This window comes from Erigeron canadensis, chromosome 1, assembly GCF_010389155.1.
Source record: "Erigeron canadensis isolate Cc75 chromosome 1, C_canadensis_v1, whole genome shotgun sequence".
In the NCBI taxonomy this organism is placed as follows: Eukaryota; Viridiplantae; Streptophyta; class Magnoliopsida; order Asterales; family Asteraceae; genus Erigeron; species Erigeron canadensis.
This window is the reverse complement of record NC_057761.1, coordinates 18,682,469-18,754,557: the sequence shown is the minus strand read 5'-3', so window position 1 is coordinate 18,754,557 and position 72,089 is coordinate 18,682,469. Positions and strand designations below refer to the sequence as shown.

General features: G+C 35.5%; 4 protein-coding genes across 4 annotated transcripts; 1 reads left to right on the top strand and 3 right to left on the bottom strand.

Moving 5' to 3' along the window:
* Positions 1–10,662: 10,662 nt before the first annotated feature.
* Positions 10,663–11,047, bottom strand: LOC122585905. The gene is made up of 2 exons (XM_043758026.1): positions 10,888–11,047; positions 10,663–10,826 (listed from the first exon to the last, which is right to left on the bottom strand). Exons 1-2 carry the CDS (start codon positions 11,045–11,047, stop codon positions 10,663–10,665), a joined length of 324 nt encoding a protein of 107 aa, XP_043613961.1.
* Positions 11,048–17,453: 6,406 nt separating this feature from the next.
* Positions 17,454–18,813, bottom strand: LOC122585880. The gene is made up of 4 exons (XM_043757996.1): positions 18,692–18,813; positions 18,547–18,628; positions 17,615–18,197; positions 17,454–17,485 (listed from the first exon to the last, which is right to left on the bottom strand). Exons 1-4 carry the CDS (start codon positions 18,811–18,813, stop codon positions 17,454–17,456), a joined length of 819 nt encoding a protein of 272 aa, XP_043613931.1.
* A 7,141-nt stretch (positions 18,814–25,954) lies between these two features.
* On the top strand, positions 25,955–50,696 carry LOC122585871 (DEAD-box ATP-dependent RNA helicase FANCM). Its single transcript, XM_043757987.1, has 23 exons — positions 25,955–25,996; positions 26,100–26,442; positions 27,832–27,975; positions 28,626–28,708; positions 28,823–28,937; positions 29,695–29,786; positions 30,526–30,580; positions 30,672–30,793; positions 31,663–31,776; positions 34,399–34,592; positions 35,366–35,496; positions 35,706–35,766; positions 35,868–35,938; positions 42,333–42,382; positions 42,810–42,975; positions 43,362–43,489; positions 43,569–43,895; positions 44,483–44,549; positions 44,851–45,432; positions 45,902–46,357; positions 47,505–47,556; positions 47,974–48,117; positions 50,057–50,696. The coding sequence occupies exons 1-23, from the start codon at positions 25,955–25,957 to the stop codon at positions 50,529–50,531; spliced, it is 4,014 nt and encodes a 1,337-aa protein (XP_043613922.1). The 3' UTR covers positions 50,532–50,696.
* A 7,994-nt stretch (positions 50,697–58,690) lies between these two features.
* On the bottom strand, positions 58,691–62,000 carry LOC122585881 (probable metal-nicotianamine transporter YSL7). The gene is made up of 6 exons (XM_043757995.1): positions 61,658–62,000; positions 61,234–61,397; positions 60,994–61,091; positions 60,382–60,516; positions 60,054–60,243; positions 58,691–59,791 (listed from the first exon to the last, which is right to left on the bottom strand). Exons 1-6 carry the CDS (start codon positions 61,953–61,955, stop codon positions 58,691–58,693), a joined length of 1,986 nt encoding a protein of 661 aa, XP_043613930.1. The 5' UTR covers positions 61,956–62,000.
* Positions 62,001–72,089: the final 10,089 nt, after the last annotated feature.

The window sequence follows — 72,089 nt, the reverse complement described above, 5'->3', positions numbered from 1 at the left end:
TTCCGGATGGTTTGATGTTGTACCTTACTATAAAAATTTTGTTGTAGGGCCAAAGTAAATTTTTTGAAAGTTTTATGGTGAAATTTGAAAATTCTATGTTAAGCTCAAATTAAAATTTTTAAAGTGGAGTGGAATATTTAAAAATCTCAAAACCATACTATTCATTTCCATTAATATACAAGTATAATATAATATAATGTTGTCTTTTACCAACATGAATTTATCACTATTTTAGGTATCTTAGCCTCCGAAACTTTTACCTAGGAGTTTTGATTATTATTTCTATCTCTTTTCCTTAACGGCAAATATAAAGTTTTATCAAAAAAAAACTAACAATCAATTAGCCCTTAAAGACCTAGTAGATAAATGATACAGAAAACAAAACATGTTTAATTAATAAATGGTTAGAAAAAACTTGACCCTATGTGACGTTTAGTGGGCAAGAAAAAGCCCTACCACCAACAATTTAGTGTCACCAAGGTAGCCGGCTCAAAGTTATTACTATAAACTGCAACACAAATAAGGAACATGTGACACCCCGTAATTTTAAAGTATTATAGTAAATAGTAGTACTATTATTTTTATTATTATAAAATGGTTATGTTAGTATTTAAAATATGATTTGTATATATACGGTAGACACCAAATTGTAAAAAGTCGGATACTTTAAATATCGAGACTTATGTTTTAAAGGAACGGGTATTTAAATGATCGTTATTAGAGGGACTACGGAGTAAATTCCCCTTAAATAGCTATACAGGTGTTAGTTGAGAGCTGTTACAACACATAACCCATCTCAAGTTATTTAGGCTCTAATTTGAAAAGAAATGTAGTAAGAAATGCATAGATTATAATGAAGAAAGAAGATCAGCTAGTATTGGCTATAATTCTTCATAATTCAAGGTAATAAAAGTGATAAATTCATCTTTTAATTCGGGTTTTTGTTCATAATTATTAAGCAAAAAATATTAACTTTTAATAAGATATAGAATGAAACAAGAGAATTGAGCTAAAACATTTTAAGTCTTTGTTTCTATGATGTTAACAAACATCAGTTTTAATTATTGTACAGACTTTTATAAAAGATAATTTTATGACCTAACTATGATTATATGAAAAATCATGGTTAGTGAAGCAATATAAATTTTTCATAAATTAAGAGGTTTAATGAGCTTATATGATGATATTAATGTAATTTAGTTATTGGGTTATGGTAGAAAACTCACTAGCCAAGATTATGAGTTAACTAGTAAATTGTATATGAAGTTTGACTTTAAAAGTCAAACTAGTCAAGCTAACATTAGAGGTGAAAGTTGTTTAAGAAAAGTTGTGATGGTAATTGTAACGATGATTATATGTTAGTTGTATAGATGCTAAAGTTGGAAGCCTCATTGTGATTGAATTGCTAATAAGCGGCTAGGGTGAGTAATATGGGGATTAGACGGGTTTCATGACCATATGACATTATGACTCCGAGGTGTCATATAGTCATATGATAGTTATGTTACATGTGTTGTGACTAACCGTAAGAGTTGTTTGCATTGTACGAATATTCTAGCTTTATTGCTACACTTCAACTTTTATATGCTAAGTTGTTAGTTGTTGAATATGCATGGATCCGTTGCAAGATAAGAGTTGTAAATCCCTATGTTTGCCATTGACAATGTGTTGTTGATATTCTTGTTTAATTACTTATATTGCCACTAAGCTATTTGCTTATCTCTTTAGTTGTTTAATTTGGTAGGTGCAAGCGGATCGGGTGTTAAGAACGAACACTAGGAAGGGAATGCTAGTGAGGAAGCATATCGTGGATTTACTTGTGCTTATAGGTATACAAAAGTCTTTTTTTGGATTGCCGAGTTAATGCCTAACTTGAACTAAATCGCCATTTATTTTGAGTTAGTATGTAATGGAACGGGTCGTCTCTATTTTGATTACCCTTATTGGTCGATGACAAGTTGGAATCTTGTTTGTAAATTATGGTCTTTAGAAGACCTACAAGATTTTCATGTAAGTTTAAGGCCAGTTGACAAGGTAATGTAGTTTATGTATGTATAGTCTTGCTTTACCCATTTTGCACGTCATTGAGTGAAATGACCCAATTAGGCCTTTTTATGAGTAACAAGGGAAGTTTTGAGTTGAATGCATTCTTATTATGGTACAAAAGAGATCTCCATTTTAGTGGGTCTATGTGTAGTCATTTGGTATAAATTTTGATTACAAAGTCATATTGCGTCTAGGTTGGTACTAGAGGTGGCAAAATGTACAAATCAGATTGGGTTGGGTGGCGGGTAAAAACGGATCCGGGTCAATATGGGTCGTTTTGAAAATAGTATCATTTGGATCTGGGTCAAATCGGACCCGGGTCAAAACGGGCCGTCTTAAATTCATCAAATAAATGTATATATATAGATATTTAATATGGAAATAATATTCGTACCACCAATTTTAATGTATACATTGTATAGCCAACTGTACAAGTCTGTAATGCAGAGTTGTGGTACATCAATAAAAAACCTGATATGAATATCACTTCCCTTTATATATATATAATATTATGTATAGTAAAAAGTTAAATCAAGAACTAATAAAATGTCGAGAACTATGAGAACCAATCTTGACCATCAAATGAATTAATCAATGGCTATAATTAATTATGATATTTAATTTATTAAAGAGAAAATTAATATATACTAATTTATAATAAAAAGGGTAGTTTAGGGATATATTAATTATAACCATCACCATTAACTCCAACCGTTATTTGTAATCCACCATTTTCGTGGGACATACTCGTACATTTGAACTAAATAATCTTCTGTTTGTTTCCCTTTTCTTTTAAACCATTAATTATTAATTATAGTTTATTGTTTCTTAAAGATCCCATAATTTTCTGTACTTCAGTCAGCATGAAGTATCGATCTAGATATAAAATTTACTACACAATTCATAAATATGCTTTTGTACTTCAAGGTAGTATATATATATATATATTTTTCCGTTACATTAGAAACATATATGCTTTTATAATTTATATTCTTCAAAAAGCCTTACGAACTAAACTAATATTACATTTTTTAAATTGATAAACTAACATAAGTAAAGTCATAACAATCTCACAAACACAACCACATAGGTTAAACGATTTACAAACAAATGTGTACACCGGACGAAACATGTGTCCATATTTTTATTACCACATATAAAAAGTACAAACACACGTGCACATAAACTGAAACATGTGTACTAACTATTTTAACCACGAAAATCACCCATTTGTATAAACGCTTTTCAACGTGTAATACTATGTTTAGGCCAAAAGAGCCTCGTACGTAAACTCATAACACCCTTAAACCTCACAAACACAAGTAAAGCGATTTACGAACAAAAGTGTATAGTACACCGAACCACACGTGTGTCCATATCCCATTACCATATATAAACAGTTAAACACTAAATCAAACACAGGTGTGGTCACAAACAAAAACATATGTACTAGTTGTGTTAATCGTAAAGATTACTTCAAGTTCATTGAAAACCATGTGTACAAAAATTAAACATGTCACTTTTATATATAAACTGTAAATGAATAACACACCAACATATGGTCTCGATTAAGCATATAAACCTTCTTTAGTAAACAAATCATCCATAATAAAATGTTCAATTTCGAACTCTATTTATAAGTAATGAACCTTCCAGAGTCTAGAACTAATTCAAATAAATGTTATTTATTGATGCATGATTATAGGAGCAATAGTTTTGAATGGTTACAAGACATATTTATGAATTTTTATTATTGTATCATTTTTAATTTAAATTGCGTATATCTAAAATACAAAATTACCTTTATGTGTAAATGGTTCTCACGGTTCTCGACATTTTTTTAGTTCTCGTAATATCTTAACTCTCTCTCTTTCTCTCTCTCTCTCTATATATATATATATAATGGGAAAAGAGAATATAAGACTGTCCGACACCTAAGCTTAGGTGTGGAACCCCTCACATACTAATATTTTATTATTTCTTGTTTAATGAATAAATGCATGGGCCCCCATGATTTTTATGGATTAAAAAAACAATATGTGAGTGTTCCACACCTAAGCTTAGATACCCGACAGCCTTATATTCCCATCCCCCATATATAATTGTATCAAATGAATATGTATATACATAGTGATTATATTTTTAAGTACTATTTAGGGAAAAATGTTATAATTAATAATAATAACAATAATAATGATAATAATAATATGATATATATATATATATATCATATTTTTAAAAAAATTAAAATAAATAAAATATGTGGTTCATGTAGTATATGACTCAGTTGGATAAGAAATTAGTTACAGAGTAGACTGTGGATAGAGGGTCCTACAAGTATGTGAATTGAAAAATGAAACTTAAATCTGGAAGTGTAAAACCACTTGATCATGTAATACAAATCACATAAAAATTAGTACAATAACTATGAGATTTTTAAGTTTCATCTCTTCTTTCCTTTTTATATGGTTAAAAGTTAAAACAACTAACACGGTAACACCCATAACCATGTTTATGTCCCGCTCATTCAACCCGTTCACCGAAAGAGACGCTTTTTCTCTGATCCATTAGGACCCGCATGAAATTCACATACAACCCAATTAGATCCAAATTTTTAAAATTCCGCCCAGATGCATCCAAATATTTCATACGGGTCCATTTTTGCCGGCTCTAGTTGGTACCATTAGCCCGTTTGAGCTCAAATTATGGCCGAAAGGCTCAATCATGTCACATATAGTATTTTAAATAATCCTTCAATTTTGGTCCTTATGTCTTCATAAATCTGATGTGTGTGTCTTCCCTTCTTTTATCCTGTAATTTGAACCTCGGCGTAGGCCTGGGAAAGAGCTTGTTGAAGAAACTGGAGCTACTACCACTGGTAAGTGGCTTTTGCATGTTTGATGCTTTTCTTAAATTGTTATTTTCCCTTTGTATTTATAACTGAACCTCTTCATGTTTAGGTATTCCTCTTCACAATGAGTTAATTAGAAGTTTTGGTGCTTTAAAGTTGAGTTTTAGTCGAATCGAGAGTCGTTCACTTTGGGGAAAAATGTTAAAAATGACTTTTGAGTCAACTTTGGAGGCATGTATTTTTTGCATTGGTTCAGTTATGGTAATAGTAGCTTATTGGGTTGGAAAGTAGACTTTGAGAGCTTTGAAGCGGTATATGACATGTTTAGGTTTGTCTAAAAAAAGTGGTGTAAAAGGGGTCGTAAAACAGCATGCCACGACTGTTTTCAGTCATCCAACAAATATTTTTGTAACTATCTTTATAACTCACACCATGTCTATATCCTTACCCTTTTACATATGTTAATGCTAGCATCACTCGCCGCTACATTGTGCGGGTACCCCCCTCTCGTGTATTCATAAGAATATATATGTTTATGTTATTAAACAATGTTTTTATATATAAAAAAAAGTTGGACGTTTCAGAACAACTCCAATTCCGAAGTCCTTGAAACACCATTTTGGTTCTTCTGCTCAAGCATAAACTAAGAAAAAAAATGGCACCAATAGCCTTCCAAAAACCATCCTTTTGATCAATCCACAAAATAAATTTTACGAAATAGACAATATAATTTTGGGTTGAGTTTGTTGTCTAAGTATAAAAGATGTAATGTAATAAATGATTAAGACAGAATACCAAATAATAGGTTTGTTTATAATTTAAGAATGAAATCATCATATATGAAATATTATTCCATAAAAAAAAATCATATTAATTTTTTAGGTCACTCATGTTTTTTTATCCATTCCATCTTTCATATTTCTGAATATCCATAGGTTTAAATAAGTATTATAGTCATTTATTTTTTCATTCTATTTCATCGGGTACGAGAATTGCTATATCCCGCATCATAATTCAAAATTTTGATGTTCGTCACCGGAACATTTATCGAAAGACATGGTGTTGGGATAAATGGAATTTTGTATTATTTAATGGATTTGTGAAATGAATGTATATATATAAAGTTTAAAGATTGTTGTAGTTATAATGGTAGTGTTGTATAAAGTTTTAAGTTGAAAAAGACAAAGAATTTAAAAAGTTGTGAAATGTCACACCCCGAAAATGGCGGTGTGATCTTAATCAGGATCACAACACAAATTGCAAGCAAACGACCTCTAAATGAGACGTTTTAAAATATCATTGATATAAAAATCATCGTGTCGATTACAAAAGTGATTTTGAGTTCACTATGAGTCTAAAAAGACATGATAACATTATCTAACTAATTCTTCAAATATGCAATTGTGACTCCAAAAATGATGCTTCATGTGTATACTTCATGTTTTCTTAAATCCCGAGAAATACATGTAAAAGAGACGTCAACATAAAGTTGGTGAGCTCATAGGTTTTACCATAAACATTACCGTGGAGTCTAAAAGTTTAGCGATAGCGGTATCATCAATAACTAAAATTTTATGGACCACAAGATTTCGATAAAGATGATAATGTAACGCATACAATTATCAATGTTGATCACTATAATGTTATGCTTATGCCTTAAATCGATACCTTAACGTTAATAAGTTTACCCCTCTTGCGATGCCTTTGGCTATAACATCACGCTCGTGTTCAGATATTATATGTCCATTCTCCGGTTAGTTAACCCAGACAGGGGTGTCAACCCAAATAGTACTATTTATAATATTCAAATAGTACTATTTATAATATTCGCGCTGCTGTTTCTCGATTCAAGTTCGTAGGGGATTTCCAATGTTTGCCAAATATGTAGTAACATAAGGATACACAAAACCACTTATGTCCGTAAAAGAGTAAATATTTTCCATGTGGTGTGGACCTCTCCGAAGCACCATGATAAAATGTAGTGTGGGCCTCTCCGAAGCACCACGATGGTTTCCAACGTTTATGTCCATAGAATCTATTTCTAAAAATAGCGCCACCACGGTAATAAACGTCTTCTAAAAGCAAAGTTTGTAATCTCACCCATAAATAGTTTCAAATATTCAAAAAGTCGGATGGCGAGACTTACATCTAAATATAATATAAGTACTTTATGACATCATATATATCCGTAAAATAAAGTATATCTCAATATAAAATAGTTTAAACATGTATTGTGAGGAGCTAGAAGTTTAACTTATATTTTCCTATCAAGTTTTAAATTTATTTATTACAAGGTTAACTTCTCTACTACACTCACTCACAGGCAGTGGACCCGTTCGTTTAGAGTATAGCAAATAGGTAAGACCATGATTGTTCTTAGTGACTATGTTCTAAGAATGCAGCTAGGTGTAATTCTAAGATTGTTGAGGGTTTGTCACGACTTAATTAACTAAAACTAGAAAAAAGCTTCCAACCGCTTGGTCTAGCAAGGAAGTACTAAACGATTTGAAAAGTAAAGCAAAGATAATAATAATGGAAATGATACATCTACTTGGAAATAGTTCACATGCCACCTAGATCATCTACCAAATTACTTATAATTGTCGAACGACTAATCACGACCAAGTTTCCTATCAAGTCCCCCGGTCAAAATGGTCAAGATAATCAAGTCACCTAACCCTTTAATTAAGATTCCTGTCAAGTCCTCTAATTAAGATTATAAACTAAGTCTGTTTTTATGATCTAACCTTTATAGTTTAACTGGGATTCCTGTCAAGTCACCCAAGCAGTTTGGTTTCCGATCAAGTCCCCGACCTACTTTAACTATAATATCATATTCATTCAAGTCATTAAACCTAAACAATTATGGATCGACGGTCAAACATAAAATAGTTCAACTATTATAAATAAATTATATCACTACATAGACATGATCACATTATCCAAGCAGATGCATATTGATTTAGCTACTCATGGCAAAACAAATAAAACTAACAATCATTAAAAATAGATACATCCATAATAGTAATTGTCAAATAAAATAGTCTTGCAAATAAGTATGCTAATAACAATAATAAAGGAAAGGAAAGATCAAACTAATAATAGGGAAATCGAAGTCACGCAGTCCGTATCCTTCTTGGCCGCTCCTTCGAATCAACACCACGAACCCTAATTAATTTGACCTATTAATGATGATTTGAATGATGATTGTTGTTGAGAATTGATGCTTGATCTCCGGATGATATGGAGGTCTTACGAGGGTTTAGATCTGATGAAAATACCGTAGAATGGCCCCAAAAGTCGCCTGGAAGAAGTAAGTTTCAGCTATAAGGGTTTAGAGGGGTATTTATAAGTTTAAGGCAAAACCCTAGCTGGCGGACCTACTTCCAGCGGCGCTGGTAGAAGTCTCAGCGGCGCTGGCTGGCTTCCTGCTCCGCTGGTTGGTGTCCCAGCTCCGCTGGTTGACTTTCAGTTCCGCTGGTTGGCTTTAGGATGACTTCCAGCGGCGCTAGAGTATGATGTGAGCAGTGCTGGTCATGGAGATCAACATGAAAGTTGTAGATCTTTCTCTCGCCTTTCCATAGATAACTTACTCGTCAGAAACGGAGTTCGCATGAAGAAGATATGCCCAAAATACTAACACGTGGTCGTATGCTTCATGTTGGCCTCGAATTCTTCATCTTCCGCTTGCTAGTCTTCGTCCAAAAGTCATGTGGCTTTTTGTTAAGTTGAGTGGAGACGTTTGCCTTCACTTGCACACCTTGTGAATCTATCATAACATGTCATCCCATTAAGTACCAAAATTTCACATTTCTTAACTCATTTAGACATCAAAACATGACCTAAAGATATAGGAAATAATCACAAAATGGATGCTCATCATATACCCTCACACTTAAGTCTTTGCTTGCCCTCAAGCAAATAATCCAAGAAAAAGATCAATGATCAGCGGACTACTTAAGTGTTCAAGTTATTCTACTTCATTAAACATTTGAAGAAAAGTCATGCAAAATGTTTTGAGAAAGCTTAAGACAAAATCAGGAAGCTATAGCTAGAGGAGAGATAATTGTTTAATCAAAACTAAAAGCTAACTTTATTCGTGTTAATACCTCTAAAACAGTTATATACCCCCACATGTCTTACAACTCAATCTTACTTCTTTCTGTCGACTAGTTAAGCACTTAATTAAAGTTTGTGTAGCAATCAGAACTACTAGCTACTAGTAAGGTATTCACATTTCAAGGTTTGTGTACTTATGAGTCACTACTTAGAGATATCCTCACACTACAGTCATGCTCACTGGCTAAATACTAAAGAAGTTATACGATTTATCATCTTTAATAGTTGATACAACGGTGATAGGTCGGTGATTCCTCACTCGCAGAGTGACATAACTCAACTAAAAGTTCACATCAAGACAGCGGTGACAGGTCGGTGGTTCCCCATGCGCAGAGCGACATAACTTGATGCTTATAGATTTTACTCGCTATTAGTTCTTTGAACTTTATTTAATCTACTTATTGCCTTTTCTTTAAGATTTTACTACATTATTCATGCAATGGACATTATCAGAGATCCCAGATGCCTCATACTCCTACTCCACATGTAACTAGTTCACATTAAGTAGTGTAAGAATTAAGGTGAAGCATACATCTAAACTAGTTCCTACACAAGCATGTATAATTAAGTCCAATTAGTACATCTATAGTAATAACTAGAAAGCTCTAATTGCTAGGTATATTCAAGTCCGATTAAGTGTGCTATGGCAACCATAATCACATACAGTTTTAGTCTAAGCTCTAATCCAGTTGGAAGCATGAACAGCCACAAATCTATAGTTAAGCTAACAATTCTAAATAACCGTTCATCCTACCAAGCAAATATCGCTTAATTATCGTCATCTTTTGTCTACTTGCAAAGCTTATACTCTCAAAATAATTTTCAGACACTTAAAAACTTTAAATTTGCATGAAATAAGTAGTAGAAAACTTGTGTAAAATCAATCAATTAGACCAAGGGTTTTTCCTATTCCATCCCCCCACACTTAAAGTGTACAACGCCCTCGTTCTACTAGACATACAGAACAAAGGGAAATAGGAAAAACACGTAAAATATAAAAGAAAAAAGATTAACGAAACTTCTGGGGCCTAATGTTGCGTCTCCATCTTCTTATCTTTTTGGTAATTTCTGATTTTTTAATTTTTTTTTAGATTTTTAGGTTTTCTGATTTTTTTGTGTTTTTGGCGATCTGGTGCGCAGAACGGAGCTGTAAGTTACACTGGTGGAGTGGGTAGCGGCGCTGGCTGAGGACCAGCGGCGCTAGTGAAGTGCCTAGCGGCGCTGCTTGCCATTCCTGAACTAAGAGCGGCGCTGGGGTGGTGTGTAGCGGCGCTGGTGATGTTGCCAGCGGCGCTAGGCTGCCCTGATGCAGGCCCAACGGCGCTGGAGTGGTTCTAGCGGCACTCGTGACTCTTGTACATGTTCCGAAGTCTGATATCTTCAGCGATTTGATGCTCGAACTCCCCCACACTTATCTTTTGGCCAAGTGCATGGTTTCCTTCAGACTACAAAGCAAAATACTCCTGCACACTTTAATCAAAATATCAAAATGGAAATAACAAGCTAAAACCTAAAAATGAAATGAAAAACAAATACATAATCAAACTAGTAAAAAGAAAAACAAAAGCTAAACAAAACAAAACTTGGGTTGCCTCTAAAAAAGCGCTTAATTTATTTAGGAGTCTTAAGCTAGACTCTTTCACTACTTATTCATCAACGACATAAGGGCCAAGTTCTATGCCCTCGTCCTTATAGCTATCCTCCTCATAGTAGTGTTTCACTCTCTGCCCGTTGACTATAAAACTACCCCCACTATTACCACGTAACTCTACATGTCCCGACGGGTAACCTTTTATGACTTCAAATGGTCCTGCCCATTTTGACATGAGTTTTGGCACTTTGAGCTTAAAGCGGGAATTAAACAAAAGTACCCTTATCACCTTCCTTGAATTCTTTCATCCTAATCCTCCTATCATGCCATGCCTTTGTTCTCTCCTTGTGGATACTAGAGTTCTCATATGCTTGTCGTCTAAGTTCTTCTAGTTCATCTAGTTCCAAATACCTTTCCTTCTCAGCTTCGTCTAAATCCATGTTACAATTCTTAATTGCCCAATAAGACCTATTCACTATTTCTAATGGTAAATGACACGTTTTTCCATACACTAACTTATAGGGTGTGGTTCATATGGGTGTCTTATAGGCTGTCCTAAATGTCCAAAGTGCATCATCTAACCTATTTGCCCAATTCTTAGGGTTATCCTTAACTGTTTTCTCTAAAATTCTCTTAAGTGCCCTATTGGTGTTTTCTACTTGACCACTAGTTTGAGGGTGATAAGCTGTTGAAAACCTATGGCTGACTCCATATCTCTTAAGTACCTTTTCTAATTGAGCATTTGCAAAATGACTACCCCTATCGCTAATCAAAGCCTTAGGCATTCAAAACCTACTGAACAAGTTCTTAAGGAAATCTACAACTACCTTAGCATCATTAGTAGGTAAAGCCATAGCTTCTGTCCATTTTGAAACATAATCTACTGCTACTAGAATATACTTAAACTTATGAGAATGTGGAAATGGTCCCATGAAATCTATTCCCCAAATATCAAATACTTCGCAAACTTGAATGTTCTTCTGTGGCATCTCATCTCTCTTGGTGATCGACCCTTGGCGCTGGCATGCATCACTTAACTTAACTAAAGTTTTGGCCTCTTGAAAAATTCCAGGCTAGTAAAATCCTGCCTCAAATACCTTCCTAGCTGTAGTCGTCGGGCCATAATGTCCTCCTGGGGGTCCTGAATGACAGTCATCTAATATCTTCCTACTCTCACTTTCTGACACACATCTCCTGATCATATCGTCTGCACACATCCTAAACAAGTATGGTTCCTCCCAGTAATAATATTTAAGGTCTGAAAAGAACTTTTTCCTACGGTAATAGTCTAAATGCAACGGTAAAACTCCTGCAGCTTGGTAATTAGCTATGTCAGCGAACCAAGGTATATCTTCCTTATCATCTACTTCTATCCTCATCAAATTCTCTTCGGGGAAGGATTCATCTATCTCTTCATAATCAGGTTCCTCCTCATCTAGGTTATCTAATCTACTAAGGTGATCTGCAACTACATTTTCTGCTCCCTTCTTGTAACACCCCGACTACGACGGAAAACTCGGGATGCTAAATAAAGTACACGCGCACATGGATGTTACATAGGAATAACTAAATGAGTGCATAGATTAAGCATAAATAGTCGATTACATAGTTCAAATAAGCAAAACATAGTTCACAAACATAAGTTCCCAAAGCATTCGAATAAAATATGAGATAAGTTCCCACACAGGGGTAATGGTTAGGCACATTGCCAACTAGTACGTAAGAAAGCATGCAAAACTCCAAATCCTAAGCCTGGAGTCTACTACGAGTCCCATACTACCAATCCTAGCCACGATTAGCTTGATTACCTGAAAGGAATACTCAAAAGCGTCAACACAAAGGTTGGTGAGTTCGTAGGTTTTGTAACAAGTATCAAGTATGGTGCCAGGTCGAAATATCATCAGGATCCACACGGCAATATGGCTATCAACTTACTTATGATAGCAAGAATCAAGTATCTCTATGCAACCAGCACTTACGGTATACCAGGCCTAAGGTGCAAGTATCAAGTATCAAGTATCTCAACTGGTGCCTCCAACTCCACCATAAGTATCAAGTATCAAGTATCAAGCATCTCAAACTCCAACATAAGTATCAAGTATCAAGTATCACAGTGCACATCATACAGTATAATCAAATAGCCATAAATGATGATAGACACAAAGGCACGAGTATCCTTCCACCCCAAAACATAAGTAAAAAGGGGCTACGAAAACTCACAGTGATCTGGTACAAACACAGTTTATAAGCACAGAGAACAAGCACAGAACTGATACGAATATGGAAATAGATGAACCAAGATCGTTTTAAGTGACAAGAAAGTGACAAGATCGTTTTAGAGATTAGGTCAAGATCGTTTTAGTCTTTACTGGAACAAGATCGTCCTAGGGTTTTACTAGCACAAGATCGTCCTAGGGTTTTACTAGAACAAGATCGTCCAAGGGTTTTACTAGAACAAGATCGTCCTAAGTCACTTAGCCAAGATCATCCTAGATCACTGGTCAGGATCGTCCTAGATCACTGGCCAGGATCGTTTCAAGGTTTATGAACAAGAACAAGTATATGAGGTCATTTCTAGTTCAAGAACGATTGTTTGAGCGAAGCCAATCTAGAAGATTAGCTACCCAAGAAGTGCATCAAAACAACATCACAACCACAACACGAGATCAACGAGCAAGCACAAGCGTACAAGGTGCTGCCCTAGGACGGTCTTGGTGATCAAGATCGTCCTAGAGCTCGAGAACAAGATCATTTTAGGCTCTGAAACGGGCTGAACAAGAACGGGTGCACGAATGAAGGACTAGATCGATTTCAGGACTTGTTTGGACATAGCACTAGTACATATACACACAATAACATCATCTATTAACACTTCTATTGATTTCAAGATCAAAACATATCATGAACAAGTTGTGACTTCAAGAATAAGTTGTACCTTTATTTTCAAAAAAAAAAAATGGGTTTTGTAGATTAAAGCATGTTATGACCCAAATTTGTTCATACAAATGTTACTAAACACATTTAGACACAAACCTATTAACATTTAACACGATTTTCATTCAAAACTGGACCAAATCATCACGAACATGAACTTGAAAAAGTACATTTTTAATTTAATCAAAAACCCATCAAATGTTGTTGTTACCTGAGAAATGATTCAAGAAGTGTGTTTTGATTATCACAAGGATGCTAAAAGTACAAACGATTTTGATTAAAAGTATCAAAATCAAAAGATGTTCTTGTGTGTGTTTTATGGTGTCTGGAGTGTGTGTTTTAGTGAGAGAGAGGAGAGATGGAGAAGATGAAGAGAATGGGGTTTCTTTCTCTAACTCTCTATTTATAGTTTTTCCAATATTAAATGAACTTAATAAGTGCAAGGACCATTTGCGAACATTTTGACTAGAACTTTTATGAACACGAACGTTTACGAACCGAATCTTAATATTTTATCGAACTTAATCATAAACTCGTCATATAACCAAGATTTAAGATTCAAATTGACCTTCATATAAGCACATAATTTGGTCTAAAGCACGTCAAGAACTTAAATAAATTGAACTGTCTAGCCGTTCTAATGGCGAAAGTATGATTCGAGGAACTTATTTAGAACATTTCTAAGACGGTTGTTACACTTCTTATCCTTAATCTCCAAATCAAATTCTTGAAGCAGTAACACCCACCTAATTAACCTAGGCTTAGCATCTTTCTTATTAATGAGGTATCTAAGGCTGAATGGTCTGTAAATATGGTCACTTTCTGCAATACTATGTAATTCTAAACTTATCTAGGGCAAAGACTTCCGCTAGCAATTCCTTCTCTGTAGTTGTGTAGTTCCTTTGGGCCTCATTAAGGGTTTTGCTAGCATAATATATATGCCTAAAATGCTTATCTATCCTCTGTCCTAACACAGCTCCTACAGCGAAATCACTTGCATCGCACATAGTCTCCAAGGGTGATGCATAATCAGGTGATACTACTATAGGGGAATCTACAAGGTGTTTCTTAAGTTTCTCAAATGCCTTGATACAATCCCTATCAAAATCAAACCTAACGTCTTTCTCTAAAAGTCTGGTCATTGGCCTAGTTATCTTCGAGAAATCCTTAATAAATCTCCTATAAAACCCTGCATGACCAGGAAAACTCCTAACTCCTTTAACATTGACCGGAACCGGTAACCTAGACATCACATCTATCTTAGCCTTATCTACTTCTATTCCTGATTTAGATACCTTATGTCCTATTAATATTCCTTCTTTAACCATGAAATGACATTTCTCCCAGTTCAAGACTAAATTAGTTTCTTCACACCTAGCTAACATCTTATCTAAATGACCTAAACACGAATTAAACGAATTCCCGTAAACCGAGAAATCATCCATAAACACTTCTACCGACTTTTCTAACATATCCTGAAAAATAGCAGTCATACACCTCTAAAAAGTAGCTGGGGCGTTACAAAGTCCAAATGGCATCTTCCTATAGGCATAAGTTCCATAGGGGCAAGTAAATGTTGTCTTCCCTTGGTCTTCCGTATGAATGGGAATCTGAAGATACCCTGAAAATCCATCGAGAAAACAAAAGTACTCGTTCCCTGCTAAGCGTTCTAACATCTAGTAGCCTCATTAAGCTTCCTATAATCTATGCAAACTCTCTATCTCGTCACAGTTCTAGTTGCTATCATCTCATTGTCCTCGTTAGCCACTACTGTCATTCATCCTTTCTTCGGTATGCAATGAATAGGGCTTACCCACTCGCTATCCGAGATGGGAAAGATAATTCCTGCATCTAATAACTTAATCACCTTCTTCTTCACTACTTCCTTTATATGGGTTTAGACGTCTCTGTCTCTGAACTACCGGTTTCAAGTTAGTCTCTAAGTTTATCCTATGGTGGCAATACGAAGAATCTATACCTCTAATGTCAGCTATCCTCCAGGCAAACGCCTTCTTATGAGACCTAAGTACCTTCATCAAAGTTGCCTTCTCCTTCTGACTTAGCTTCGATGAAATGATAACCGGGAGTTCTGACTTTCTTTGGAAGTAAGCATACTCTAATCCTGGCGGTAACGACTTCATTTCAAGATCCGTTGGCGGTTCTTCTAAAGAGGTAACTAGGTTATTGGGTGTTTGTACTAAGGCTCCATCAAATTTATCTACTTCAACTTCTCCTAAATCCCATGGATGTTCTGGTGATCCTATACCTAAGACTTCCTCTATCTCCTGATTTGCTCTATTATCTACTTCTACTATTTCCACTTCTTCTGTACAAACTCCTATATCATCTTTTCCTGGGTCTGGATCTCCTTCCATGGTTAAACTAAGTGATGTGTAAAATCTAGTCTTAAATTTATAAACAAGAAAATACTAATAGTTAGACTTCTACACACAGGCAGTGTACCTTATCATGTATAGTAAAGCTATCAGTAAGTCCAGGATCGAACACAGGGACTGATTAAGAGCAAGCGAGTTTAATGCAGTTTAAAAAAGGGTTTGGTTTTTAAAGACACCACGTCATCTTGATTTTATATTAAAAGTTAGTTGATTGAAAAAGTTAGTAATTCCGTAGAATTAATTGAAAAGAGAGTTTTTAATATCAAAATTAATTAAAAGATCATCTACTTTGACTCCATGACACTATAAATTCAGGTTGCACTTAATTGAAGAACCAATTCAAATATGTTGATTAATAACCGAGAACTAAACAAAGACTCAACCCGTACCCGTCAAGTTCGTTACTTTATTTAATTCCTTTAATTAACTAGTTCCATTACTAAGACCGGTACCCCAAGACGCTTTTCATAACTTTCCTAGTCAACTAATTGTTTTGGTTATTTAGATAACAATTGTGTCTATTGATTGTACCCAACCATTAACTCGTTAACTCTTATTAACTATTAATTACTTTCTACCGTACCCGTCATAGAAACAATTGCTTCTAACCAATCAATCAAAATAACTTCTACACAACCTAGTTACCACTGAAGTTATGCAAAAACTATCCGCAATTGAGAGTTAAATAACAAAGAATTAATAAGCTAAGATTACGACACAATGTTAAATCAAATCAACTTGAATTCAAAAAATTTATGCAACCATTATTCAATTGTATCACTTCATCTTAGTAGATGATTAAAAATTTAGTTATTCATGACTAAATTAACAAAAACTAAAACTAATATAAAACGTTTCATTGTTTAAGCAATGTAGTATAAGTAAAAGAAAGAAGAATTCGAACGAGATCCTGGTGTGATGATCGAGAATGTTGCTGCTCGATGATGCGTTTCCACCTCACGATATCCTCACAAACGTGAGGTCTTGCTGCCGAATTAATTCCTAAAAACTAATTAATTATCTCCAAGCACCTTACGTCCAAATTCCCCTCCAGCCGACTTCTTGCGTGGCGGCTAATAACTCCCCGAAAACCCCAACTCACGTACACCCCTCCTACTTAAGTCTTTACAATTAATTATGACATAGTATATATATATTTGTATTTTGATGCAAACCGACTCCACCTTTCCAAATTCCAATTCTCTTTTCTCGACCCTTCTTTTTCTTTCTTTTACTTCATGGGCTCACGTACACAAGGATGGGCCAAAGCCCAATCTTTTTCTTTCTTCTTTGGGTAGCAGCTCAAACAGTGGGCTAGGCCCACTTCCCTTCTCTTTTGCGGCTGGACATACCAACGAGATACCACCACCACTTTGTATTTTCAAATTGCAATTTCTACTTTAATAGTAGTGATGACCATATATTTGTACTGTGTTGTCCACGTGAGAACATAAAATCTGTATATGTAAACCAATTGGACTTGTTTCCTTGCTTCTTTATCTTAAATCTTTATTTTTCACGAAACAATCTTCATTTCATCTTTTAGACCTATAATGCAATAAAATCACATATTAATTATAATAGTCTTTAAAATGGCCACAATTCAAATATAAAAGAGACGATACCGCATAAAACAAATATATATAAAATAGGCGATATCACTAAGCTTCCTCCTACCATTTCCTATGGTAATCCTACATTCAGCTACTTCTATTACTGCTTTGGCTGTGTTCAGGAAAGGTCTTCCTAAAATTATTGGTACCTTCTTATCTTCCGGTATGTTCATAACTACGAATTCTGCCTGAAAATGTAGATCTCCTACGGTTACTATCACTACATGGGTCTTTCCTAAAGGACGTTGAAAGGTCTGGTCTGCTAACATAATAGTCATCATGGTGGTATCTAGTGCTGCGTTACTTAACTTAGTGTAGACGCTCCAAGGCATCAGGTTAATACTAGCTCCTAAGTCGGCTAAACAATCACAACTAATCTTATTTCCAATCTTACACGATATGAAGAAACTACCAGGATCCTCTAGCTTCGGGGTGATGAACTCGTCTCCTTTCTCCAGAATTCCATTGACTTCCTCGATACCATGCACATCTTTCGGGACTCTGTTTTCCTTGATCATGTCCTTGATATACCTAGCATACCCCGGTGTTAGCCTAACCAACTCAGTAAACGGTATCGTCACCTTCGTCCCGTACATCGTGTCCTTGAAAATCTCTCCTCTCTGCTCTACTCGACTTCTTCTCAGCTTCTGCAAATACGGAATTGTTTGGCTGTACAGTTTAGATCACGGTTTGAAAGTCTGCCTTTGGAGGTGCCAGTGGCGCTGGTAGTGATCCAGCGACACTGGAACTATTTCTGGAGGTTCCAGAGATGCTGGAGGGTTGCCCAGCAGCGCAGGGTACGAAATCTGGATGGTGAGTGGCGCTGGGAGGTTCACCAGCGGCGCTGGGAGTTCTCCAGCAGCGCTGGTTCTTCCGTCCAGAATCTGAATCTTTGCTATTTCGCCTCACCACTTCGGTTTCCTCTTCCGCTTCTGCTGGATCTTCTTCTTCATCTATTTCCTCAGCTTCCAGAGGATTTCGAGGTTATTTTGTTGCCTTCCCCGATCGGGTTGTGATTCCTTTCACTTCTTCGTCCAGCTTATCTCTATCTTCCTTTAATTGTTCGACAATCATCTCCCTAAAGTTGTTGAACATTTTTACTAGCATACTTTCAATGTCCTTGTTGGTTTTCTCAACCTACTTGACCATCTCTTCCTTCAGAACATACTCCTTTGGTTTTGGTAGCTCTTCATCCTTCAGGCTCCTCTCTTGCTCTCTCCTATCCAAATCATTCAACACTCCAACAACGTCCCTTGCTTTCATATACTAAAAAATGCCACCTCCCATGATATCCAACTCTTTTCTAGTTTCACTTGTTGCTCCAAAGTAAAAGTACTCCAAAATATCCTCCTCGGTTTTATTGTGACCATGACATTCCTTGACCATCTTCTCCATCCTTCGCCATGCTAGTCTGATGCCTTCGTTTTCCGCTTGCTTGAAGGTATGTATCCTTTCCAAGAGTTTTATCCTAAGGTTCCTTGGAAAGAATCTGTTGCAAAAGATTTGTCTCAATTCTTCCCAAGTGGTGATACTTTCCGAATCTAGGTTCTTATACCAATCTTTAGCGGCTCCCGTCATGGAGAATGGAAACGTCATCAACTTCGCCGCCTCTTCAGTTCCTTTTCCATAGTTAAACAACCCAGAAACTTCTTTAAAACTAGAGATATGCACGTAGGGGTCCTTTAGTTTCTCTCCATCGAATGCAAGTTCATCCACACGCTCAAGGTGATGCTTCTTGATATTAATATGGATCTTTGTCTTGGGTACAAGGATTGAAGGTCTCGGTGTTGTGGCCACCTTTCTAGACGCCTCCATCATAGGTCGGTCGAATCCTAACTTATCAGCCATCTAATTCACGAATCTACCGAACTCTATTTGAATCTACCCTAAAGTAGTACTAACTAATAAGGGACAAAAAGAAAGACTATCTAAAACTAATCTAAGAAAATAAAATCTTTTTTTTTTTTTAAGTTTTTCAAATTTTTATGGTTTTTCAAATTTTTAGAAAAAGTAAAAATAACCTATATTAAATTAACAAGAAAATAAACTAATCCTAAAAGAAACTAAAACTAACTCTTCTGTGTAAACACGAAAGAGTCGAATTACCCTAACCTAACTATATTCCTAAGTGAATTGTCCCGGGCAGCAAAGTAAGTATCTAAACAACCTATGAGTTACAAGTGATCTAATCTTTGCTAAATAAACTCTTTGATCGAAATACTTAAAGTTGTGAAGTATGACTGTTTAGATCGAGAGTATTTGAGCAAAGGCACCAAATTGCAAAAGTATGTAATTTGGACGAGGAAGTGACTTGGTATTTATAGGCAAAGAGAATAAATATAATATTCTTTTTGCCGTACAAATATGGTCACATGCATTTAAGGAAATTACTTTAATTCCATAAAAGCATTGATTAAAGTACAAGAATAAAGTCACATGATAGTGACTTGTCTTCTAATTAACCAACCACCTTTACATGCGTGTAAGGCTTTTAACAAAAGACAAATGGATTGTCCGGTTAAAGGCATGTAAAGGCATAAAGTCAATTCCTCGTAATCAGTGTTCAGACTTGTAAGGTCTAGAACACTGACAAGGACTCCAGTCAGGAGATCTGGTATGTCAGACTTCAGTCTTCGACTTCAGTGAGAATGTTCTTCAGTGGAAAGATCTTGACTAGAGTGAAGTCAAGTGAACAAATCTGGTGGAATCCAGATTTCTATACAAGTAAGTTGTTCATTGGTCTTCACATAATTTCTGGACAAATCTTCAAAGGGCTCCAGTAGTCACGTCTGGAGCGAGTCCAGTAAATCTGGACCTAACAGATTGAACTTTGTTAAGTGAAACTTGAATTTAAGCCAACTCAAAGAAATTGAGTTTGAGTGATTAGGAATGCTAGTGAATCGATAGTTTAAGTTAGTTAGCCAAGATTGTGAATGAAGTCTTATATGCATATTGTATTGATTTGTTAGGTTGAAAGCTTTGCACTTGTTGTGGCATTCTTGATTGTTGTTAGTCACGGAGGAGGTGAGTACTCTTGCATACCTTTATGTATACGTTGGGTCAATCGACCACATCATGTTGAAGCCTTTTGTTCATGTGTGGTGTTGACCACATCATGTTGAAGTTTATTTATCCATGTGTGGTGATTGATTCGGCATAGGCCCATATGGGGCATAGTGTTTATGAGGCCTAAGAACCTCCGGGGCCTAAGAATCCCGATAGTTAATCATGTTGATGATTGTTTAGCGTATGTGGATCCATGTATGTTTTGTTAGCGCAAAAGTGAGTATGCAAGTGATGATATGACGGTATCATTGGCTACATGCGATAGTCTTTTGTGTTTTTGCCCTCCTTCGTATATATATTTGTATGCAAGTTTATTCACTAAGCATTCGCTTACTTGTTAGTTGTTTACCATTTTTATAGGTAGTTCCGGAAGAAGGAACTAGTTGTTGATTTAAAGCTTGAAGTATTAGAAGTAAAGATTTTGCAAGACTTGGAGGTATTTAGGTCATTCATGGATGAATGACAATCTTGTGGTTTAGAGGCTTAGACATCCCTCTCCTTATGGCTCTTGGTACATGTTATTTTGGTTAAACACAACTCTTTTGGTATAAAACTTGTGATAATGTCAAGCTTTTGGTTATTTGGATTATGTATGGTTATGTAAATGTTTAGTAGGTCAATGACTCGGATAAATGACCCGTTGGGTCGTATATTGATTTTTGGTAACAACGATGGTTGTAAGTAGTGAATTTGATGTCATTCGGTTTTTTGAAAAGTGATATGATGTTTTGATATATGAAAGTTTTGAGTTAGTAATGTTTTCAAGTTGGAGTCAATGATGGAAATGCAATTTTGTGCAGATCTGCAGGATAGGTGCGGCGCACCCAGTTTAAGGTGCGGCACACCCATGTCTGATGTGGGCAAAGGTGCGGCGCACCTGGGCAAGGGTGCGACGCACCCTCATCTGGTGTCTCTCTGTTTAGTTGAGTGCGGCGCACCCAGTTTAAAGTGCGGCACACCTTCTGTAAAAAAAAAAAATTATGTTTTCGGTTTATCGAGTCCAGTCCTTTCAGTTTGTCACGACTTAATTAACTAAAACTAGAAAAAGCTTCCAACCACTTGGTCTAGCGAGGAAGTACTAAACGATTTGAAAAGTAAAGCAAAGATAATAATAATGGAAATGATACATCTACTGGGAAACAGTTCACATGCCACCTAGATCATCTACCAAATTACTTATAATTGTCGAACGACTAATCACGATCAAGTTTTCTATCAAGTCCCCCGATCTAAATGGTCAAGATTCCTATCAAGTCACCTAACCCTTTAATTAAGATTCCTGTCAAGTCCCCTAATTAAGATTATAAACTAAGTCTGTTTTTATGACCTGACCTTTATAGTTTAACTGGGATTCCTGTCAAGTCACCCAAGTAATTTTGTTTCCGATCAAGTCCCCAACCTACTTTAACTATAATATCATATTCATTCAAGTAATTAAACCTAAACAATTATGGATTGACGGTCAAGCATAAAATAGTTCAACAACTATAAATAAATAATATCACTACATAAACATGATCACATTATCCAAGTAAATGCATATTGATTTAGCTACTCATGACAAAACAAATAAAATTAAAAATTATTAAAATAGATAGATCTATAATAGTAATTGTCAAATAAAATAGTCTTGCAAATAAGTATGCTAATAACAATAAAAAAAGTAAAGGAAAAATTAAACTAATAATAGGGAAATCAAAGTCACGCAATTCGTATCCTTCTTTGCCGCTCCTTTGAATCAACACCACGAACCCTAATTAATTTGACCTATTAATGATGATTGTTGTTGAGAATTGATGCTTGATCTTCCGGATGATATGGAGGTGTTACGAGGGTTTAGATTTGATGAAAATACCCTAGAATGGCCCCCAAATTCGCCTGGAAGAAGTAAGTTTCGGCTATGAGGGTTTAGAGGGGTATTTATAGGTTTAAGGCAAAACCCTAGCTGGCCGACCTATTTCCAGCGGCGCTGGTAGAAGTCCCAGCGGCGCTGGCTGGCTTCCTGCTCCGCTGGTTTGTGTCCCAGCTCCGCTGGTTGACTCCCAGCTCCGTTGGTGATGTTCCAGCTCCGCTTACTATGGATAGCTTACTCGTCAGAAACGGAGTTCGTATGAAGAAGATATGCCCAAATTACTAACACGTGGTCGTATGATTCATGTTGGCCTCGAATTCTTCATCTTCCGCTTGCTAGTCTTCGTCCAAAAGTCTTGTGGCTTCTTGTTAAGTTTAGTAGAGATGTTTGCCTTCACTTGAATGCCTTGTGAACCTATCATAACATGTTATCCCATTAAGTACCAAAAGTTCACATTTCTTAACTCATTTAGACATCAAAACATGATCTAAAGATATAGGAAATAATCACAAAATGGACGCTCATCATATTCTCACCCTAAAATATAAAGCAGTTTAAAGGGGCTATGAGTCTCACCTTAGCTTTTCAAGAGAAATGTAAATGTGTAGATGACTACATGAAGATTTGAAGATTATAACGACCTTGTGTAGAAAAACTTGATGATATAAGATCAAATAACCCAAACTAGCAAGAACACCATAGCAAATAGAATGAAGATAGCCATATCTTGGACTTGAAGCCAAAGAAAATGATGAAAGAAAACAACCCTTTAACAAGAAGATTGAAGATTCCTAACAACTTTGCTTGAACAATTCTTGAATTTTTAGATCAAACCAATACTTTATACTTGAAACCCCATATATATTGAAGAAAACCTTTGAAAAACTTAATTGAAAGAACCTTGTATTATTGTACATAAACCTTGTTTAAAGAGTGTCAAATGAAGGCTAAATGGTGATGATTCATGGTGGCAAAAGGGCTGCCATCACAGCTGGATTTAGGGTGTTTATGATGGTTAAAAGGTGGTTTAGGGACTGTTTTGAAGGCTGTTAGGACAACAGGTGCAATGTTAAGGGAAGAGAATGAGGTATTTCATGGTTGTACAAGAATGGCTATGCAAGACTTGGTTGGCAAGGAAGAAGCATGTCATGAAATCTAGTGACAAACATCAATGGTCTTGCATTTGCATGTGTGTGTTGAGTTGGAGGGGGACAAAGAGGCAAGAATGAAATCATAAACATGGTGAAATAGGAGGTGAACAATGGTGGTCAAAGGTGGTAGTACAATGATGGTCTTAAAGGATGATTTCATGGGAAGATTGGAAGACTTTTATGTCATGTATGTGTGGGTGTAGATCGACATCTTCAAGGGTACAAAGAAGTTCAAGTGTGTGACTTTTGTCTAGTAATTTAGGGAGGTACAAGGTGGTACAATGGTGGTGAGGTAAGGGTGGTGATATAAGAATGGTGTAGTAAAGTCTTGCATGAAAAGTTGAAAACTAGTTTCTTTCCTTCCTATTTCTTCATAACTTACGTAATGTATATTTATGTGTTTAAACTTATTTTGTCAAAATTTCCAAATATATGTGTATGTATCAATTTACTTTTTCTATGCAAAAGTGGTTATCAAATAAGTTTTTATTCCTAAGAAAAGTTTACAAGAAATTAACGAAGTTTAAGATTTAAAATAAATATTTTAGTAACTAACTAGTTATTAGATCGAAGATTTTAAATTTGTTAAGGTAGTTTAGTAATATATTAATTAACACATAATCTAATAAAGACTTCAAATACTCTTACTCACTCAATCATGCCTTGATTGGCTTAAATCACTTGTAATTAAGAGAATGTTAGCTTAAATCATCTCAATTAGAAATCATAATTTTGCCGGGTGTTACATGAGAGGAGCGTATAGAATTTTTACAAAAAATTTCAAAGATTTTAAAATGTTATTGAATATCAACCAAAAATCTTTAAAAGTAATAAAAAGATTAAAAAAACTAAAAAGAAGTACATGAACTGTAACATATTTTTAAAACAAAATTATGACCACCTTCTTTTGATTGCTTGCAATATACCGATGTGCATTTCGGTTTAACAAATTTATGAACAAATTAAAGCTTTAATACTCCATGTCCCACTACAAGTGTTATGTTTTAAGTTTTTAAAGTCTAACTTTTACAACTTTGACCTTAAATAATTTTATTTGTGTTAGATATAATTTTCAATGATTGTGTTTTATAAGTGTTTCAATGATATAATTTTCTTCAAGTTTTACATAAAAAAAAAATATATATATAAGATCAAACTTTGAAGATTAAGACTTTAAGTATTCAAAATAAGACACTTGTAATAGGATGAAGGGAGTACTAGACATTCAGTTTACTCATGATTGAGTACGTTGGCATGCGATCTTCATCATAGATGGCCTAACTATAAAATAATTTATGTTTTAGGGGAAAAGTTAGGTAAAACATGTAGTACCTATCTTAGGTAAAACAGAGGGTGATTATGTAAAATTCAGGGGGGGTATGTATGTTTATTAAATTCAAAGGTTTAATATGTAACTTTTTTTAATGTGGCAGTACCTAAGCTTAGGTAAAGTCTGCAGTACGGATCATTTTCCCTATACTTTATTATCTAAATATCATATTATTATATATAACAAAACACATTGGTCGGTGGCTACTCACATATTACTATAGCAGCTACAGTAGTTGTTTTGTCTTATTCAAAATGGCAATTTCGTAATTACTATCAAATATAAGCCAAATATACAACCACCGAAAAAACAACATTACTGACAAATACTGATACACATAAACACAACTAAATCTGAAATAACCAACACGAAGGATTGCAGGAAACAATCCCTGGAAGAACTACCGCTACTAGCTTGCTTCAGCATCATCCGCACCACCGGTGACGGATCGAGACAAACACCAGAACTACTGGTATAATCTATAATAATTTTTTTAAATGGAAAAACTTAAAGTAATATTTACACACAAAATTAAGAGAAGGTAACTCAAAATATATAATAAGGATTTTAAGCATCACCTCAACCTCTTATATATGTTGTACCAGTCCTAATACCCGTGTTGATGTATGGTAGTTATATAGATTGTATAATATGTCACATATATGATTCGTGAATATTGCATAGCAAATGTTTATGTTCGTGAACTTATAAACTTTTAATTTGCAACAATTATTTAATTTAAACTTATAAACTATTTTCAATTTCTTTTTTCTAGTCTTAATCTTTAATCTTATCTGAAAACACAAATACATATAAACAAAACATAACTTTTCATACTAATATAAAACAGAATATAAATCTTAAAATTTTGGAAAAATCATCTCCAGAATAATAATATATATGCCCAAATTTTGCCGCCTATCGTATTTTCGTCATTCTCACTTACACAATCGACTCATCCATCCATCCATCAAATTCTTACAACACACGCTTGCTTCATAAAATATGGCGTCAACTGCTGCTATTCCGATGATCGACGAGTTCGACGTAAGCCACTCTCTCTCACACACACACACAAAACCCCATTTTATTTCAATCAACAATTCTTGATTTTTATTTACATTTTTTGATTTTAATTTATTAAATTTAGGATTTTGATTGGGAAGCAGCCGTTAAAGAAATCGATGAAGCTTGTAATAAAGCCACTGCTTCTAATATTACTAGTGCTAGTAGTAATCATAGTGTAGCAGTCCCTTTACATAATTCCAATTCAAATGTGTTTGGTTCTTACCCTAACAGTAAAATTACCAACAAACCCTTTTCGTCTTCTCGTCAATCGACACTCGATAGATTCATTGGATCGAAACCCGTCAATCAGAATCCAAGAAATGATGCCCGAGATGCTGTTTTGTGCGAGGATAATGACTTTAATGATGATGATGCTGATAGAGTTAAGATTAACCCCGAGACTGCGAAAACCTGGTTATATCCAGGTACTTCTATATCTCTGTTATAACATTATTATATCTATATGCCGATTGGAGATTATGGTGTGTTTTTTTTTGTTTTTGTTTTTTTATCTTTCTGCAAAGTGTTTACCGGCAAAGATGATGTTGGAGATTTGATAATCCACAACAAAATTTTGACTTTTTATAGCTGTTCTTGTTTGACTTGGTACTCCTAAGTATTTCTCACTGTTTTGCAAGAATAAAGGTTAACCCTTTTGACCCAGAAACGAACATGCATTGTTGTAACAAACTCTGAAGACAACCGTTATGTTGCCGTTAATAGTTAGTAAACAAAAGAAAAGGAGTTTCCTTACATTCCAGTCTTACAGTATTCTTTAGGTTTTATGGCAGAGTTAGTAGAGGAAAGAAAAGGATGGGAACGGAGTTTACACTTCCTAATCATTCTAAAGGTGGGAAGTGTATTAAAAAGTTGTGATTTAAATACCTCAAATCTCCCCACAAATCTTTTTTAAGACTTCGCTCTCCCTCTTTTAAGCTCTTTTTAAACTCAACTTGAGACACAATGTTAATATGATTGATCAGAGAGACCGAGACTCTTCAATGGTCCCCCTCAATCAATTGCTCCTTTTAAGTATGAAATTGGTTCAGTGGCAATAGTTTTGGCATTATTTTAAGCCACTCTATGATCATCAAAGGTATTAGCTTTACCTTAAATGTGTATCATTTGCCTAAATAACAGTCATCACTGTGCTGAAAATTGCCTCAACAGTAGTTTTATATGTTTTCAAATGAAGGCAAATATGTCCATGTGATACTCATAGACAACCAGTTTTCATACGCATCAGTTCCTTAAATAATTAGAGTGGCACTGACAATGGTGGTGAAAGTGAGGTACCGCTTCAGCATGCTGCCAATGTATGACATAGGTGCTCATTGAAAACTAAAATATGTAACCGAAGCTGCAAGATAGTATTTTTTTGGTTAACGTTGGTACACCCGCTTTGCGAGCTGACTAATACCAGGGCGACCACCTTCATTGCGGGGTAGCCCAGGGTCTCAGGGTCATTGCAGGCTTACTTTCGTGGCCACGAGGGGGTATAGTTTTTTTTGTTGCTAGGATTTGAACAGGAGACCTCTAGGTATTTTCACCTTTAGAAACCAAACTTTCACCACTTGGCCAACACCTGTGGTTAAGACATGTAGTTTTATTTTTTCACATTCATTATGTTGAAGTTTCTAACATCGACTCGAGCCAAGAATGAGAAGTTGCACCATATCTATGTCTTGAGTATGTTGTAGTAGATTCTGTTCATTGAAGTCTATTACATGTTTTCGATTAGACTTTTATTTTTATCATAATTTTTACAAAACAAATTGTATTCCCATGCTTATTATCTTGATTTCCCTTGGCAGAAAATGTCCCAGTTCGTGATTATCAATTATCTATTACGCAAACAGCTCTATTTTCAAATACATTGGTGTCACTACCTACTGGACTTGGAAAAACTCTTATTGCCGCTGTTGTGATGTATAATTACTATAATTGGTTTCCTGAAGGTGATTCGTTTGCTTAGTAATTCTATCTTTAGTATTAATTATTACTGAGATTTTTCTATATATTAAGCTCTCTTCCAATATGTTATACGCATTTCTATTATTTGTAACTATAAAATTGTCTAAGCAAGGCCTGGATGTAGTTGAAAAGCTCTTGCCTCTGAAGGCAGAGGTCAACGGTTCAATCCTTACTCCTTGCAGGTCGGGGGTCCTTTTCTGGAAGCAGCCTCTCTACCTTAGGTAGGGGTAAGACTGTCTACATCTCACCTCCCCGAGTTCCCGGTACACAGTTGAAGACGATATTGGCTCCCATAACCCGTGGAAGACGGCATTGGGTGTTTCTTGTGTAACTATTAGATTGACTGTAATTTTTTGCAAATCCATTTCTTGTGAAGCTTTTAGCAAGTTGTTGGCCAACTAATTAATACTTAAATAATTCGAAGTAGTTTTTTTAAGCCTCATTAAAATCTTGTATGCTAATACTTTTGTAAAACAGTACATGAAAATAGCATTCTGGTACACAATCCTATAGTTATAGTTAATAATCACTCAAGTGCTCATCTGAATTTCAAACTTTTGCAAGTTGACTTTCTACAGTCAAACATGTTTGATCAGATTAGAAATCTAGTCCTAATGTAATGTTTTGATTGCAGGTAAGATTGTGTTTGCTGCTCCTTCTCGTCCTCTTGTAATGCAACAAATAGAAGCATGCCACAAAATTGTGGGAATTCCACAAGTGAGCTCTCATCTGTACTTCTTTTATCTTTCTCAGTATTTGTGTAGTATAGTTTGTGACATACATGCTACTCTGTTTTCAATATATTAGTAGTTTGTATAAAATCGATTGCAGGATGACACAACTGATATGACCGGTCAAATAAGTCCCTCAAATAGAGTATCCCTTTGGCAAACGAAACGAGTTTTCTTTGTTACCCCACAAGTTCTTGAAAAGGATATACAATCTGGTAAGTCTTCAAAATCTCATTTATTTAGTTTGATATTTTCAAATAGGGTAGATAGCATATATTATCATTTATTTCATTAAAAGTAATTTGTTTGTATTAGAACATACATACATGTTTTTCATGTTTTAAACTTGCTTTGGATATCGTTAATAAAAGAATTGGAATTTAAACTTATAAAAAACCTTTTATTGTCAGAGATGTATAATCTTGGATCTTAAAGTGAGAAAATCAAGTCGAGTACCTCAATTGGGAAAGTGGTATAAGTTTGATACTTTTTTATGCCATTTTTCCTAACAAGTATGTTGGATGCATATAGCATTACTATTACTTCCCCTAAGCAGAAGTATCCAAGAAGAAAGTATTGCCCATATAAGTTACCAATCGCTATAGTCAGGCATCAGTTCTTGTTTATCTAATAAGTTAAGGCGCACTGCTTTTATTACCTGGAAATGGATTGAGTTGGGTTAATTTTGTATGTTTGACTTGAATTTGGTGTTAGTTTCTGGTATCATGGTGATGTTCTCAAAATGGTGAAAATTAGTTATATGTTCTTACGTGGAGACATTTATAAGCATAGCTATTAAAAGGTGGCAAATTTGACTCATTTATTTTGAATGGTTTAATTCAAACGTTTCAAACGTTCCTAAAAGGTTCAGCAAAAACTTAAGCTTAAATGGAACACACCAAATCACGTGAAAGTTGTGCAGAGTTTATTTTGATGCGTATATCTTTATGTTACCCAACCCATCTAATGCAGGTTCATGTGTGGGGAAACAACTAGTGTGTTTAGTGATCGATGAGGCTCACCGTGCTTCTGGCAATTATTCCTACTGTGTGGCTGTTCGCGAGGTAATTTTAAGTGTCATTTAGTTCAAGTGTGGACAAAATATATAAACTTATAACTTTGATACCAATGCATTAACCAACTACACAAGGGAAAACTTTTTGTACTGTTGTCAGATGTCTAGTCCTGCAGCCACAGTCTATATGTGGTGAAAACATTATAAATGATTGTTTGATACTTCTATAATAAGTCAAAATCTGAAAATGCCCTAGCAGATGCTCTATTTGAAACAATGTGCTCCAAAATCTTTTTCATCTTTGAGATGTGGTACACTGGCAAAGTTGGAGAGCCTTTGGAAGCTAGAAAGTCTTTATGTACGTGTCTACCCTATGGTATTGTCTAGCAGTTGTGATTAGTCCACAAATTGTATTGTGTAGCATATCGAGTAGGAAAGAGTTTTTTGGTTTAGTTGGGACGGTAGAATCATTGATCGTAAAAAGCATATGCTGGCCCGTCTTGACCCCTTGAGGCCTGTCTTGTGGTTATAGTTTCTTGGTTGCGTATGGAGTCCTGCACGCAGTCTGTACAGATGTCCTTGATATTTTTACAATTTTACTTCCCTATTATTTAGGTCTACCTGAGTACCACCCTCTTTTATCCAAAAAGCATTTAATTGTAATTTGTAAACAGGGGTATATTTGCTATTTGACCAATGTGGACGATACTGATTGAAATGTTATGATTTGATGTACATCATTTATATATCACTGACTTTATGATTTAATTATTTGAATATAAGCATAGCTAATGGCTGCTTCAGTACAATTCAGAATATTAGCTCTAACTGCAACACCGGGATGTAAGTCATCTATTAATCAATATAGTCTTCACAATGATTTTTTTTTGCTTTTTATATTTTTGTTCATGATGTCATGTGTGATTTTTATCAGCTAATCATCAGACCATTCAGCAAGTTATTGACAACTTGCAAATATCTTGTCTTGAGCATCGAAGCGAGAGTGACCCTGACGTGACTCCATATGTACATGATAGGAAGATTGAACTAATAAAGGTATATGCGGACCTCTCAAACCCTTAAGTACTTTATACGGAAATTTCAACATGGCTACACTTTTATGTATAAACGAGTCAATTACATCATGCTCTATCTATAACAGGTTAAATGAGTTGATTACATTATGTTTTTATCTCTGAAATATCAAATAAGTCTTACAAGAATTACATAAAATGAGTCAAATAGGTGCCGAGCAAGTCAAATAGAGGCTGAACAGGTCTAACTTGTCCGATGTCAGCCAAAGTGTATTCTTAATGCATATAATTTTCCAAAAGGCTTTATGGAAAAAGTTACAATTTTATTGTAGAAAACATGGTTTCTTGTATTAATATTGTGCATGATATTATCTATGTTGTTAATACTCAAATATCGGTTATGACCGTCGATGACTGATACTTGAGATATCGGCCATACCAGTGGTATAACGATGATTATAGAAATAACAAATTTTGTAAGTTTTTATAATTATTTAAAAGAATGTTCCAAGTTAAATAAATATAATTGCCAAAATAAACAAAATCAAGATTTTGGAAAGATGGAAGACAGCTGATATATTGGTAAAATATCAGTAAAATACCGGTAAATATCGCCGATATTATCAGAACCGATATTTTGATTGGCATTTTAAGGAGGGACCGGTAACCATTATACCACTGATATACCGTTATTAACAAGATAGGATATTATTTATGTAAGTTTGGACACTGTTTGAGCCTAGCTTAACCTGACACATTTTTTCTTGTACAAATAATTATCTGGGTTGACCTGATCATGGTCTAATCTGTAACCATTCTGTCTATATTGTAACTTCTACCTATTTGAGGAATTCCCCTAATGCATCTAGATTGTTGCTACGATGCTGGTAGGTTGAGATGGGGAAAGATGCCATTGAAGTAAACAGTTTGCTACTCCGTGTAATGCGTCCATATGTTGACAAGCTTAAATCTTATAGAGTATTCCCAAACAGAGACTATCAAACAGTAAGGTTCTATTCACTTATTTAGTAATATTCTAAGTTCTTGTTGGGAAGAGAATGTTTTGTGTTTCCCTTCTTTCTTTCCTTATGTTTTTTTACTGAGCTTTTTCGTGTGTTCTTGTATGTTTTATGTATCTCATTTTTATGCTGTTCTTTTATAGCAAGGTCATGATTGGACATGTTAACAAGTGGTTTTCTAAGTATCAAATAATTGAGTGTCTGACAAATATGATCGTGGACTTTCGAGAATTTTTATAACCTCAAGGGTTTAGTAAGTGTAGCTGTATTTTAGTATTTATTAGTTGGTGTTACTACTAGTCGACTGTCTTTTTTATTTATCCTGCTATTTTGTATCTTTAGATACCCTATGTTACTGGTTTTGCACGTATACTTGGTAATTAAGTTATACAATTATGGTTAGACTGGGACTGGGTAACTACTATTATACGTAGGTCATTGGAATATAGGGAAGATTATACACAGTTTTAAGTAGCAAGACATTGGGAGAATGCATTCTTATTTTAGGCACTTTTTTGTGTATTGCGCTTCATATATTTGGCATATTAATTATCTTGAGCCCCGGCTCTTATCAATTGGTATCATTACTTTGCGCCTAAATACACACCAAGTTCTCAAGAGACCACCATCTTCTATAGTTCCCTGGCAACTAATAAGTGGCTGTTCAGGAGTGTTTATTTTTGCTTCCTCATCACAGGTCTCATCTTCAATATTCTTTTCTGCCACCGTTGGTGATGCGGGTGCATCAAGGCTCACTAACCCAGTCAATCTGATTTGCCCTAAACAAACCCTTTTTGTGTATAATTCTCCCCTCAGGCCAGATAATGGAATACCAGATTTCTTAGGGTTCAAAACTCTTAGGGGAATGAACACATGGCAGCCCACTAGTCCCAGCCCTGAGTTAAGCCCGTGAGCCCATAAAGAACACATCAGTCATTCAGCATTTTCAACATGGAGAGCTGTTTTTTTTATTTATTAGTCACCTAGTTTACTGTAGCTTTTAATGCTTCAATTACTAATCTGTTTTTCAAAAGTTTATTGTCTTTTCCAAAGCAAGAATTAAATGTTTGCTTTGGTTAGTTATTCCACCCTATAAATAGGCTCCTAAGTTGTATTAGAAGATCATCTTCAGTTTTGAAATAAACATCAGCTTTTGTGGCTATTCTAGAGTATTCATACTCAATAAAGGAGTCGATAGTTGACTGTTTTTAGTGTGGTGCTGCTGCTTTATCACTATTAACACCTTTCGCCAATCTAATTAATCTTGGTGGTGTTTAAGTACTTTATCCTTATTGTTAGGCTTGGTGGTGGCAACTTTATCCAAGTCATAGCCACTGTTCTCTGTTCTAAAGTCCTTTTATCTTTTCAACCTATTCCCCACGTATCAGTTGGTCTTACAATAAACTTACTTTCTTTCCTCGGTTCCTTGCTGATTTCTAGTTTTGCATCATCAGAGTCTTTCTTTGTCTTTTCTCCAATAATCAGATTTGTTATCTTCTATGGTACCAGTATGTTGGTATTTAGCAGACTCTGCTGCTTTCAGTCCTGTCCTCATTACTGCTAGACCAGAATTACACCTGTCTTCCAATTCTTAAAACCAAGCATCCACGTCAACTTTTAATTGGTCATGATCAGCCTCAAGATCTGCAATTTTCCTGTGTGTCATCTTCCCAAAAAAGTAAGCTTTTTTTTAAGGAACAGTAACTCGATGAAGAGCAGTGCATGTGGAAAATATTATGTTTTAATCTCAGAGTCGAACCGCCCTGATACCAACTGATATGAACCAGACCGTACGATAAAGTTAATGAAATAAACTAGATAAATGGTTTATATAAATGAGATAAATCCAAATGATAATACTTAATATTCTTAGTCATAGTAAAATTATGACCTTTTATATAAGTACTAATCATATAGTTTGATTAACAAGCTAACTAGCTAAATACCCGGCCATAATAAATGGAGAGTATATTAATATACACTGACCCTCAAATAAGAAGGTAATCAGAAGCATCATCTGCCTGTCCAAATATTAAAAACTGTTGCTTGCAATTTCAAGTTACCTGTTTCAAAATACCGATACAAACACTAACACAACCCCCCCCCCCCCCCCCCCCCCCCCTCTACTTGAAATTGTCTGCCATGAACTTTAAATAGACGTATCCAAACATATTTAGGTCCTCCTTTTTGAGTTTTAGTTGTCCGATGTGCTTGCGAAGATAACTTTTCCTAGGCATTTAACCTTAAAGTTTGAATGTTTACTGAACATTATTAAACTAAATATTACCATTGAGCAAAGCAAGTGAATTTATAGAAAAAGGAAACTATTCAGACAGTTGCTATGAAATTTATAAACTATCCAATTCATAGTTGATTTTAAACTGACAATCTGATCATACTTGGAAGATAAGATAGTTACTAGACTTTGATGTATGGAAACTGAACCCCATTATATAATCAACATCAGGTTATACTTTATTTTGATTTAAATACGCTCACAAAGTTTTTCCCATAGTTGTGCAAATGACTGCTAGTTCTTTTGAAACCTATTCATATTTTGGTCAAACAAATTATAGGATCATTGTTAACATACATATTAATTTGGCAGATTAGCCCAATTGATTATATTAACGCAAGGGATGAATTCCGCAAAGCACCACCAAAAGACCTTCCCCAACACAGGTGTAGGGAAGTCGAAGGGTTTTATAGTACCCTGATCACCCTATCTCATATAAGGAAGTTGCTTTCAGCTCATGGTATACATCCGACCTTTGTGATGCTTGAAAAACAATTGGAGCAAGGGTAAATCTTATTTCTTGAATTTATTTTTACCAATCTCTTGATTATTAGAGCATGCAACTATGCAATTATGTGTTATCTCATGTATTATTGTCTGTTAGTGCATATGTATTTACTATAAGTAGTGGTAAGATGTATGTAACACTGCTTTTTTTTCTTTGGTTTTTTGATACATTCTAGTAAAAATAATTATTTCAGATGATGTGATGGTCACTTTTTTCTTTATTGATTGCCGTTCAATGTTTGTGGTTGGTTAATGTTGATAGTTATACCTTACGTTTATTAAGTCACTCTTCTGTGGCGTTTGGTTGAAATTTAGTCGCTAAAGAGTTAATGATTTTGTCATGTCATCTTAAGGAAGGTATTAGCATGAATTGCATGACATAGGCTCAAATTTTATTTGGTTCTATGCTTCAATGTTATTATACTATTAAACTTGAATTTGATATGCTACAGTCCATTTGATTTGGATTAGTCCTTTAGTTTTAAACCTTCTTCACGTGTGGTAACATTATATTATGACTTAGTCCTAGCTAATACTAATATTGTGTATTGTGTAATCTAAAATGCTATTACATTACATGAATCTTTATAAATTCCTGTCATGTGGCCAAAATTCATTAAACCTTCAATCTTAAAGGCTTAAACTATAACAAATATTTTCAGAACACATGTGTGTTTGTATGATAATTTAGCTATCGTTTTTAAGTTATTGTTTTGGTAAGATTAGAGAACTTGGCATGGTTTAAGTATCTAACACTGATATCATTGATCAGGTCTTTTGCTCACTTTATGAGTAGAAATGAAGATTTTCATAAAGCCAAGGTTGTGATGCAACAATATCTCTCTCATGGTGCTCATAGTCCAAAGTTCTCAAAGATGTTAGAAGTACTAGTTGAGCACTTCAGTATGTGATGCAGACTTTATCTTCTCTTTGAGTTTTTGTGACACTTAAAACTCAGAGCATAGCGTTATTTACTATTGCTTGTCTGGTGATAGATTCTGAGTTTATAATGAAAATCGTTGACATAGAAAGGATGGATGTCAAGGAAATCACTTAAAATGATTGGCTTAATTTCTTGTTTGCAGATTCTAATATCTGTCATACATATGCAGGAAACAATGATCCCCAGAAGTCGAGAGTTATTATTTTCACACACTATAGAGAGAGTGTAAGGTTGAGATATGCCTATATACATTTACATGTTTATTTTAATGTGAGCAATGAACATCCTTATTAGCATGACAATAATACCAGCATTCTATTTTACTTTTCAGGGACATAATGTCATCATTAGCCACCATTGGGGAATATGCTAAAGCTGCGGAGTTTGTTGGTCAAACCTCAGGTTAGGGGTATTTACAATTTAGTCTTTTCTACATTACATGGTACTTAAAACCCAGTGTCATCTCTTTATTGACCATTTAGAGATAAAAGGCTTTAGCAGTATGTTTCTGCTTGTTGCATTATCGTAGCCGAGCCAATGGCTTATCTCTAATCTAGTGATTAGAGCTCGAGTCTGACGCGTGTCTCTCGAGTTTAACTCCTTTATTGCATAATTATTTTTTTTTTTTATAAATATATTGTTTGGTCAAATGATTTCAGTTAATGTTCAACTTTTTAAACTAAATTTTATAAATGAGGGAACCTATGTAGACTTTGTTTATTTTAAGGATTTTACATAATCAAAAATCAATCATAAAATGTAATATCCTTGGTTTTATCCGTTAGTCATTTGTTAAATGTCGTTGAATTCAAATGTGGTTTGACACTATTAAAAATTTCATGTGGACTCTTGAGTTGGATCCAAAAACCCATTGACGACGCGGAACTCTCTTGTGTCCCCCTGGACATTCGGCATGATCCAAAGAAAAAAAATGTTATTGTGTTTGGACGAACAGTTATGACATACAGATGGGTTTTTGGAGCGAACTCAGCTGTCCACTTGAAATATTAAAGGATGTGTCAAGCCATGCTGACATCTAGCAAAAGATTATCGGATGAAATTAACGATATTTCTTTTTTTAATTGATTTTTGATACTGTACTTTTTAAATAACAGATGTCTAATTAAGTTACTTGACCAATTTAGGTAAAAAAGGTTATGTTTTTATGGAATTTTCCCTGGATAAAGATACCAATTTTTTTAGTTATAAAGTTATGTAATAATATCTAGTAGTAACTATATATTATGCCCATATATATGTACATATATAATAAGTGGCTAGTTTAAGTTCATTTAGGCTAACTAGCTTAATCGAGTTTAGTGTCTGAAGTTTGGCTCTAGCTTGTTTATACAACGAGCTCCAATTTTGGCTTGAATGCCTTCAGGTTTGTTTCAAATCGAGCTTCTAACGAGTTGAGTAGCCTGTAGCCCATGAGTTGCTTGGTTCATTTATATTATTAATATTGAAGGTCTAATCACCTTTCAATGAAGGTCAAAATTTAAATGCCTTTTTTTTTTCTTCCCTTCAGTCATAGTTAAGGCATTTTGTGATTGTATGACTATGTTGTAGGGCTGTTTATCGGGTTTCTACTGGAACGGACAGAATTTGAACGAAAATAAGTAACAAATAATGAAACTGAAAAGTGGATTGATCTGAGGGGGTGCCTGGTTGGGGGTAAGGAATGGCAAAAGGAATGAATACTAGTGCTTGGTAGGGGTAAGCAAAGGTAATCAATACTTAGGAGTGGGTAATGGAGCATTACCCAATAAATTGAGGGGTAAGGTAATGACTACTCACAAATTTCTTCTTCACCTTTTCTTTCTTCTTTTTCTGCCGGACTTGCTGGAATCCACCATTGGCCACAACCACCCGACATCACCTCCGGCAGCCACCGTCATCCGACATCACTCCGGCAGCCACCCATCCGACAACCTCCATCACCTCCAACAACCTCCACCACTCAAAAATGTATGTATATATGTGTGTGTGTATGGTGGCCGGAGACATCACCATCGGACTTCACCTCCACCAACCGCCATCCGGTGGGTGGTGGACTGGTGGTGGTTATTAAAGATATGTATTATTAGAGAAGAAGAGGGAGATGAGATATGGTGATGGTGGTCGGAGACAACTTTGGTGGGTGGTGGTGGTGGTTGAAAATATGTATATTATTAGAGAGAGAGAGAGAGAGAGAGGAAGGAGATGATCTGCAATAAAGTTAAAGATGGGTGCTTTATGTTTTTATTTTTTTTATATATTATTATAATACTCCACTCTATAATGATAGTATTCCCTTTCTCTTTCCCTTACCCTTTCCCCCTTGTGAACCAAGCACCCCCTGAATTGAAAGTGGTTCACTCATTTGTTAATATTATAGTGCTCCCTTTCCCTTACTCCACTCTATAATGATAATATTATAGTGCTCCTCATTTGTCTGAATGTGGTTCACTTAGGCCTTGATAACCATTACTAGTGAAGCCACTGGTCTTGGCGACACCGCAGTTCCGGCTTCTACTCGACCCAACCCCAACTACACAACTTGGATCGCCAATGATGCTCACATTCGTATGCTTCTTATCTCAACAGTTTCTGAAGAGTCCTTCTATCATGTTAAAGGAGATACGTCCAGAGATCTTTGGAACAATCTAGAACGAACACATACACCCCAAACTCAGTCCCGTGAATACACTCTGAAAACAAAATTACTCAAGCTAAAGATGAAAGGTGATGAAACACCCACAGAGTATCTTGCCCGTGCCGAAGAATATGCTACAGATCTTTTGAATATTGGTAAACCGCTTTCTGATGAAGATCTTGTCATGCTTGTCATCTCTGGTCTTCGGGAGGAATACAACGGATTTAAGTCCAATGTTATTGGGCGCCAAACACCAGTCTCATTTTATGAACTAGAAGGTCTTCTTTCTGATCATGATTACATGATCCACAAAGAACAGGCTCCTGTCTCCGGTCCCTCTCAAGCATTCACTGCCACCACCGATAGCACTCTCCACAATACGGCTACTCAATCCGCCTCCAATACCACAGCCCCTCCATCGCAGCTCCTTGCGATTTAACAATTGGCATCTCAGTTTGGGTACAGTCTCACTCCATCATCACCTTCACAAGCTTTCTACAGTTACCGCAACAACCGTGGTCGGGGCACAACTCAGAACCGTGGTCGTGGCCGCCAAAACAACAATTATAGTTTCAATTCCCGTGCTCGTGGTCAGTTTAATTGGGCCTCTAACACCAACACAATCTATGGCACTTGCAATAGATGTGGGATTGGCCACATCCCATCTGATTGCCCTTATCGAGAACCTTTCACTAGTCGTTCTCGGCCCTCTGCTAATTATGTTGATCGTCGCTATGCTGATCATCACTCCAGTCCACCCACAACCTGGCTTCCAGACTCAGGTGCCAATCACCATGTTACACCAGATGTGGCAAGCTTAGGTATTTCAGAGGCATATCATGGTGACGACGCTCTTCATGTTGGCAATGGTACAGGTTTACCCATCCTTCACATTGGTTCTAGACATATTTACTTACCTCACAAAAAATTAATTCTATCTCAAATTCTTCATGTTCCAAAAATAAAACACAATCTATCGTCAGTTCAAAAATTCTGCCTTGATAATTATGTTTTCTTTGAGTTTCACCCGTATTTCTTTTGTGTGAAGGACATATATACACGCACTACCCTCCTAACGGGTCCACGTAAAGATGGGCTCTACTCTCTTGTTCTTCCGCAACGTCAGTCCATTCCCAAGTCTGCTTTTCAGCCACTCGTGCTTCCGCAACCGTATGGCACCAGCGTTTAGGGCATCCTCATAATCGCGTTTTGAAGTCTATGTTATCCAAATATTCACTTTCTGTTTCTGATAAACAATTTAGTTCAGTTTGTGCTTTTTGTCAAATGGGAAAATCATCTAAACTTTCCTTGAACCATGGTTTATTTTGTAGCAATAATATTTTGGATTTAATATTTTGTGATGTTTGGGGTCCGGCACCCACTTTATCTTTTGATGGACACCGTTATTTTATGCTTTGTGTTGATCACTTTTCTAAGTACATGTGGATTTTTCATCTAAAGCAAAAATTAGATGTTTGTTCAATTTTCAAACAATTCGTTACAATGGTTGAACGTCAATTCAATACCAAATTAAAAAGGTGTTCAAACCGATTGGGGCGGTGAATTCCACAATCTCTCTTCTTTCTTTGCCTCTCTTGGTATTATTCATCGACGTTCGTGTCCTCACACTAGCGAACAAAACGGTACCGTCGAAAGACGTCATCATCATGTCGTTGAAACGGGTCTCTCCCTTCTTGCTCAATCCTCTGTTCCACAACGGTTTTGGCACTTTGCCTTTGACACTACCGTATACTTGATTAACCGGATGCCTTCTCGTTCCAATAGTAATTATTCTCCATTTGAACTCGTTCACAAAAGACCTCCTTTGGTTGTCAATGTTTTCCCTACCTTCGTCCGTACACTCCACACAAAATGGATTTCCGATCCACGCCATGTATCTTTCTCGGGTACAGTCCCGTTGAGCATGGTTATTGTTGTCTAGATCGTGCCACCGACTGTACATATGTTGCTCGTCATGTACGGTTCAGTGAAACGCTTTTTCCTTTCCAAACACAGATCCCGAAAATTAATAATCCAACCACACCAGAACCATATACTTCTTTTATTCCATCCCCTCCTCATTTTACACAATTCGAAGAGCCCTCTCCCACTTCTGCTTCTTTTATTCCAGCTGCCACAACTGCACCCATCCAACCACCCAATCCTTCTCTTCCTACTGCTACAACAACTCCTATACCAAACCCTCCTCTAATTTCTTCTGCACCTCGTCCTCGTCCTTCCAATCTTCGACCTAATCCTAAACAAGTCACTCGTTTTGATCCTTCCGCCTTTAACACCACCATATCTTCTACTTTAACAACTCATAATATTACACCTCCAGCTCCACTAACCACCAAACCTGCCACTTTCACTGTTGCTAACAAACACCCGGAATGGCGTTGTGCTATGGCTGACGAGTATTCTGCGCTAATCAAAAACGGGACATGGTCTCTTGTTCCACCCGATCTGGTACTAATGTTGTGGATTGTAAGTGGGTTTATAGGATAAAACGGGACAAAACAGGTGCTCCTTCACGCTACAAAGCACGTCTTGTAGCCAAAGGTTATACTCAAGAATACGGCATTGATTATCATGAGACATTTAGTCCCGTGGTTAAAGCCACCGCCATTCGGGTTGTGCTTTCTCTTGGAGTTACACACAAATGGCCACTTCGCCAACTGGACGTTCAAAATGCATTCCTTCATGGAGATCTTTAGGAAACTATCTATCTCCGACAACCACAAGGTTTTATTGACACTACAAAACCTGGTTATGTGTGTAAACTTCACAAGTCTCTTTATGGCCTCAAGCAAGCCCCTCGGGCCTGGTTTGCTCGTTTGTCAACCATCTTATAGCAATTGGGGTTTTCAGGTTCAAAAACTGACCCGTCTCTTTTTATATACAAAGCTGGTAGTACTTTGATTTATTTTTTAGTATACGTGGATGACATTATAGTTGCAGGAAACAATGAGGCAGCCATTGACACCGTTGTTACCAACCTAATCCGTGAACTAGCTCTCAAAGATCTTGGTGATCTCGATTATTTTTTGGGATTGGAAGTGGTTAGATTAGGTGATGACATTGTCTTATCACAGAAAAAATACATACTTGAGCTCCTACAACGAGCCGGCCTCTCTAATGCCAAACCAGTTCCCACCCCTATGAGTACTTCGACGGTGTTATCCCTCCAAGACAGCCCGATATTCTCTAATCCAGTGAAATATAGACAGATTGTCGGGGCCTTACAATATGTCACATTATCTCGTCCCGATATCAGTTTCGCTGTGAACCGGGTTTGCCGGTTCATGCATTCTCCAACTGATCAACATTGGGCTGCAGTCAAACGGATTCTGCGGTATCTTCTTGGAACTTCAAATTATGGTTTATGTATGAAGCATACTTCTGGTTCTACTTTGCATGCGTTTACTGACACTTGCTGGAAAGAACTTACGGCCTTTTCTGATGCCGATTGGGCTGGCTGTCCCATTGACCGTCGCTCTACAGGTGGTTTTGCTATTTATCGTGGGTCCAATCTAATCTCTTGGACAGCTCGCAAACAACGCACTGTCTCCCGCTCCTCTACAGAATCAGAATACAAAGCCTTTGCTGACACAGTCACTGAACTCACATGGGTTGAATCTCTTTTGCATGAGCTTGGTATGGTGTCGCGATCTGTCCCTATTCTATGGTGTGATAATTTAGGAGCAACCTATCTCTTTGCCAATCCAGTGTTCCATGCTCGTACAAAGCATGTAGAGGTTGATTTCCATGTTGTTCGTGAGAAGGTTGCCCAGGGGAGAATACGAGTCCAATTCATTTCCACACATGATCAGATCGCAGATGTCTTCACCAAACCCTTATCTACAGATCGGTTCCTGTTCTTATGGAACAAGCTGCAGGTCGCTTCCCGGCCTCAGCTTGCGGGGGAATATTAGAACATTAGGTTTAATATTATATTAGTCTATATTAGAGGGATCTTAATGTAAATTAGTCTATTATATATACCTTCCTTGTATCCCTAATTTATTCAGACAAATTCAATACAACAATACAATTTACGTGATTTAATATTGATAAAGCAGTTGTGGTTTGCAGAAATAATTCTATATTGTAGATGGTGTATACTCTGATTTATTAATTTTGTTTGTATTCCTGCATCAGGTAAAACATTAAAGGGTCAGTCACAAAAAGTTCAACAGGCTGTCTTAGAGGTAATGATTTATTGATTTCCATAAAAAATGGCAGTTGGTTAAAATGTATCAAAAATACTTAAGGTGGAAATGTGTTCAGTTTGGCAGACCCCAGACACTTTTTTATCCTGATTTTTTAAAATAATCATTTATATTGTGTCACATACAAATACAATTACAAAAAGTATAAGAAAATAAGAGACTTAGATTTCATGAATAAAATGATATGAGAGGTGTTTATGCATTAAAGTTATATAATTATGATTACTTTCTACTAGTTTAGCTGTTCCCTTTATAAGTTAATATTACTATTTTTATCAGTTTTACCCTTTAGAGCTAGAACAGAACCCGGATGACCCATCCAAAAGTATATGAGTCAAAATTGTACCTCTTATCATCTATAAAGTATAAGTATCTTCTTGTTCTTTTGACAATGTTGCTTAATTAGAAATTCCGGGCTGGATTATTCAATATTATTGTTGCAACATCAATTGGAGAAGAAGGCCTAGATATCATGGAAGTTGATCTCGTGATAAGTTTTGATGCTAATATTTCACCTTTGCGAATGATTCAACGCATGGGGAGAACCGGTAGGAAGAGCAAAGGGCGAGTTGATATCCTTAGTATTGTCTACATGCTTCATTACCATGATATATATGATCTTCGATCAACTTTTTCTCCAACATAAGTGTACGTTGTTTGTGGTTATTAACCATTACTATATGCTGCAGATTTCACCGGTTGACCAAAATGGCTCCATTTGTGCCATATCTTTAATGCAAGCAATAGCATAAAATGATACAGGTCAATTGTTTAACAGTTCTTTCAAGTTTTAACTGCAGCTCAAATACTGTACTATAAAACAAGACAGAAGTTTTGTTGGGTCTGGCCTGTACTAAATACATAATTGTTCTCAAGTGAACCCAGCTTTACTTGTTATCTAGTCCGCCTGCATGACCTATTTAGCTCAAATAAATTAGAGTTTTCTTAACAAGCATACTGGTCTTAGCTTGTGAAGGCTCAGAGCTTAAGGGTTATATTAGAAAGCAAGCGATCAGCAAGAAACTGAGAAAGTTTATGCTAAATGGAGGAATGAATAGCTTTCAGTTTCACTCTAGTCCAAGGATGGTAGGATCTACCTTTTTTTACGAATTATTGCTCAAACAAGAATGGTATTCATATCTTCTATCTGTGGCTTAATTCACAGGTTCCACATGTTTTTAAACCTGAAAAAGTTCTTCATAAATTCTTCATTGAAGAATATGTTCCTCGTGGAAAGAAAGCAAAAGATGACGACGCAATTCAAACTCCCAAGTACAAACTTAAACTTACAGCTTTGGAGACGGATCTGCTTGCAAAATACTTCGACCCGTCCTCAGAAAATTGTTGGAGACCCTCTCTTATCGCTTTCCCTCACTTCCAGGAATTTCCATCAAAAGTGCATGAAGTTTCACATTCCATGAGAACCACCATGCTAATCGATACAATGCAATATTTGCATGGATTATCGTTTTCTAGAACGTTTGGTGCCCAGGTTTCTACTCCATTCAAAGTCAGATTGTTTTTATTTAGTTGTCGTTTTTCAGAACCCCCAGGATGCTGTTTTCGATTATCATGAGCTAATAGAGGTGGCAATCTCATTAGATTATCGACAATTTGGCTATATTTTATCTCCAACGAGTCAAAAGCGTATAACTTTAAAATCTTAAATAACAATAAAATTGATTGAAAGTCATCAAAGTGTGTTAAGTATCTTACAACCCCTTAAATCACTTTGGTATGAAAACATCACTTTATTACAAAATTCATAGGAATTGACAAGAAAATAATGGGAAGCTGAGATACTATCTGGGCCCCACTCTAGCTATAGCAAAGCCAAACCTACGAAATATGAGTAGCAGTACATGCCCCTATGTCTTGAGTCACGGAGAACTTGCGGATCCTAGTACTACCATTCTTGTTATTAATATTTTCGTTTTATAATCATTGCACATTAATTACCTCTGGAAAAACTCAAAAGTGAGGTCTCAACTCGGCTAGACCTATTTGGACCTGCTACTTGGAGTCTTGGACCCACCCATTTTCTTATCATTACTTGTCTCCCTCTCTCTTTTGCTTCAGGATGAAAAGACCTTGGAAGAACACTGCAGAGTTGAAACTGTTGAGTATCATACTAGCCCTACAAGAGGTAATTGACATGTATAATTTATTAATTTTTCAATAAAAAGTGTTTGGGTCAACCTAGTTCAGTTGGTATAATTTTCATAGTCATATTTGATACACTAGCTGAGTATTACTCCGAGTAATGACTATAGTCTTTGAATAAAAAGTGTTTGGGTCAAACCTAACCAAACATGCACTTTGACCCCTTAACAAACATGCTTATTTTGCCACCTCTTGCTTTATGAATTATGATATTGTATTGCTGTTTTTCCTTGAAATACATTCTGTGTAAATAGTGCTTACTTATCGGATTTACAATATTGCAGAAGGGGTTCGAACACAAAAAGGACCTGAAACCGATATATATTCTCTTATAGACACCTCCAAAACCGAGGAGACACACAATAAGTCTGTTGGTGGATCCCAAAAGCCTTCCATTCATACCTACCTATTTTGTTCTGACTTTACCTCTGTTGATTCACTTGGAAGGGTTGTGATTTTGTCTGTACCTTCTTTTCCTCTAAATCAAGTTTCTTCGACTAACAGTTCAAGTCCACGGAACACCTTGCTTGTCAACTCTTTAAAGTCCAATTCTGATCATTTAAATGCTTCAAATGGAGAGTATCCAAACAAAACACTAGATGATGATTTTGAGACATCTTGTTTACGGGTATCCATTGACTTGCCAGAGGACAAAATAGGTGGAGATGATAGTGTTTTTCAGACAGAGATCTTTAATTTAGAGGCATTAAATACAGAACTTAACATCCATGGGTCTCCTAGTGTAGAGGTAGAAAACACTCATTCGGGTAATGACTTGAGCACTGATGCTATAGCAGGTGACCTTAGTCCTCGACTAACTAATCTTTTGATGAGTGGTGTTGTTCCAGAGTCCCCGATAGACAACGGTGAGTGTTTCTCTCCACATTTTCACTGTAAATATTACTTTTACTGTATTGTAAGTCGTAAATTTATAAAATGGTCAAAGCGAGGTGGGCCATTCGGCACATCAATGCTACATTTGTATACAAAAATTAGCTTGTTTTAGTTTTACACTTGGGCCTAAAAAATATAATCCAGATTTGACCTATATTGTCACAAATGCTTTCTAACCGTTAATAACAGGTTGACACAAATTGTATTATGCAGCTGACATTTGTATCTATAATTATATGTTTTGATTATATAAAATTAATTCTGAAAATGGCTGAAAAGTATTGATGAATATCTTCATAATGGTTATTGTAACTGATTAAAATTTAACCGTTTAACATGACACCCAACATTCCGCCCGACTATATATAACCTTAATCAGAATCAGTCGAATGTTTATTTTTGAGGATTATACACCAATTTAACATATTTAAGGCTTTGCAGGCACATTAATGGAAGTGAAAGGTTGTTTATGTCCAGATGTTGATATGATCCCGAATTCCTCCATATCTTTGGTTCCAACTAAGAGTGATGCAGGAGTTAAGGAGAGTACTCCAGATAGAGTGAATGTCGCAACATCGTGTAAGCAGGCAGAAATACGAACTCCACGAATTGATTTGCCAAATGGTTCTTCTGCAAAGTGCGTTTTAGCTTCTAATGTTCCGGGTGAATTCCAGGCTCCTCTGACAAAGTTGTCTAATGGTAGTTGTAGTCAAGACTGGCTTTTAAGTTCTGGAGAAAAATCATTTAGTCAACCTAAGCCCAGGCTTAAAAGGTTACGGAAGTATGGTGATATCAAAAGTGATAATTTTTTAGATAAGAAAAAAACTGCAGACATTTCATCATCTTCTGGTGCATCATGTGCTAAATTGGATCATCCTTACAACATGTTTGGTAGAGGTAAGACAATCTGTGGTTTCTAAGCTCTTATTTATGCTTCCTTTGTAGGGTCATGGGGTATCATATTGTGCTTCTAAAGACTGTGCCTAGAAGTCATAATAATCTGTTTTGTCAGAATGGTAGGTGAAACTAGACGCCGAAAATCGGTGGGTTGGGGAGCTGGAAAAAATGAGAAAGAATTGTCCGAAAGTTTCTGTTCTATTTTATTTTTTTGAATTTAATTATAAATACCTGCCATGGCGGCTATGATTACAAAACCTATGATTTGAATAAGATCTGATAGAGGTTTTGTGCGTTAAAAACACACTTTATGCCGGCTTTCACTCCATTTCTATCTGAGTTATTTTTTTATTTTTATGTTTCTAGGTTAATCCATTAGAGGGAAAACATAACCCAAATCTACATACATCGTACATTGTATATATTTATAAAAGTGGATTGATAGTGACACTGTTCATAAGGGAATCTGTTTCTAGCTCTACAGTGCACCGTATTATTGTACATGTTTTTTATCTAAAGATTTTGTTTCCTCCCTAGAGCTTTAAATGATTCATTTTGGTTCCTCGGTTTAACTAATATCTTTTCCTGTCATGTTTTTATCTATATGTGGGTGGATGCACCTTATTATGATTAATCTGTTTAGTTCTTCTTTTTTTTCGGCCTCTTAAACTTTAAATGGTTTCTATTTTTGGTTCATTAGGGGTCATCTCCTTCCTTGTTTATTTATTATTATTTTTTTATCTCTTCATGTTTTTATCTATATTATATACGATGCCTTAATAGGGTACTTCACACAATTAATAATTCAAATTTTGTTTCATTTACTCTAACCTCAAATGGTTTTTACTTTTTGCTTAATTTTGATTAGATATATTTTTAGACATTCTCTTTTCTTTTTAACGGTGTTAAATACGATGTTTTGCTTCTGTCGTTAAGTGCGGGGAAAACCTACCTTGTTAATGGGTCAAATTTCACCTCCAGGTAAATGTGTTTAAAGTTGTCATGGTAGAAATGGGTGAGAAGTTTCTTTTAAATAGTGATTAATAAATAATGTAGAATTGGTATTCCCTTATCACTATATCTTGTCAACCGATTTACCAAGTCCAATTCTTTTAAATGTGATTACCAAGACTATTTCTTTGTCCAGGTGATCCAAAGCTGTCAAAGACTGCCAGAGTTTTTATCGATGATGAAGCTGAGTAAGTCCATGTTTAAGTTTTTGCATCACTTTGGTACTAGAGGGGCCCTTTGTTTATATATTAATGGATCTGTTTTGGTGGGTTTTTTTTTCTTTTCTCAAAGGGGTGGAATCAAGCAAGCTTATTATTTGATAACTGCATTGAAGTTCCTAAGTTACTATGTAATAAATACCTCATTAGTTAATTTTGTTAAGCTTTAAAAAGTAGACAAATGTGTTTGCAGATCAACCCAAGTTGACCTGGCTAGTATTGACCTGTTATTTAGGCAACGTGACCCATCCATCTTGCCACGTCTATCTCTATGTGTCTGTGGATCATCCATGCTATGGACAAGGATTTGTGCTTACATAATATTTGTTCTGTGGGACTGTCTAAATATATGATTGAAGTTTAATCTTATTTTTGATAAATTTGTAGAGTGTCTTCTGATGCATCTGGTGATGAGGAAGCTGACGAGAATGAAAATTCGTATGGTGGTAGCTTTATAGATGACAGGATAAATCTTACAGTGAGAAGCACCCAAGGAGAAGCTTCTCCATGTGATCCGATGGCCTTTTATAGGTCTGTTCCCTCGAATTTAATTTTTCTTTTTCGACGTGATATCGTCTCATTTCATTTGATCACTTATTTGGCCCCAGAGTTCTTTATGGTTTAACTTGTCATGTGTATCTTTCATGATATAACTTGTCATATTATTTTATAAAAAAGTTTTTTATTGTAGCAAATATTTTGAAATGATTCAACAGTGTCCCAACCAGTACTAAGGTAGCGTTTAAATATAGAGCTTTTCACCGGAACTAAAAGCTTAAAGCTCTTTCAAATCATACGAAACTTTTAATTAGGTACAAGCTTTTTCTCAAAAGCTTGAAGCTCATAAAAGCTTGCTGCCAAACATACCCTAAATCTTTTTCCTAATAGTTTCCATTTACAATTTTTGAAAACCATTGACCAAGTAATAATATTGGGGTTTGGACGAATGGACGTTTTTGCATTTGATTTCATCAAAAAAGTTCCTTGGGCAAGAAAATTTTTAGAACCAGTTTATCCGGAATTGCCCGTTCCGGATTATGCCATTTCACCTAAATCCCGAAGTGACAATTTCGGCTTAAGCATATGTGGCCACTAGCAAATGACAGTGAAAAAGGGTAAATGGGGAGAACCTTAGCCCTGGTACCACAATTAGATACCCATCGACCCACCTTTGTGTACGCCAAGTGTAAATCTGGAACTCCCACTTCCGGTTTTGACCATTTCTTCACTTAATCCGGCATTTACAGTTCCGGGTTTGAATTTTTATCATTCATCGATTTTGAGTTTAGGAATTACATGGGTTTGGGTCAATGTTAGGGTTTAGGGTGTTTATATTAGTGTTTAGGGTTTTTATTGTAGTGTTTAGGGTTTGTTTTTGCAGTTTTTGGTTTTTACAATGTTGTATTTTTAAATCATAAACTCATTGTGTTTTTATCTTAAATCTTCATATAATTTTGTAGATCCTAAACTTTAACTATTTTATTATTGTGTTTTTTTTTTTTTTCAAATGTATTAAAATTAACTTGTTTTTTCCTTCAATAGCATGGATTATTATCATTATCATTACTTAACTTTTAGATTTTATATGATTGAACACTTGAATAGATCCTGCAATGAGACCAGGCTTGCACGTCTCATTTCTTTTAAGCACCGAAATGAGTCTTTCGTTTTTATTATTAGTAAGCTCGAGCATACATGCGAGTTGTAAAGGGACATACCTAGATGAGTCATTCGCCTGTTAGTATCAGTGTTTAGTTTATGGATTTTAGTGTTTAAGGTTTTGTGTATATATATATATATATATACTTAAAAATATAAAAGCACATTAATAAAGAAATATTACACTCAAAATATAAAAACACATTAAAAGACAACAGATTATTAAAAAAAAAGAAATAAAGATTCAAAGATTGTAATATGGTAAGGTAATGGTAAGTGAGTGAATTCGGAGCATGGTAAGCCTCCTGAAGCCGAAAGTGTTAGTTCAGATTTAACACTTGGCAAGCCTGCATGCTTACACGAAATGGTGTGTGTGAGGTCGTATTAATGAAAGCTTAAACCAAAATTCTCATTTGCAGATTATGGAAAAGTTATTAAAACAGGGATTCTCACTCCCGGGTTCACACGTCTTACACACACATGCTAGCAGCAATGAAACCAGACACGTAGGATAAAACCGGAATTTTCATTTTCGGTTGTAGGTGAAATGGCATAATCTGGAAATGGAAATTCTGGATATACTGGTTCTACAAATTTCCCATCCCAGAAAACTTATCTGAGGAAATCGAATGCAAAAAGAACATTTGTCCAAAAAGTATAGAAGGAAAATACGTGGATGGCTATTGCAAATTGAATGTACTGCTAATATTCCATGTCCCATGGATTGTTATTTTTAGTTGGCATTAAAGTTTTATGCTTTTCATTACTGGCTGCTCGTAATGTGTTCCTGGCATATCTTTTTTTGTTGCAGACGGTCTTTACTCACTCAATCACCAATCGTAGATTATAGTTCTGGCAACAGCATTTCTATAGACCGAAAGCATGATGATGAAAGTGCAGCAGCAACAACAAATCCATATCTTCATACTAATGGAGAGTCATCATCCATAAATTTGAATGCCAAACGGTTGTCTTCAGATAGTGTAATTCCTGGCAGCACCAATGAAGTTAAGAAAAGAAAGTTGAGTTTTTCTGACGGTGAGTCACTTCCTATCCGTAACTTAGAAAAGGAAATATGTTTAGACCCTGAAGCACTTGGTAATATAGCATCATCAGAAGTCGATGAATTTGATAATGATGACTTCTATCAAGGGATTGATCTTGATGCATTAGAAGAACAAGCTATCAAACAACTAAGATTAAAGTCGGAGCTGTCGAATAAAAAATCAAATAACCACAATTTGGAGTTCTTCGACGCTCCTTCTTTTGACTTGGGAATTGAATAGTATGTTAACACGTTTGATATAGATTTTCAGTTAGTGTTGTAAATATTTTTTGAATCAAAGGGATGGGGAATGTGTGTAATTATCATAGAGGGACAGCATTTGTAGTGGTGATACATAATATAAGATTTGTATAAGAATGTTTTGAAGAGGAATTAAATTGAGATAGTTTTCAAGTTATTTTAACAAAATAAACCTTATTCTTTCTAGTTTACTACAAATGAAGATATAAAGAGAAAGAAAACTTTTCAAACATCATATAGATAAAATTGTTATGTTATATATTTTTGGAAAATCCAGTTTATGATTATATTCTTAAAAAGATTCATATCGCTATCTTTTTCATGTTCATAAGTTGGAATATAAAAACATGATATTTTTATTTCTTCATGTTTTTCGATGCATCTTTGGAGGATATTAATGAACAAAACAAAAGTAGTTTTATGTGAATATGGATGTCGAGTGATTTGGTATGAACGTGGAGTTTAGTATCGAAAAAGATTAGTAATGCATAACTAATGCACGACAACTCTATTGTTTATGATTGTTCCAAATGGGGGTGTTTTTGTCATTTAACAGCATCTTCTGTCACAAACTTTTTTGAATGTTTAAGGATTTGTCACAATATCATTTTATAAACCTTGTCTTTTTGTAAACCTATGTTTACCATGTACAACCCTTCCAACAGGGTTATACATATATATTAAACTATTTTTTAATCTTAGGTCATCACCAATGGTATATTCAATTTGGCTGAGTATATTGGCCACTTCAGTAGTGCATCAGCAAACTATTCTAGCACACTAAAAGAACAAATTGAACTTATTTTGACTCTAATCCAATCACTGAAACTCACTTTGCCCATTCCATATCATCACTAAAACTCATTTTGATGCATAATGTTCATAAATTCAGCAGTATGAGAAGTGCTATATGCCGCATCATACATTTGATGTTCGTCACCAAAACTTTAATCGGAAGACATGGTGTTGAGATCAATGAAATTTTGAACTATTGAATGGATTTGTGAAATAGATGACAACAATGTAAATTAAACTGATTTTGTATTACTTAATTGATCAATTACATTATCGTTTATCTCTATTTATACAAGAGTATGATGGAATATAAAAGGAAACAAAATCAATTGTAATGAATGCTTTCTTGTTGCCGAAGAAGAAATCTTTTATTCCGGGAAATGATGATATTGTTCTGATCTCGAAATCCTCCATTCTAACACTCCCCCTCAAGTTGAATAGTGGGATTACCAAAATTCAACTTGTTTAGGCATTTGCTGAATATAGTCGTTCCTACCGCTTTAGTAAGAATATCTGCAAGTTGGTCCTCAGACCTAACAAATGGTAGTTTGATAATTCCATCTTCGAGTTTCTCTTTGATGAAATGACGATCAACCTCTACATGTTTGGTTCTATCATGTTGCACTGGATTTTCCGATATCCGAATTGAAGCTTCATTATCACTCATGATCCGTATACTTTCTTTGGGAGCGAATCCTAACTCAGTCACAAGTTTTTTCAGCCATAATGCTTCTGCTAAGCCTTTAGCTATGCCTCGAAACTCAGCTTCTGCACTTGATAAAGAAACAACTTTCTGCTTTTTACTTTTCCATGTGACAAGGTTACCTCTCACCAGAGAAAAGTATCCTGAAGTTGATCTTCTGTTCCCCTTATTTCCAGCCCAATCAGCATCTGTATATATTTGAATATTTAGGTGACCATTTGCTTTAAACAATACTCCATGACCAGTAGTTCCTTTGAGATATCTGATAATTCTTAGAACTGCATCCATGTGTTCTTCTTGAGGTTGATGCATGAATTGACTCACTACTCCCGCAACATATGCTATATCTGGACGAGTATGAGCAAGGTAAATCAACTTTCCCACCATTCGTTGATATTTATATTTATCAACAAGCTTTCCATCTAACTTCATAAACAACTTCTGATTGGTAACCATGGGAGTATCTGCTGGCTTACAATCAATCATCCCTGTTTCTGCCAAAAAATCCAGAATATACTTCTTTTGGCAAATAAAGATTCCTTTTTGTGATCTCAACACCTCAATGCCAAAGAAGTATCTTAAATTCCCCAAATCCTTCATTTCAAATTCTGCACATAAATCATCTTTTAGATTTTTAATTTCATTTTCATCGTTTCCGGTGATAATCATATCATCAACATAGATTATCAGACATGTTATCCGATCTCCTTTATGATAAAGAAAGAGAGTATGATTAGAATTACTTTGCTTATATCCATACTTCTTCATGGCTAGTGTGAACCTACCAAACCATGCTCTAGGTGACTGTTTCAGTCCATACAGAGACTTCTTTAATTTGCAGACCTCTCCCGTTTTGAAACTCTGAGAAAAACCAGGTGGTGGGTCCATATACACTTCTTCCTTTAATTCTCCGTGTAAGAAGGCATTTTTAACATCAAACTGATGAAGTGGCCATCCCTGATTTGCTGCTACAGAAAATAATACTCTTATTGTATCTAGTTTTGCAACCGGAGCGAACGTCTCAGAATAGTCAATGCCATATGTCTGAGTATATCCTTTTGCAACCAATCGAGCTTTATATCGTTCAATTTCACCAATTGGCTTAAACTTAACTGTATAGATCCACCGACATCCTACTGGTTTCTTTCCTTTGGGTAACGTACACTTGTCCCACGTTTCACTTTTCTCTAATGCATCCACTCTACATTCATTGCATCCTTCCATTTTTTACTTTCAAGGCTTGTTCTACACTCGATGGAATTTCTTCTGAATATAACTTCGCCACGAATGCTCTTGCTTCTGAAGATAGATTTCCTTTTGCTAGATTAGCTAGAGGATATTTAGAACTTCTCGAAGTCTTTTCTGGAGAATATCGCTTCGCAGGAATTCCTCTAGTTGATCTTGCTGGAAGTACATATTTTCCTGGAGCCTCAGTACTGTCTTGTTCTTCACTTTCCTGCACATTTTCATCTGTGGGATCTTGTACAGTATTATCATTCAGTGAAGAGTTACGTACCTCGGATATCAGGTTTGGACTCATATTTTCGGTGACACTAATGTCTTGAGACTGAGGGGACTGTTCTTCAAGGGATTGAGGCTCTTCTTCTGGAGATTGTTCATCTGGAGACTGTCCTTTATCAACTTCAGGAATTCCTCCCGAAGTATATCCCAGCCAACTCAGTGTGTCGCTGTTTTCCTCCCCCTGACCACTGTGTGGCGAGGAGTAAAAATACTTTGTTTCAAGAAAATCACAGTTCATTGTGGTGAACATACGGCGGGTTTGTGGATTATAACATCTATACCCCTTCTGTGTTATTCCATACCCCACAAAGACACACTTTTTAGCACAGGGATCAAGTTTATCACGATATGATTTTGGGACATGCACAAATACAGTACATCCAAACACTTTTGGTGGAAGAGTTAATGTTGGTGGAAGGGTATGATATTTAGTGAGGGTTTTGAGTGGTGTTTTCATTTTGAGAATTTTTGTTGGAAGTCGGTTAATCAGGTAGGTGGCAGTGGCTAGAGCTTCCGGTCAAAAGTGTTTTGGGACACATGATTCAATTAAAATTGCTCTAGTCATTTCTAATAAAAGTTTATTTTTCCGTTCAACCACACCATTTTGTTCAGGGGTATGTGGGCAAGTGGTTTGATGGATTATCCCTTTGTTTTGGAAAAATAGTGACATTTGTGAGTTTATATATTCTCCACCATTGTCTGACCTCACAACTTTGATAGATTGTTGGAATTGGGTTTGGATCATGGCATAAAAAACAGTGAACCTATCATATACCTCAGCTTTATTTTTTTAAAAATAAATCCAAGTCATCCGGGTGCAATCATCAACAAATATTACATAATACCGGAAATTTTGACCCCCAAGTACTGGGGCAGGGCCCCACACATCTGAGTGAATTAGTGAAAAAGGAACTTGAACTCTAGTATTGCTGGGTTTGTAAGTTTGTCTATGACTCTTAGCTAAAATGCAAGTTTCACAAGAAATATGCTTATTTAATGGAAAAAGTTCAGGAAACAAAGTATTTAAATAACTAACTGAAGGGTGTCCCGGTCTTCTGTGCCACAACCATGCTTCTCTTTCCCTTGTTCCATGAGCTAGCATCACACTTCCACTTGAATTTACTTCATCAACATAGTACAGTCCCCCTTTCTCAGTGACACGCCCAATAATCCGTCCCGTCCTGATATCCTGTAACAAACAAAAATTTGGATGCATGAGAACTGAGCAATTGAGTTCTTTTGTCACATGACTTATAGATAAGAGTTTATGGGACAAAGCGAGAGCATAAAGACAATTAGACAATTTAATGTCTGGAGAAATTTTAATTATTCCCCCAGTTTTTACATCCATTTTCCCTTTATTCGCAGCTTCGATGTGGGTTTTTCGAGGTTTCGATGTTATTGTGAAGTCAGATAAATCATATGCCATTGTATCCGTGGCTCCACAATCAAAAATCCATGGTCCATTAGATTTGTCATGATCATTTTGGGCCATGTGGGCTGCTGCATTCAACTTTGGACTTTGTTTTTTAATTTCAAGCCCATCCCCATTATTTAAAGATGGGTCGTATGTGTGAGTGAGAGAGGCCGATCGGTTTTTCAAAACCAAGGATATATCATTTGATATATTTGGTATCTTTGATTTATTTGGTATCTTTGATTTATTTGAGAAACTTTTTATATTTTAGGAAAATAGGGTTTCCCCTTTTCTCCCTGTTACCTGTCACCACCGAAAATAGCGGGTCTCCTTCTTCCTCTTTTCCGGCCGCCGCCATTCCACCAAATCCATCTGATCGACGACTTCCACTGTCTTTATTGGAGGTTGTTGCGGCGGTAGGGATGGAGTTTTTCTCCTTGACAGATTTGTTGCCCTTTTTTGGTCCGATCCACCAATCGGGGTATCTGACAATCTCGAAGCATTGTTCCTTGGTGTGTCTCCACATACCGCACTTGTCACATTTAAGATGAGATTTATCATCTTGAATCTTTTTCTTGCCATCATTCCGACGAAAACCCTTTGACACAAACCCACCGCCATCATTTGATGCAAAACCGCCACCGTTAAGATCTCCGGCGATTAAGCCGGATGCTACACCTTGTGATTCGTTAACTGTTGCTCCCAAAATATTTTGGTGAGCGGCTTCCTTACGAATTGTAGCACAAGCAGATTCCACGGTTGGAAGCGGGTCGACGCGGAGAATTTCTCGTATGATTGGTTCAAACTTCCGATCTAAACCATTCAAAAACTGGAATAGTTTTTGATCGGATCTGATTTTGGCATATATTTTGATATCGTCTGCACACTTCATTGGGTTGGGATCGATTCGATCGATTTTGCCCCATATTCCTTGCAAAGAGATCCAGAATTCTTCGAGGGCTTTGTTGTTTTGCTTGAGTTCATTGGCCTTAACATGCAGGTTGAAAGTTTGTAGCTTGTCAGTTCCACTGCTGTAAGTGGTTGCTAATGCATCCCAAAGTTCCTTAGTAGTCGAAAACTCGGTAAGGTTTCCGGCTAAAAGTGGCTCGATATTCTGAATGAGCCAGGAGAAAACTATCAGGTCATCTTGTTCCCATTTCTCATATTTTTCTGATGTTGCTTTTGATGGTGGGTTGTCGGTTAAATGGTCTAACAGATGTTTTGACCGTCCGCCAATGGCTACTCGAATCATTCGAGTCCATAAGTTATAGTTTTGGTTATTTAATTTTAAATTTATTTGAAGATTATCAGATAACTTTGGGTTTTGAGGTTGTTGATTTGTATGGTTTTGTAACAGATTTGCTAACTGTAATGCCAAATCCGACCCAGAGCCGCCGGCAGTATCTGTCATGGTGGCTTGGGTTTGATTTTCGGTGATACAGTAGATGGAATTATTGGGTAGATGATGATGCCATATTTGTTGGCTCTGATACCATGACAACAATGTAAATTAAACTGATATTGTATTACTTAATTGATCAATTACATTATCGTTTATCTCTATTTATACAAGAGTATGATGGAATATAAAAGGAAACAAAATCAATTGTAATGAATGCTTTCTTGTTGCCGAAGAAGAAATTTTTTATTCTGGGAAATGATGATATTGTTCTGATCTTGAAATCCTCCATTCTATCAATAGATGTATAGATATAAAATTTAAAGGTTGTTGTAGTTAAATGGTTGAAATGATAGTGAATTTATAGAGTTTTAAGTTGAAGAAGACAAAAAATTTGAAAAGTTGATGGAGGGGGAGCGTATAGAATATTTTTCAAAAATTTTCAAACATTTTTCAAAATACTAAAATGTTATTCAATATTAACCAAAATATTTGAAAATAAAAAAAAAAAAATTTTAAAAAGAAAACTAAAAAGAATCACATTAACAGTAACAAAATTTTGAAAGCAATCAAAATAAATGGGTCATAACAATCTTTTTCTCGAGAACATGTTACTGTTCATGTGAATTTGTTTTAGTTTTTTTTTTTTTGGTTAATATTGAATAACATTTTGAAATTTTAAAAAATGTTTGAAAATTTTGAAAAAATTCTATACGCTCTTACTTCGTCAACTTTTCAATTTTTTTGCCTTATTCAAATCAAAACTTTAGCCAATGAGGTTGGTGGCCCATTGGTAAGGTTTTTGACTTTGGGAGGATCCACCTGGGTTCGAGTCTCACTTCTCACATTTGTGAGGGTGGATTAATAGGGTTTTTCAAGAGTTATGGTTTCCACGCATAAATGTAATTTAGGAGTCGAAGTAGAATAGAATGTTGTTCAAACAAAAATCAAAACTTTATACATACACTATCATTTCAACAATTTTAACTACAACAAACTTTAAACTTCATATTTATACATCCATTTCACAAATCCATTCAACAATACAAAATTTCGTTCATCCTTACACCATGTCTTCCGATGAAAGTTTCAGTGACGAATATCAAATGTATGATGCGGCATATAGCACTTCTCATATTGCTGAATTTATGAACGTTATGCATTAAAATGAGTTTCAATGTACTGGGTTAGAGTCAAAATGAGTTTAATTTGTTCTTTCAGTGCGCTAGAACAGTTTACTGAAGTGACTGGTGTGCTCAAGCAAGTGAGTATACCATTAATCATTGGAGATGACCTTAGACCTCTTTCATATAAAACTTACTATAATTTGCAAAAAGTAAACCTCTTCATAGTTTTCGGATGATTCTATGTAGTTTATATGCTTGTAACTATGTTTGTTGTCTATTAAGTGTTTATCTATATTTATACTATATTATAAAGCAAATTTTCTCTAAAAATTCAACAATGAACTTAAATTTTCAATATTGATTTTAAGTACTTCCCTAAAATGTCGTTCCTATCTATTATATATTTACCTAAAATAACTATAATACCCTTTATCTGTTCTCAAATGTCAACCAATTATTTTTTTCTCTACTCCCTAAATATTTTTATTTTTCTAATTCATTCAAAATCTTTTATCTCAAAAACCATACATCGATAAATTATAAATGTTATATGGGTGTTTTTAAAATTTCATACTGTTTCATTAAAGTAGTCATTCGATATATACTTTCAACGAATTTTTAAATCCGAGGACAGAGCCAGTACGGCTAAGGACGGAACCCGTCATGTAGATCACCTATCACTGCCACCGACGCCGCCATTACATCACTACCCCTCTATCACCGCCGCAACGCGCGGGTACCGTTCTTGTATATAATAAAAACATAATGATGTATTATGTTTGCAGTTTTTGAACTACAGAACATATGAACACGAATAGTTAAGATGATGTAATTGTAAGTTAACAACTTGATTTTGGTATTTGTTTTAACCAATCGAAAAATCAGATGTAAAACTTCACCAGCAGAAAAAACTACTTAAAAATGTGTTTACAGCCTGTTTGACCCATTTGAAGGGAAGGGAATAGACCAAAATCTCTAACCATCAGCTGGAGGTAATAACCAAATATATATCTAACCATCAATTGGTTTACTGTTCATTTCACCCATTCGAGATAAAACATAATCTAAATGTATAATAAAAATGTTAATAATAAATATCACCAAACGAAGACAAAAGAAATGATCGAGATTCTTTGAATATGAATATATATGATCAAGTGTTAAAACTTCCTATTAATCAATTACCCAAGAAGCCATCTACTTTTTTGTTAACTGAAGCAGAAAGAAACTTCATGCACATTGGAGCCTTCACACCAACCATGGACAAAATAGCTGCTGGCACTCCCCACAGCGAGTCACCACAAATCATACCTGATGCCACAGCTGGTGCTAGTTCCTTTGCTGCCTTCTTGTTCTTCTTCTCCCATATGAATAGAATCAAACTCCCGATACACATATCGATTGCAAAATAAGCACCAAGGTAGAATGGGATAGCCATACACATTGGACTGGGAACAAACCTGTATAATCTGTACTTGGTTTCATACAGCTTCAATAGTAAAGTTAAGAGATTTAAAAGAATGGCTCCAAAGAAAAATCCAATTGACAGTTTTAGACAATTATGTGGAAGGGAACCGAGTCCTTCAGATCCAAGAACTGCTATTCCACGATAAAGAGCACCATACGGGGCTGGGTAAGATCCATGTGGATCACCTACTGAATATGCACGGTAAAAGACCCAAAATACTAAAGGTGACATAATGCATCCAATTGCCGTTCCAATAACTTGGCTAAGGAACATGGAACGAGGAGATGAGAGTGTAAGGTAGCCGGTTTTGAAATCTTGCATTAAGTCAGAAGCTGTAGAAACAATATTCATCATCACACCACATGCTGCAAGACCTGCAACGATTCCGCCATTTTGTGTCCCAGCCCATGCGCTGAATATCAAGATGGCTAACTTTCCATAGTTGGAAGCTAGTGACCAGTCGGTTAGACCACAACCATACGCGTTGCAAAATGCAAGGATAGGGGCAATGATGTAGGCGACTATCATATGGTACCATTTTAATTGTGGGAAAATGAAAAGAGGAACTACTATTGTTGATATTGCTGCCAAGACCAGGTACCCTACAACGGCTGCTAACTTTGGGATTTGATCTTTATTGAAATACTCGTTCCGTTTTTGTTCATCAAAACTAACTGGCTCATCTTTTTCAAGAGATGAAGACCCGGACTTCTTTGACCTCTTTTTATAAAAGCTAATCGACATCACGATCGCCATGTATAAAACTTGAAACAATCCGTCTCCAAGCATGGTTGCAACAGCAATAAATACCTGAGGAAGAAATTTGAGAAGAACATATAGATACATTGGCTCGTGTTACTTTCAGCTTATAACCCGTTAATATGTGCTATGACAAATTAGTACAAATTAGTACATAAAAGGAAGACTACTGTTAAACTAACAAAGTATGTAAGTGTATTTCACACCCTAATTACTTAAACTTACCCGTTGGACCCCAAACCCTTTTGAACAATTACCCAGCTTGTCCGACCCGCCTAATATCTATGACTAGTTTGTGTTTAAAAGTACATACCCTATATCCTTGAATGCCATGAAGACTGCTTGCGGATAAATCAGCTGAGTACCATTTTCCTTTCTTGGCTTCAATGAGTGGCCACATTATTCCCCAAGACATAATTGCCCCGATAAGTAATGAAATGTTAACCATATAAGGGCAAATCAACCCAACACCAACATAAGTTGCTGAGAAGTCAAAATAGAACCTACAAGGCATACACGTTTCAAATCAATAAATTACACTATCCTTGGTTTCCAACCATGGTTTGAAATTTATAGTGAAAAACTTCCAGGCCCTGTATTAGAATAAAAACAGAAATTTGGTGATGAAACAAAAGTCTAACCTTTGTGCAAAAGCTTTAAGACCAAAGGTAGGAAAACTAGCGAACCCACAGCCATCACCAGCAGCGGAAAACCACTGAAAAAAAGCCCACACGAAGCTAAACGAGAAGGACTTGAATAGAACTGAGACTTGCTTCCTGTATTACAAAGGTTAAAGTATTCAGAGGCGCATCTTGAATTTTGACTAAAGCTTGTATTATCGTAGCAAGTTATCATGAGTTTATATGCTATAGTATTATTAGTAAACATTATGCCATTAAAGATTATTACAAGAAATGAAAGTCCATGAAGTTATACCAAATGAATGGGAACAGTTTACATAAAAGTAGAGGTGACAGAATGGGTGGGTTGAATGGGTTGGGTATGAGTCAAAGTGGGTAACTCTTATACGAGTCCAATTGGCGATTCAAAGAGACTTTTTGCCCAAAACATAATTATGATACAAACAATGGGTATCAATCTTATTAGTAAGTTCAATATAACAGGCCCATTTGACATCCTTGTTAACTTTTACCCTGTACACATTTCACCTTGTACGGATAAAAACATCCCTTGGTAAATAAACTGCTCAAAATTACTATCTCCATAAACTACAATAGATTATGATTACTTACTTTGCTAACTTGGCTCCCTTGGGAGTATGGAAGCTGTTTATAAGGTATGCAGTTGCGGTTCCACTTGGATAAGTGAGCTTTGACTTCAAGATCATCACCTGATGGAAATATATACAAAAGCAATCAACTTACATTTTTCAAATATAAAAAGCTAAAATAAACCGAAAAAAAGAAGCTGGTAATTAATATAATTATTCTAACGTAACGATTTTAAGTTTCAGAATATTGATTCATACTTACCCTTTTAAGGGGCACAATTGAGAAGAGACCAACAAAGCTCACAGCAAAGAGATATCCAATCATCCATCCTGGAGCCAGCTTCTTCACATTATTCGGGTCGTTTCCAGTCTCGAGTTGAGCCGCAACATCTTTACTCATTCCTAATAAATAACTTGCCGTGCCACCTATTTTTAAACAAGTAGGTACATACATTCCTTATATAAGGCTACTTAATTGTACCTTTTAAGTTCGCCATCTCAATATATTACGAGTAATTGAAAAGCCATGCATGCAAAAATCATGAAAACTTATACATAATATATATATATAAGTTTTTATGATGCACAATGATTTTGAATGAATAAAAACCTATTGTTTTATTTTAAATAGTACCTATATATAAGCCCTAATTAAAAGGAGAAAGAAAAAAAGTACGTGAACATACTGCTAAACGCGATTCCAGAAGAAGCGACGACACAAGTTTGGATAACAGTATTCTCTTGACGAGTAAAGGGTTGCTTCAAAAGACCGAATTTATCAAGAACCGCGGTATATAATTTTAACATGGCGAAACCAAGCAAACCGGCAGCAACATTAAGTGAAGGGATAATGCCTGTGGTGAGGTTGAGTTTGCAAACTATGAAGTTGAAAACAACGGAAAGTATTAAACTCGTAACGATTGCTCGACACGTTATTTGATCTCTCCAGTTTGGAACTTGCTCGTTTGAAAAAGCTTTTTCCATTGCTGCTGCTTCTTCGTTAGATGATTCATTATTATTATTATTATTATTATTATTATTATTATTATTATTATTATTATTATTATTATTATTATTATTATTATTATTGTCGACATTATCATTGTTTATATCGTTTGTTATTGGCTGCTTATTTTCTTCTTCTTCTTCTTCTTTCATGATTATTTACGTACGCAAAGCTAGTAATTACGAATTACCTATTTGATTGGATATATTTATAGGGAAATTAATTAAGTAAGAAGAGTCCGATAGCAATAAGGAGCTGAGTTTTGGTTGATGAAAATCACCTTGTTTATCTCCATGTTAGTCGGTTGTTAGATACATACATGATTATCCGTATGTTAATTAATATACTCCGTATTTATTTTTAATGATACCTTTGGGCGGGCTTTCTAGCTCGGTGTATGCGTAATGATCGTGTGATGACCAATTAACCAATCTATAGATTATGGGTTGATGTAAATGGGCATTGTACCCGTGTGTTGTTACGGAACACAATTTTTTACACGAAAATGTTTTGGTTATGCTAATGATCCACTTTAATTTAGTTTATAGTTCCATATTTAATTTACTTTGATCCACCTTAGGTTATGTTAATTATATACCACTTTAAAGGTTTTGTATGTAGCGGTCATAAGATCTCACAGAGAACTTCACACCCGAATTGATGGATAAACTTTATGGTGTTCCATCGTTGTAGTTGTTACAGATAGACATAATCATATCCACATGTAATGTGTTACACACAAATGGTCAACCACACCACCCGAAATTACTATGTCATTTTACTATTTATTGTACATATTAGACTATTGTAGGTTAAGCTTATCTCTTTTCCACTTTGATGTTTGAGTCTTTCACTTATTTCTCCACATAAATTTCACTTAATCATATTAAGGCCTTTAATGTGTGTGTGACATGACAACATAAATCATGTTAGTGTACTATGTGTGCAAGTCCGAAACATTAACACAACATTGACAGATAGCACTAAGCCACAATATCACAATCAAACTCTTAACTAGTAAGCATGCATAAACAATGCTCAATTCAACAAACCACATATATTTCATATCCAAAATATGTATGAGATAGTTTAAACATCAATAAATGGGGAGTAATTATTAAATTTATGTTTTGTTGTGTCTTTCGTATGTGAAAAGTATGTTATGTTAGTTCTAGGGGCTTCACAGACGACAAATAAAAATTTACCATGCTTGATATATATGTGTTCCCGGCAACCTAACATCAATATATAGGCTAAAATGAGGACGATAAAGTTATGCACCATATATCGCCACCTAAAAACACTTTCCGAACCTTCTGACCTAAAAATCGGCCAAATATGTACCACATGCATGGAATACTATGGGCCACATAAATGCATGAAAAACACATAAGAAAACCTAAAACCTACTAATATGCACTCCATACGGCTAGTATGTGCACATATTAGCCTTCTGATAATGCTCAATTTATACATATTTAATTGAGCGTTTTTGTGTGATATAACGTACAAATATGACCCATTTGAATGTAAATTAATGTATTTTAGTTACTTATTGCTGCATTATTTTGGCCATAATTTATTCATTCGGCCTTCGATCGAGACGATCACTTTCTACGGATTCAGAAAATTAAAATATGCAAGTTTCACGTTGATCACTTTCGATAAATTAGCCACCATGATTATCATTTAGGTGATTGAAGCATAAAGATAATTCATGAAAGCGACGTTATTACTAGACCCCATTTAATTATAAATCTCTCAAGCACATACGTTTCATAGTAACATTGGAAAATGCTCATGATAAGTTATGGACAAGATTTCTTGCACCTCACTCGTACTATAAATTCATTAATGCATAAAAGAGAGAAATGAAGAATCGGATATCTCTATTAGCTATTTTGAAACGCACATGCTCGAATGGTATACTTCTGCTCACTACTGTAGACCTAGACTAAATATCAGAGAATTAATTGCAAATTGTTGAAGAGATGGGCTATAAATAACACTCACATAAGAACGTTCAAAGGTGTGCCTCCTAGTGAGAGCTATGATCTCATAGATTACTCTAAAGTCACCAGCACCAATTCAGTTCTCAAAACACTTATATCTAATTTGTAACATTTAGTTTTTAAGTGAGTACTATTGATCATAAAAGCTCTAGTTATTACCATTGTCATTTAGGAATCTTTTGTTACAATTTGTCTACTAAGTTCTCGATCATAAACTTTCAAATAAAGTTTGTACTTGATAAATTATTCAAAGTTACTAGTTCTGGAGTCTCTAAAAAGGTTGCTTTATTACTAGAATCTCGTTTTCTAACTCTAGTTCTCAAATTTTTCGTTAAACTTCGATAGCAATTTGTATAAAGTCTGCACGTTGGAAATTCGTTTTAAAAGTCATTACAAGTTCACTTATATTCCATTTACCATCGTGTAAAGTTTCGTTAAGTTTAGCCACAATTCGCATGCTCGCATGAAAAATACTTATGAGTATTTTTTATGATTTTCCGTATAGTTTACGGGTTAATTGTGTAGCGTTCAAGTTCGTTCAAATGTCATTATAGTTAGACTGAGGTCTAATCTAGCTTTGTTGAAAAGTAGAGTCGTTACCGGTAGGGCATTCAATCTCGACCCAACCCGAAAAAAGTCAGGTTAGGGTTGAGGATTTTCGACCCACTAACTCGCCAACCTGAATTTTTTTGGGTTGGGTCTGGGGTGGGTTGTTGGGTTGTCAGGTCGACCCGCCAACCCGATATCTTAAAAATATTTGATTTACATATAATATTGTATACTTCACAATCTACTAATCTATACACCGCAATCTCATTTTCTATGTATTTAATCTAACCTAACTTCCCATCTAAATAAGAGGGTGATTCAAAAATTTTGTGAGATGCTAATTGATGTTGGGTGAGACACTAGGTTTATTAACTTTGTGCCAAGTTCTAATAATACCATCGAATTTCGTTTTTTTGTACTTTTTGTTTTCAGCGTACACATCAATAATAGAGCTTTATATTGGTTGATTTATTCCGTTATATATTTATATATAATTGCTTATCAAGTCATATGGGTTGGGTCATGGGTTGACGGGTTGTGGATCAGGGTTGAAATTTCTGACCTGAAATTTTTAGTGGGTTGGGTTAGGGTCAGAGTTTTTCAACCCACTAACCCGTCAACCCGAACTTGCCAACCCATGACCCAACCCATTGACAACCCTAGTTACCGGTTACCGCAGTAGCTAGTTTGAGTGAGACGAAGTAGCCCCTTTGGTGCAAACTCATTTGGTGTTCTTGACTTGTAAGTCAACCTTTAACTAAAAATAACTTTACATAGCAATTTTATTGCAGTCTCTTCCTTTTCCAATTTGCAAATTTAAAGTTCTTACATTTAGAAGGTTCAAGTCTTATGACCATTGGAGGTTAGGTTTTCATATTGTTACTTTTATTGTTTAAGGTTAGTCATTTTCACTTGTTAGTTTATTAATCGGATAATTGTTACTATTTTTAGGCTGTAATGACCTTAAGATTTATCTTTTGCTCCTCTTATGTCAAAATTTACTTTACAGTCAATTAACAGCTTTCAAAAATAGATCACTTGTAGTTTGTTAAGCAACGTGACAACTCGGTCACAAACCCCCCAATTTTACACTTTCTTTTTAAACTAGATTTAATATTGTTATCAACAACTAAACTAATTTCCTTAGACGATCCTGGACTTACTACTAGCTATACTATACGCGACAGGGTACACTGCCCAGGTGTGTAATATAATTATTAGTATATCCTTGTTTATTAATTTAAAACTTGGGTGATTTTTACGTGCAAAACGATTTAATAAAATATGCACTAAAATCTATGTTGTTAATCACGATGGTACAACGGTGGTATACTGGTTATCGGTCCTTCCCTAAAATACCGATCAAAATAACGGTTCCGATATTATCGGTGGTATTTACCGATATTTGACCTGTATTTTGCTTTTTAAATTTCGGTTATAACGGTGTTATTACAGGTTTTTTGCTTTTCCCTCTTTTTTTTCTTGGTGATTGTGATGGTCGATGTTAGTGATGGTTCCATGGCTGTTGATGTCATCATCAGGTTTAGTTTGTGTGAGATAGTTGTTGAAGTGGTTGTATTCTGCAAATTGTGATAGTATAGATGTAATGTTGTCGGCTTTGGTGAATGTGAGGATTGCGGTGGTGATGATGAAAAAGATGGACAACATGATGGTGGTCTGGAAAGTAAGCTGGATACATATCAAAAGAAAGTGAGAAGAAGAGATGTATTGTATATATAGAATATATTATATATTATATAGATAGAGATAGGATACATCGATAGAAAATAGAGATAGGATACATCCGATCAAAAGCCATCCATCTGTTTTCCAACTTCACAAGTTTCAATACAAAATTTCCATTTTAACCCCTAAAATCTTGATTTGGTTTGTTTTGGCTATTTCCATTTATTAAACTTTGAACATTCTTTTTAAATAATTATAAAAACTTACAAAATTTATTATTTATATAATTACCGTTATACCACCGTTATAACCAATATCTCAAATATCGGTTACCGGCCGTTATAACCGATAATTAAGTTTTAATAACATAGACTAAAATACGCGCATCACCTCCTAGGAGACCTGTTTCATTAGTTTTGTCTCCAAATCAACTTCAAAGGATCCCAACTTGCATGCACCAACGACTTGTGTACATGATATAAGACTCAAATAAAGGTTCAATTGATGACTTGACACCACTAGTTTTCCAAAAATTTTCAAAAGTTACAAATCCTTAGATTACAATAAAAGGATTATTTCGATTACAATACACAACCAATTTGTCCCAACCCTTTGCCAACAACCCTAGCCAATCTTCATATCTTTAAATCAACTAACATGGAACACAACTAATGATTTGATATCATCTTTTTGGCCCTAAAAAACACCACACAAAACAACAATTGCAAAAACCCTTATAACGAAATGAAATTGATAAAACCCTTAATAATCACCCCAGGGTTTAGAGTCCAGAAATAAACTAGTACATAATAGGACATATTTGATCACCAATAAGAAGAGAATATCATCAATGATTATAATATTCAATAGCAACACCTATTCTCAATCAAAACCCTCTTGAGTTACAACCTCAATTAATTGTTTAAGACATGTAAAAAACCATTTAGAATAATTTGAAAGGCTATAGAATGTGAAAATGAAATTGAAATTATGATTAACTCCAAACCTAAACACTCTTAATGGTTGTAACCACCAAATCAAAAGATTAATATGCCCTTACTTGTTCATCACATTATCCCTATAACACCTTTATAACAACATAATAGACTAACGAGTCAAAAGATTAATACGCCCTTACTTGTTCATCACATTATCCCTATAACTCCTTTTAACGACATAATAGACTAACGAGAACATGACATGAGTTTTTTACATGAAAAATGATAAGGAAGCCTAAATAATAATAATAAAAAAACTAATATTTAACCTTAGCACTTAATAATTACACTTTTCATGATTTTAAATAGTCTATGTATTATTTTATTTTATTCGAATTATACCCCTTATTTATAATTATATAAATGACAACATTTTTTTTTTTTTTTATCAAATCTACTTTTTACTTCTTATACAGCTACTTTAATTTATTATTTGTGTTTGTACTCAAAAAATTAATCTTAGGTCAATTTGTTGAAAATATGAATAGATTATACATGAATAATTTTAATGGATCAGTTTTATTTTTTTTTTCAATTCCACCACATAGATATATGCTACTTTAATTGATTTTTTTTTCAAATTCAATGTTAATATAATGGTGGGTGTGTGATTAAAATTTTGGGTTTGTGTAAATTCATAAAATCTACAAATGGATTTTCAATAATATTAGAAATTTCTGATGTCATTCTGGGGACGGAATCCTTTAAAGGGGGGGGGGGGGGGGGGTAATTGTAACATCCCAAACTTTTCGTGTTTGACTAATTGACTTTTCCATTAGATAACGTTAGGTTCGTTAAGTTATGTGCTCTATATGGATTATGTGATTAAATGCTTATGTGTTTAAAGTGAAATGATTAATATGATGTTTAATGAAAGTAATTAAGTGCTTGTTAGTGTGTTAAGCCTCCCGGTAGAAAGTTAAGCTAAGAAAGTAACATTTAGAAGTTAAGGGACCGAAGATGGAATTTTAGGAGAGGATGACCAGGGGTTAAGGAGCAATTAGGCATCCCTAATGTCAAAAATCTGCAAAATATGTGTTTGAGAAACCCTAAGCCGCCCCCTTCCCTCTTCCATTGCAATTCTACATCAAATCTCTTCGTTCATTGGTGTTTTAGGAGAGTTTTTTTAAGAATTCTCATCCTCTTAATCACCTATAGGTAATATAGATGATTTCCCTTTGATTTTTGATGATATGAGTCAATTAATTAGATTCAAATTTGGTCTTAGGGTTTGGGTTGGTTTAATTGCAATCCGTTAATCGATTTCGAGTCATTCGCGTGATTAATCGATTGTATGATGATGGTAAATGATTCAAAGATCAATTAATGTTTTCAATGGGTTTCGTTTTATTTTAAGTGTATTTAATGTTCAAAAGGCCTGGAGTTAAAGTTGAATGGGATATGTTTGGTTAGGCTTGGAGGTTAAATGGTTGTTTTTCACGTCTGGTCGTCGTAACTCTCGTTACGGTTGTGTAGTTCCCGTCAGTTGGGTAACTTGTGATAACACCTACACTGTAACTCCCGTTACACATTCTCGTAACTCTCGTTAGGTCTGTAACGCCCGTTACTGGCTGTAACTCCCGTTAGGGACTAATTTTGTTAATATTTTTAAACGAACATAACTTTTGAACCGTAACTCCGTTTTTGACAAATAAGCTATCCACGGAATTGTGAGGGAGTCTACTTTCTAATGGTAATGCTTATAAAAGAATATTCGAATGTCAAAGTACCTGAAAGGTTGAATTAGTGAATGAAGGTCGAGTTTCGTCGAGTTTTGTGAGCTCTAAAGTATTAATCAATTGTCCGTGTAGATGCAGATTCGTTGTGACAATCGCAACATAGATTTGATTATCGTTTATGTTTTAGGAACTATGTTTGTAATCATTTAAATAAGAACTTGTGTTGATATTTAATGATTACGTTTGAACTTCAATATTATATTTGTGTTTTATATTGTGTTTGTGTGTTACGTATTGTTTTGCAGGTACAAGAACATAGAATCAAGGTATATAAGTGTCGTAGAACACTTAAACGATGATTGGATGTTGTGTACGAGCCAAATGAAGCCAAACAAAGCACCAAGGGATCGAACCTCGTGCTGACATCATCAGCATGTAGGACTGACCTCGTGCTGACGTCAGCACAAGGGAGATCGATTGGATGCTTATTTCGGGCCTAATCTTCGATTAAGTCCTAAGCCCACACCAACCAAAACACTTCTAGTATAAATACAAGACCTAATCTACGGAATTAGGTTAATCAATTGAATCCAAGGAATCACATATTCACGAATTCAAGTTACTTGTTCCTTCATGTGACCTCCTACACGAACCACAAGTGTTGTGCATCTCCTTAGGTTGGTTAATTACTCATTAATCAGCAAAAGGCAATAGCAATCTAGTTATCTCAAGAGGATTCCGCACTCTTGACATAACGAATCACATCTTATTACGATCCACACAACAATAGGGTACCTAACAAGTGGTATCAGAGCCCTAAGGTTGATTACCAGAAGGTGTAAGATTGTTTGATTTGCTATTGATTGCAAAATCAATTCGAAATTCATGTTTTTCCTTTAGTTCGTGTGTTACTTCGCGCGACCTCGTGCTTACGTCAGCACGAGGTGATCCTTGCTTAGTGCCTACGTCAGCACTAACCTGACCTCGTGTTAACTTCGCGCCACGTCTGCACGAACTGATCTTCGTGTTCTTATACGTGACCTAGTTTGTCTTCGTGTCACGTGCTTCTCACGTATCCTTCGTGCTTCACTTCGTGGTATGTGTACTTCGTGTGACCTCGTGCCGCACATACTCTTGTTATTTCGTTTTATTTGATTTCAAAAGATTCGAAATGACGACTATACCAGCTGCCGCAAACTCTCTTAATGCCCTACTTATCAGCCAGATGATCATGCACAATCATGAGGTTGGTCGTGGAAACACACCTCTAAAGTTGTTCCGTATGGAAAACTATTGGATGTGGAAGAGACGTTTTGAAGACTACATTTGTCTCACTAACATGGACATGTGGCTAGTGATAACTCAAGATTTTGATTGGCCTTCGTATGAGAAGAATGGAGTGATCGGTAGGTATACTTATGCTGATATGCCGAATGAAGAATGAAAAAGATACGCAATTGAGGGAAAGGCCTTGTCCACTCTTACTATGGCTTTACGTCAAGATAGTGTACACTTGTTGAAGAAATACACTACTTCAAAGGACTTATGGGACGCTCTTGAAAGATATTGTGAGGGCGATGTAACCTTGAAGAAAAATCATATCAAACTTCTGAAGCGCCAATATGAGGCTTTCAATGGACTAAAAGGAGAATCTCTTGATGAGATTATCACTCGATTCAGTCATTTGACTACTGAGTTATCATATTTTGAGGTTCTGTATCCTGATACTGAGCTAGTTGATAAGTTTTTGGACTCACTACCTAAGTCTTGGACCGAATATGTTCATCAACTTCAAGATGATCAAGAATATAGTTCACGGGACTTCGAGAAGGTAGTTTCCAAGATTAAGAACAGAGATATGAAGAGAAGAATTAAAGATACACACTCGGATTTCACTCAAGATCCATCATTGTATCATGCTAAGTCTGTTCATTTAGCAAGTTCTAGCTCGGAGAAAAATGCATTTCTAAGTGGTGCTGAAGCTACACCAATAGTAGATGCCGAATGTCTTGCTGGATATGTTGCTTATGACAATGTAAATACGAATGTCAAGAGCAATGTACAATCTTTTCACTCTATGCCAATGAGTATGAGTTCTGCAGAAGGCAGAATGAGTGTTTACTCAGCCTTTTGTAATGCTCATGAAGCATTTATCGGAGGAAAGGTTACTGATCCTGCAGTGATTGATGAGGATTACAATCAAATAGATCCTGATGATTTGGAAGAAATGGATCTACAATGGCAGCTAGCTATGCTCACTATTAAGGTCAGAAGATTCACTCAGAGAACAGGGAGACCTAGAGGTAATGGCACCAAAGGTTTTGACAAGTCCAAGGTGAAATGTTTCAACTGCGATGGATATGGTCACTTTGCAAGAGAGTGTCAACGACCTAAGAGGATTGATAATACCACAGTTGGTCGTCAAAATTACAATCAAGGTGGTGTTACTCCAAGTAATCAGAAAACTCAAGCAATGATTACATATCCTGCTACACCACAACAGCCAATTTCGTCACCATTTTTGGAGTCAAAGGTCGTTTTGTACAGAATCCGGATGGTACTTATCAATGGGATACACAATCTGATGATACCTCGAATCATGCCTACATGGTAGAATTATATGATGAGGTAGTTGCAACAATTGATTATGCTGTATACTCAAGTGAAGAAAATGCATCTGAGATAGTTAAGCAGAATGTACTTAATGTTGCTGAGACTATGAGATCTGAGAGTGAACCCATGACAGCTGTGAAAGCATCTGAAGAAAAGGAAGAGTCAGCGAGTCTTGCTGATGACATTTCTAAGAAGAGCATTGAAGATCAAATGAAGAACTTCGTGATACCTGAAGGTATGACAACTGAGGACTTTGTTGCATACATGGCAGATTGCAAGGCTACAGATCAGAAGGTATCTTGTTCTTTATTTACTATTATTGATGTTTGTAAAATGGAGTCAAATTTGAAACTTGAGGTATTAAAGTTGAAAGAAAATTTAACTAGTTTAACTACTGAAAATGTTATTCTTAAGAAGGAAAGTAATGTGACTAAAAATTCTGATTTACTTCTACAAAGAGATCACCAACAAACTGAATTAGATTAATCCAGATGAAGTAGTATACTACACATTGAAAGATTGTGATACAGTTTTCTATGATAGAGAAGTATCTATAAATAGGATTGAACCTAAAT

Coding starts and splice junctions, on each gene's coding strand:
- LOC122585880 (XM_043757996.1), bottom strand. CDS start 18,813: ATGAAAGCAAGGGACGTTGTTGGAGTGTTGAATGATTTGGATAGGAGA. Junction 18,198..18,546: donor TCACAACCCGATCGGGGAAG/GCAACAAAATAA, acceptor CCGTATTTGCAG/AAGCTGAGAAGAAGTCGAGT. Junction 17,486..17,614: donor TAGGATTACCATAGGAAATG/GTAGGAGGAAGC, acceptor ATTGCATTATAG/GTCTAAAAGATGAAATGAAG.
- LOC122585881 (XM_043757995.1), bottom strand. CDS start 61,955: ATGGAAAAAGCTTTTTCAAACGAGCAAGTTCCAAACTGGAGAGATCAA. Junction 60,517..60,993: donor AAGGGAGCCAAGTTAGCAAA/GTAAGTAATCAT, acceptor TTTGTAATACAG/GAAGCAAGTCTCAGTTCTAT. Junction 60,244..60,381: donor CTTAAAGCTTTTGCACAAAG/GTTAGACTTTTG, acceptor TATGCCTTGTAG/GTTCTATTTTGACTTCTCAG.
- LOC122585871 (XM_043757987.1), top strand. CDS start 25,955: ATGGCGTCAACTGCTGCTATTCCGATGATCGACGAGTTCGAC. Junction 28,938..29,694: donor TGAAAAGGATATACAATCTG/GTAAGTCTTCAA, acceptor CATCTAATGCAG/GTTCATGTGTGGGGAAACAA. Junction 43,896..44,482: donor CTAGAACGTTTGGTGCCCAG/GTTTCTACTCCA, acceptor CTTTTGCTTCAG/GATGAAAAGACCTTGGAAGA.
- LOC122585905 (XM_043758026.1), bottom strand. CDS start 11,047: ATGGATTTAGACGAAGCTGAGAAGGAAAGGTATTTGGAACTAGATGAA. Junction 10,827..10,887: donor ATTCAAGGAAGGTGATAAGG/GTACTTTTGTTT, acceptor CAAAATGGGCAG/GACCATTTGAAGTCATAAAA.